At 55.2% G+C, this 66,868-nt stretch overlaps 6 protein-coding genes and 2 non-coding genes across 12 annotated transcripts; 3 read left to right on the forward strand and 5 right to left on the reverse strand.

Annotated features, from left to right (window-relative positions):
- Positions 1–5,711: 5,711 nt before the first annotated feature.
- On the reverse strand, positions 5,712–17,055 carry Ddx39b (DExD-box helicase 39B). 3 transcript variants are annotated; one of them, XM_060369030.1, is made up of 11 exons: positions 16,919–17,055; positions 15,181–15,512; positions 14,369–14,496; positions 14,145–14,237; positions 12,403–12,586; positions 10,341–10,459; positions 7,845–7,976; positions 6,886–6,995; positions 6,656–6,800; positions 6,414–6,561; positions 5,712–5,920 (listed from the first exon to the last, which is right to left on the reverse strand). In XM_060369030.1, exons 2-11 carry the CDS (start codon positions 15,389–15,391, stop codon positions 5,904–5,906), a joined length of 1,287 nt encoding a protein of 428 aa, XP_060225013.1. In that variant the 5' UTR covers positions 15,392–15,512; positions 16,919–17,055; the 3' UTR covers positions 5,712–5,903. The 3 variants fall into 3 exon arrangements, with proteins under 3 accessions (XP_060225013.1, XP_060225012.1, XP_060225014.1); XM_060369029.1 differs by lacking the exon at positions 16,919–17,055 and adding an exon at positions 16,724–16,878; XM_060369031.1 differs by lacking the exon at positions 16,919–17,055 and adding an exon at positions 15,941–15,959.
- On the reverse strand, positions 12,274–12,350 carry LOC132648447 (small nucleolar RNA SNORD83). The gene has a single exon (XR_009586847.1). It is a non-coding gene; the product is annotated as a small nucleolar RNA SNORD83 (small nucleolar RNA).
- On the reverse strand, positions 15,852–15,930 carry LOC132648446 (small nucleolar RNA SNORD83). The gene has a single exon (XR_009586846.1). It is a non-coding gene; the product is annotated as a small nucleolar RNA SNORD83 (small nucleolar RNA).
- A 2,794-nt stretch (positions 17,056–19,849) lies between the features above and the next one.
- Atp6v1g2 (ATPase H+ transporting V1 subunit G2) lies at positions 19,850–21,940 on the reverse strand. 3 transcript variants are annotated; one of them, XM_021655885.2, is made up of 3 exons: positions 21,801–21,940; positions 21,340–21,440; positions 19,850–20,880 (listed from the first exon to the last, which is right to left on the reverse strand). In XM_021655885.2, the coding sequence occupies exons 2-3, from the start codon at positions 21,397–21,399 to the stop codon at positions 20,707–20,709; spliced, it is 234 nt and encodes a 77-aa protein (XP_021511560.1). In that variant the 5' UTR covers positions 21,400–21,440; positions 21,801–21,940; the 3' UTR covers positions 19,850–20,706. The 3 variants fall into 3 exon arrangements, with proteins under 3 accessions (XP_021511560.1, XP_021511558.1, XP_021511557.1); XM_021655883.2 differs by having other exon boundaries at positions 21,661–21,888; XM_021655882.2 differs by having other exon boundaries at positions 21,340–21,803.
- A 438-nt stretch (positions 21,941–22,378) lies between these two features.
- On the forward strand, positions 22,379–35,255 carry Nfkbil1 (NFKB inhibitor like 1). The gene is made up of 4 exons (XM_021655879.2): positions 22,379–22,937; positions 23,325–23,601; positions 34,130–34,369; positions 34,489–35,255. Exons 1-4 carry the CDS (start codon positions 22,881–22,883, stop codon positions 35,067–35,069), a joined length of 1,155 nt encoding a protein of 384 aa, XP_021511554.1. The 5' UTR covers positions 22,379–22,880; the 3' UTR covers positions 35,070–35,255.
- Positions 35,256–47,638: 12,383 nt separating this feature from the next.
- Lta (lymphotoxin alpha) lies at positions 47,639–49,544 on the forward strand. Its single transcript, XM_021655838.2, has 4 exons — positions 47,639–48,001; positions 48,231–48,351; positions 48,423–48,501; positions 48,636–49,544. Exons 1-4 carry the CDS (start codon positions 47,646–47,648, stop codon positions 49,040–49,042), a joined length of 963 nt encoding a protein of 320 aa, XP_021511513.2. The 5' UTR covers positions 47,639–47,645; the 3' UTR covers positions 49,043–49,544.
- Positions 49,545–50,520: 976 nt separating this feature from the next.
- On the forward strand, positions 50,521–53,200 carry Tnf (tumor necrosis factor). The gene is given in 5 exon segments (XM_021655900.2): positions 50,521–50,676; positions 50,679–50,966; positions 51,504–51,558; positions 51,714–51,761; positions 52,024–53,200. Coding segments are annotated over 5 exon segments (966 nt in total). The 3' UTR covers positions 52,443–53,200.
- Positions 53,201–56,104: 2,904 nt separating this feature from the next.
- Positions 56,105–57,741, reverse strand: Ltb (lymphotoxin beta). Its single transcript, XM_021655908.2, has 3 exons — positions 57,548–57,741; positions 56,963–57,275; positions 56,105–56,666 (listed from the first exon to the last, which is right to left on the reverse strand). Exons 1-3 carry the CDS (start codon positions 57,707–57,709, stop codon positions 56,236–56,238), a joined length of 906 nt encoding a protein of 301 aa, XP_021511583.1. The 5' UTR covers positions 57,710–57,741; the 3' UTR covers positions 56,105–56,235.
- Positions 57,742–66,868: the final 9,127 nt, after the last annotated feature.

The raw sequence follows: 66,868 nt of genomic DNA on the forward strand, positions 1-66,868 counted from the left end.
GTGAACACTCACCCAGCTGTGCTTGTGTGTAACTGAACACTTACCCAGCTGTGCTTGTGTGTACTGACCACTCACCCAGCTGTGCTTGTGTGTACTGACCACTCACCCAGCTGTGCTTGTGTATAAGTGAACACTCACCCAGCTGTGCTTGTGTGTAAATGAACACTCACCCAGCTGTGCTTGTGTGTACTGAACACTCACCCAGCTGTGCTTGTGTGTAACTGGACACTCACCCAGCTGTGCTTGTGTGTACTGAACACTCACCCAGCTGTGCTTGTGTGTCACTGAACACTCACCCTGCTGTGCTCGTGTGTCACTGAACACTCACCCAGCTGTGCTCATGTGTAACTGAACACTCACCCAGCTGTGCTCGTGTGTAACTGAACACTCACCCAGCTGTGCTCGTGTTTAACTGAACACTCACCCAGCTGTGCTCGTGTGTAACTGAACACTCACCCAGCTGTGCTCGTGTATAACTGACCACTCACCCAGCTGTGCTTGTGTGTAACTGAACACTCACCCAGCTGTGCTTGTAACTGAACACTCACCCAGCTGTGCTTGTAACTGAACACTCACCCAGCTGTGCTTGTGTGTAACTGAACACTCACCCAGCTGTGCTTGTGTGTAACTGAACACTCACCCAGCTGTGCTTGTGTGTAACTCAACACTCACCCAGCTGTGCTTGTGTGTAACTGAACACTCACCCAGCTGTGCTCCTGTGTATGTGAACACTCACCCAGCTGTGCTTGTAACTGAACACTCACCCAGCTGTGCTTGTGTGGAACTCAACACTCACCCAGCTGTGCTTGTGTGGAACTGAACACTCACCCAGCTGTGCTTCTGTGTAACTGAACACTCACCCAGGTGGGCTTGTGTGTACTGAACACTCACCCAGCTGTGCTTGTAAGTGAACACTCACCCAGCTGTGCTTGTGTGTAACTGAACACTCACCCAGCTGTGCTCGTGTGTAACTGAACACTCACCCAGCTGTGCTCCTGTGTAACTGAACACTCACCCAGCTGTGCTCGTGTGTAACTGACCACTCACCCAGCTGTGCTTGTGTGTAACTCAACACTCACCCAGCTGTGCTTGTGTGTAACTGAACACTCACCCAGCTGTGCTTGTAAGTGAACACTCACCCAGCTGTGCTTGTGTGTAAGTGAACACTCACCCAGCTGTGCTTGTGTGGAACTGAACACTCACCCAGCTGTGCTCGTGTGTATGTGAACACTCACCCAGCTGTGCTTGTAACTGAACACTCACCCAGCTGTGCTTGTAACTGAACACTCACCCAGCTGTGCTTGTAAGTGAACACTCACCCAGCTGTGCTTGTAACTGAACACTCACCCAGCTGTGCTTGGGTGTAACTGAACACTCACCCAGCTGTGCTTGTGTGCACTGACCACTCACCCAACTGTGCTTGTGTGTAAGTGAACACTCACCCTGCTGTGCTTGTGTGTAAGTGAACAATCACCCAGCTGTGCTTGTGTGGAACTCAACACTCACCCAGCTGTGCTTGTAGGTGAACACTCACCCAGCTGTTCTTGTAAGTGAACACTCACCCAGCTGTGCTTGTAAGTGAACACTCACCCAGCTGTGCTTGTAAGTGAACACTCACCCAGCTGTGCTTGTAAGTGAACGCTCACCCAGCTGTGCTTGTGTGTAACTCAACACTCACCCAGCTGTGCTTGTGTGTAACTGAACACTCACCCAGCTCTGCTTGTAACTGAACACTCACCCAGCTGTGCTTGTAACTGAACACTCACCCAGCTGTGCTTGTGTGTAAGTGAACACTCACCCAGCTGTGCTTGTGTGGAACTCAAAATTCACCCAGCTGTGCTTTTGTGTAACTGAACACTCACCCAGCTGTGCTTGTGTGTAACTAAACACTCACCCAGCTGTGCTCATGTGTATGTAAACACTCACCCAGCTGTGCTTGTAACTGAACACTTACCCAGCTGAGCTTGTAAGTGAACACTCACCCAGCTGTGCTTGTAACTGAACACTCACCCAGCTGTGCTTGTAAGTGGACACTCACCCAGCTGTGCTTGTGTGTAACTCAACACTCACCCAGCTGTGCTTGTGTGTAAGTGAACACTCACCCAGCTGTGCTTGTGTGTAACTGAACACTTACCCAGCTGTGCTTGTAACTGAACACTCACCCAGCTGTGCTTGTAAGTGAACACTCACCCAGCTGTGCTTGTGTGTAAGTGAACACTCACCCAGCTGTGCTTGTGTGGAACTCAACACTCACCCAGCTGTGCTTGTAAGTGAACACTCACCCAGCTGTGCTTGTGTGTAAGTGAACACTCACCCAGCTGTGCTTGTGTGTAACTCAACACTCACCCAGCTGTGCTTGTGTGTAACTGAACACTCACCCAGCTGTGCTTGTATGTAACTGAACACTCACCCAGCTGTGCTCGTGTGTATGTGAACACTCACCCAGCTGTGCTTGTGTGTAACTCAACACTCACCCAGCTGTGCTTGTGTGTAAGTGAACACTCACCCAGCTGTGCTTGTGTGTAACTGAACACTTACCCAGCTGTGCTTGTAACTGAACACTCACCCAGCTGTGCTTGTGTGTACTGAACACTCACCCAGCTGTGCTTGTGTGTAAGTGAACACTCACCCAGCTGTGCTTGTGTGTAACTGAACACTCACCCAGCTGTGCTTGTGTGTACTGACCACTCACCCAGCTGTGCTTGTGTGTAAGTGAACACTCACCCAGCTGTGCTTGTGTGTAAATGAACACTCACCCAGCTGTGCTTGTGTGTACTGAACACTCACCCAGCTGTGCTTGTGTGTAACTGGACACTCACCCAGCTGTGCTTGTGTGTACTGAACACTCACCCAGCTGTGCTTGTGTGTCACTGAACACTCACCCTGCTGTGCTTGTGTGTACTGAACACTCACCCAGCTGTGCTCGTGTGTAAGTGAACACTCACCCAGCTGTGCTCGTGTGTCACTGAACACTCACCCAGCTGTGCTCGTGTGTAACTGAACACTCACCCAGCTGTGCTCGTGTGTAACTGAACACTCACCCAGCTGTGCTCGTGTGTAACTGAACACTCACCCAGCTGTGCTAGTGTGTAACTGAACACTCACCCAGCTGTGCTCGTGTGTAACTGACCACTCACCCAGCTGTGCTTGTGTGTAAGTGAACACTCACCCAGCTGTGCTTGTAACTGAACACTCACCCAGCTGTGCTTGTAACTGAACACTCACCCAGCTGTGCTTATGTGTAACTGAACACTCACCCAGCTGTGCATGTGTGTACTGAACACTCACCCAGCTGTGCTTGTAAGTGAACACTCACCCAGCTGTGCTTGTGTGTAACTGAACACTCACCCAGCTGTGCTTGTGTGTAAGTGAACACTCACCCAGCTGTGCTTGTAAGTGAACACTCACCCAGCTGTGCTTGTGTGTAACTGAACACTCACCCAGCTGTGCTTGTGTGTAAGTGAACACTCACCCAGCTGTGCTTGTAAGTGAACACTCACCCAGCTGTGCTTGTGTGTAACTGAACACTCACCCAGCTGTGCTTGTAACTGAACACTCACCCAGCTGTGCTTGTGTGTAAGTGAACACTCACCCAGCTGTGCTTGTAAGTGAACACTCACCCAGCCATTCTCCCTTTTTATCGGTGCTGAGAGCCCATCCTCTGCAAGTCGTCCATGCTGTTCCTTAGGCATTTTAGCTTTGCTCAGTCATTAAGAACGGCGGCTCGCGTTCATGGTTTTTGTGTCTTTGTCTAACACACCTTGTCTAACAGGTTAGACAATGCATGGAGCAACTACATTTTTATGGAAAAGTCAATCTTGTAGTTGGTTTTCAGACCTTTATCGATCTTTTTCTTTAAATTGAAAAAAAAGAAAAAGAAAAAGCCCCAAACACACTTTCAAGCCAATCTGCTGAAGACAGTCCCTCAGAGGAGGGCCTCTGATGGACTTCCACAGCACTGCTCATCAAGGTAGGAAAGCCAGGACAGGAAGTCAAACAGGTGAGGAACCAGGAGGCAGGAGCTGATGCAGAGGCCTTGGAGGGTGCTGCTTCCTGCCTTGCTCAGCCTGCTTCTACCACCACAAGTGTTTTGAGATGGGATTGGGTTTCTCTGTGTAGCTCTGGCTGTCCTGGAACTCACTCTGTAGAGCAGGTGGCTCACAGCCATCTGTAACTCCTTCCACAGGACCCTGCGCCCTCTTTTGGCCTCCATGAGATACAAGCTGTCAAAACACTTAGACACAATAAAAGTGTGAAATAGAAACAAAGAACCTAATCCACTGAGGCTTTTGGCCTTTTCTAAAGACACTTCAGCCTCAGAGAGCGTGACAGAGGGAAAGCCTCCCAAGTCCTGGACTGCTCCTCTGTGCAGACACCATCTTGTTCCTTGCCAAGCAGAGGCGTGGACAGGTGCAGGGAGGGGTACCGAAGGTGTGGGGCTGTGCAGCTGCTCCCCGGGATCCTGTGTTCTGGGCCATGTTTTCTGTAGACATCCATTTCCCCAGATCAAGAGCAAAACCATCTGCCCTTCAGAGCCACACCTGCCCTCAGGGCCTCCCAGTCCCAAGACAAACAGCCCTTTCCAGAGGCTCAGTGTGGACAGGACTATTGTTCAGGTGTGGGGTAGTCAGCAGCTCAGAATGGCCTGACACTCCCACAAGTGTCTTGACAAGGTTATGAGGACACACAGGTGCCCAGGCCTCCTTGAGAAGGAAATCCCTTAGATAATTAAATGCAGCATGGGAAATGGTCATTCTGGGAGCCATTGATTCAGGAAGCAGAAATCAGTATTTGAGGCAGGTCAGGTGAGCCCTTCAGTGAGTTGGGTCTGCTTGTGATACACCAGTTAGTGCTCAGGGAGGAGGCTGGCTGCACACCAGCATTCTAACGCAGTTTGACTAAACTGTCAGGACCTTAAATCTCAAACCAAGGACACAAGTTGCAGCCTGTCAGGCCATAACAGGAATGGGCTCATGGTTGGCTGCCTCAGCGAGGCCCGGTCCTGAAGTGAAAGCAAGGTCTGTGGGGCCAGTTCCAGGGGCCACACAGCTCATTCGGCTGCCATGGTGCACACTGTGGCCTGTGAAACCACTTGGGGCTGTGACTTTCACCTCACACCTCCCGTCCTCCAGGGATCCCAGTGAGCTGCCAAGAACCCCAAGATAAGCGGGAACACACCTACTCTACAGATGCAGATCCATGTGAGCTAGGAAGCTGGCTGGGCTTCACATGTGACCTTCTCAACTTCAGGTCAAAAGGAGAGAGGAAAGGCACACCTGACTTCTCCCACAGCTCTCAAAGGCTTCCAGCCCCGGCCCTGGTTAAGGTTTGCTCCTTTACTCTTCCCCCAGCCTGTCTACACAGCAAAGCCGGCCCGGTGGGGACATGCTGGGGCTGCAGCAGGCCCTGCTTAGACTGGCAGGAGGACGCCTGGGGGGCACAGGCCTGGTACAAGAAGCCAGGGAAGGAGATGACACAGCAGGACACTGACCTAGCTGCCCTCACCTTTCCTGGCACACTGCCCCACCCCCACCTTCCACAGACACTTTAGGGTGGGAATGAAGCCGGAAGAGAAGGCGGCTGGGGAGCCACAGCCTCTTGGGTTTGGGCCCTCCTCATGTTGACCTGCCCCACAATAGGGCTGGCAGCCCTCAGAGTAACGGACCCTGGGTGAGGCTAAACAGCAGTTACAGACAACACAGACACAGTCATTTCATTCTTAGTTTTGTTAAAAAACAAAAACAAACAACTCTGATAAACAGGAATCAGTTCAGGAGTGGTGGTGCCGCAGAGGGAAGCATGGACAGGACAGGAGGAGGGCTGTCAGGGGTGGGGGCGTCTCCTCCCTGATCCCGGGGTCTCTTCTACAAGACAGACTGCCACAGTGCAGAAGGGTGACTCCTCTACCGTGTCTGCTCAACTGAGGAAAAACACAGCAGTCACAATGAGACAGACAGACAGACAGACACACATACACACACACACACACACACACAGGCTCTCTTTCTCTCTCTCAGCTGTTTGGCTTTAGAGGATACATGAGGAAATGGAGAAAAGAGAAAACGTGATGACAGAAAGACCCCATCCAGCTTCTAACACCAACAGCATGGAAACTAGGAGGGCAGGAAGCCACCTAGTGGCCATTCATCATCAGTGACCACTACCCAGAAGGGTGTTCACAAGAGGCAGGAACAAGAAGAGAGAAAGCAGGATTCAGCAAGAGGTTTCTGCGAGTCAAGGCACTTGTCACCAAGCCTGATGACCTCAAGTTCACTCCAAGAAATCCACATGGGGGAAAGAACAAAGAGCCATCAGCTGTCCTCTCATCTTTACATGTGAGCACGAGAGAGAGACAGACAGACACACACACACACAGACACACAGGGGAGCGGCGTGCAGCGGGCGGTGCTCACTGTAGGAGGAGATGTCGATCTCGTCAGGCAGCTCACTGATGTTCACCTCGAAGCGGTCCTGCACGTCATTGAGGATCTTGGCATCATTCTCATCTGACACAAATGTGATGGCCAAGCCTTTGGTGCCAAACCGGCCTGCTCTGGCCACCTGAAGGAGACAAGGAGAAGAGTACAAGCCTCAAAGGGGAGACACCCAGGAGAGGAAGGTGCACAAGTTCACGGAGCTAGGATGGCCAGCTTACCCGATGCAGGTAGGTGTCCGAGTCCTCTGGCATGTCATAGTTGAAGGCGATGTTCACTCGCTCAATGTCCATACCTCGGCCAAACAGGTTGGTGGCCACGAGAATCCGGCGCTGGAAGTCCTTGAACTGCTGATACCTCGAGAGCCTGTGGCAGAGAGCAAAGGGAGGACTGGGACATCCTTCTCTCTGCACCCTCTCCCCCAGGACAGAAATCCCTGTCTCAGCCTCACCTCTCCTCCTGGGGCATCCCTCGGTGGATAGCAATGGCGGGGAAGTTCTGCTCCACCAGAAGCTGGGCCAGGGCGATGCATCGCTGCACAGACTTCACAAAGATCACCACCTGAGGGAGCATGCGCGTGAGGCGTGGACAAGTCTTCCACAACCACTATTCTTAAAAATGTGCACAGGTGTTTTACCTGCACGTATACCTATGCCCCTGTGCCTGTGACGGCCACAAGACAATTACAGGCAGAGGCTCTAGGCAAGAACTGAATGAATGAGGACCATCTGGAAGAGCAGAAAGTTCCCTTTGAGACAGGGTTTCTCCAGGCAGCACCAGTTGTCCTGAAGCCCATCCACCTATCTCTGCAGTGCTTGAGAGTAAATTTGTTTGGATTTTTAGACAGGGTTTCTCTGTGTAGCACTGAGTGTCCTGGGCTCACGCTAGACCAGGCTGACCTTAAAGAGACCTGCATGCCAGTGCCTCCTGAGAGCTGGGATTAAAGGTGTGTGCCACCATCACCCAGACCTGGCAAAAATTTTAAAGGAGTTCCCAGTACCTTATACCAACTTAAATGTCCTGTCATCAACGATCTTTCCTGCTCTTGAACCTGTGTGTGTGTGTAGGCCATGACACCTCAAACCAGCACACACCAGGGTGAGGCCTCCTCCGCAACATGCCAAGACTGAGAACGATAAGTCTCAAAACCCAGATGGTCCCGGTGTTCAAATGCTACCAGACACATGGCGGCTCTCCAGGTAGCGAGCACGGCTGGCACTGCTGTCAGGTGAGGAGAGGACTGCAGAGCCCTCACCTCAAGGCCTCTCCGCTTACTGACGTCATCAAGGACGCTCCTCAGATCTCTCCCCCAGTGGAGACTTGCTGCACCGCTCTCACCTCCTCCAAGCACAGGCTACTCGTGCACAGGGCTCTGCCCAGTGCTCACACCCACAGACCCTCAACACTGACCTGGTTGAACTCAAGGACATCGAGAAGGTCAAAGAGCTTCCGGTTCTTCTCGTTGTCCTTCAGTTTCACGTAGTATTGCTGCAGCCCGTGCAGCGTCAACTTGGTCTCGTCATCCACGAAGATCTCCATAGGCTGAGGGGAGGAGGGGTGGGGCAGGAGGAGGGCAGAGTGGGGGGGTTAAACCTGGGGGGGTGGAGGATTCGGATCTCCAGTACACCCCATGGAAGGATGGGGAGGAGACAAGACTGGAAGCCCCTCCCCACCACAAAGAACACTCTGTACTGAGGCCCCTTTCCAGTTACATGTGGCAGCACCCACATTGGCTGAATATGAAGAAGCCCAACTGAGAATGGGGACAGGGAAAAGGAGCTCTGCACAGAGCAGCAAAGCCCCAATGGCAAGGTGGACGAGGAACAACTGGAGATGGGGGGCTGGAGAGACTGTCTGCTCTTCCAGAGGACCTGAGTTCAATTCCAGCAACTACTTGGTGGCTCACAACCATCTCTCCTGGGATCTGATGCCCTCTTCTGGCCTGCAGGTACACATGCAGACAGAGCACTTGTATATATAAAATAGTCTTAAAAAACGAAACAGACAACCAAAAATCCACCTGGAGCTGGTGCTCAAGCAGCAGGAGGCAGTGGTGCCAGGACAGGGGTAACGGTACCACAAAGGACAGGGACAACCGTCCCACTCAGCTGTCCTCTCGGTGCACATCAACAAATGTCCTCAAAACCAGAAGGTTGCAATGGACACCATCAAAAGGCCATTTAAAGCCGGGCATTGGTGGCACAACCTGTGCTCCCCAGCTCCCTGGTGGCTGAAGCAGGAGGATCTTTGGAGGAGCAAACACTGCTCAAGGTGAGGCAGCCTGCTCTGAAGCACTGGGCCAGCTTCAGGAGACTGGCCCCTGAATTCAGTCAGACCATCTACACTGGGGGGTGGGGAGGGCGAGGGATCAGCTAATGTTCCCACACAACGGAACCTCAGGCTCCCCACATCTTCTGGGCTGGTCAGGGCCACCCTTCTGAGCTCACTCAATTAGCACAACCTTGCCTTTGCCCCACTCTCTCTGGTACCAGGCAGCATCCCAGTGGCTTGTCCTGACCCTCTGGGGTTTCATTTGCTCTGGAGTCCCCACCCTCTGAGATGCCCACAGACCTCCACCGCTGAGCCTGTCTGCTTTCCTGGACTCTTAACCAAAGAGCATAGCTTCTCTCCCTCTCCCAGCAGCTGTGACATTTGCAGCCCGGCTGCCCTGTTCTCTCCTCCCAAGTTCTAGTACAATGGTCCTTTAGGTGAGAAAGGCAAAAGAAAGGAATTTGCCTTACAGCTCATAAAAAGTAAAAATAAGCAGACCCACCCCTAACCCTTGAAGGGAAGGACGCATAAATATGGAAATGGAAACAGTTCTCCCAGGGAGGATGTTCCCCACTCTCCATAGTGTCAAGAGATTCACAAAGCCAGGGACCAAGAAGGCAGGCTCCCCAACAAATCTCACAGCCTCCTCCTAACTGCCCCAAGCCCAGCCCAAGAAAGCCATCTCCTCAAGGGAAGGGACAGGGAGGGGTGGGCAGGACCCCACCGCTCAGTCTCTGCACTAACACCCACTTGGTGACATATCAGTGCAGCTTCCCATTTGACTTCTACCAAAACCCTCAAAAAAAAAAAAAAAAAAAAAAAAAGAATTCCCACCACCCCACTCAGGACACCCCTCCCCCAACAATATGGGGACCACGGGGTACAGCACATTAGGTTCAGGGAAAACCGGGAACAGAAAAAGAGGCTGGCTTGGTCCTCAGCATCCGGGCCGGGTTCCCGAGGCCTCCGCTGCTGCCATCCGCCGCTCGCAGGTCTGCATTCCCCCGCCGAGCCTCAGCGCTTCTCTGGTGCCAGCTCATCACCCACAGCTCCGATGGGCACAAGGAGGTATGTGCAGGAAGGAGTAGGGGACTGGGGGCTGAGGTGCCAAAGGCCCCCGCCCCTGGAGGTTGGGAAGGGCAGATTCCTGGTGCTGTTTGTTGCTCTTCTTCTGGACAGGCCCTGACCCTGACTGTCCCTCTCTTGCTCTCCTGCCACTGCGATGTGTGACCTTCGGTGAGCCGAGGCTCCAGCTGAACGCTCCATGCCGCCTGGAGGGTGCGTGGCGGAGGGGGGTGTGGAGGAGACGACGGGAGGGTGACAGGGCATAAAATCTTGCCCTACCCCCGAAAGGGAGAAGAGGTTCAAAAATGTTGTGTTGTGAAATGTCAAAAAAATGTCAAGCACTACCCGCTCTCACGTTAACCCGACCAAGTCTTCCGGAGTTTCCCTGGCACGCAGACCCTACCACTAACTGTCTCTGCCTCTGTGTTTCTTCAAGGAGTTGTTGCTCCCAAATGGGCACAATTTCCCTTCTTGGTGCTTGAAGGACAGGGGAGTCTGGAGGAAGAGGGCGAGGAGAGGGAGGAGGCAGTGGGCGGGGAGTGGAGGGAGAGAAGGTAGAAGGGTATTTACATCTTGCATGAACTTGCGGCAGACTGGGCGTATCTCTTTGCTCAAGGTAGCACTGAACATCATGACCTGCTTCTCATGGGGGGTCATGCGAAAAATTTCCTGGACATCCCGACGCATGTCTGCAAGAAGAGAATTTACAGAAGAAAATGAGTCTGTGACTTATGAGCAGTGAGGCCACAACCACTGAAAACGGAAGGAAGTCACTCCAGGACTGTGACCTCCTCTCCACCATCACCCGAGCAGGCTGGGTTTGGTGGCACATGCCTGAACTCCTAGCACTTAGGAGGTAGAGGAGGAGGGACCAGGAGCTATGGATAGTAACAACACAGAAAAAGCAACGCGTCGACAAAGACACGAGGTCAGGTTCCACTCCTGTTTCAGCCACCAAGTATGACTGAACCTAAAGTCCAAATTCCCAAAAATGGTGACGAGGCTCAGGGACCATCTTAAACACGAAGCACGAAGGTTGAGAGTCCAGCAGCTAAGGGCCCTCGCTGCTCTCTCAGAAGACCCTGTACCTTAGCTCCAGGGGATCCAATGCCTCTGTCCTCTATGGGCATGAGCACGTGTGCACACATACACAATAAAAATAATAAACTTAAACCTTAAGTTAAAAAAACCTATTTTTCCAGGTGTGGTCATGCACATCTTTAACCCCATCACCCAGGAGGTAGAGGTGGGCAGATCTCTGTGAGTTCTAGGCTAAACAGGGCTACATAGAGACCACGCATGGACACGCAAGAACACCAACACCCATCTCTGAAGGCCCTTCCCCAGCTGCTCTTCCTAAGCCAGTCTCCAGCTCACTCTGTGCTTTCCACCTTCAGCTCTAGTCTCACAGCCCTGTTCAGCCAGGCAAACATGGACTCTCTACGGCTCACCATTATTCTGTCATCTTGGGACAGCCAAAGGCCATTTGGAAAGACTTTTTCCTGGAGTTCCACCCTTTTTCTACTCTGCCAATTCAGTAAGATCAAACTCTTTTCCTGGTTTGTTTTGTTGCTTTTTAAGCTAAGGTCTCACTATGTAGCCCTTGGCTGGCCTGTGACTCATATCCATCTGGGGTTAAAGGCATGTAAGCTTATTTCTTCCTTTTTTTTTTTCTCCTAAGCTTCTCTACATAGTCCTGGATAACCATGAATTCTCTACAGACCAGCCAGAGACGCTCCTGCCTTAGACTCTGGGAAGTGCCGGGATTAAAGCACCACCACCTGGTGCCACATCATGGTTAAACTTATACTATGTATGTATGTTCTTGCTTGCATGTAACATGTATGTGCCTAGTGCTCAAGGAAGCCAGAGGAGCTGCAGATCCCCCTAGGAACTAAAGCTCCATCACCTCTGAAGAGCAGCCAGTGCTCTTAACCACAGAACCAGCTCTGCAGCTCTTCCCCCACAGTTCTTGCTCTGCTTTTAATGTGTGCGTGTTTTATCTGTACCCTACTTCTGTATGGTGCCCACGGAGGCTAAGAGGGAGGAGATCCTCTGCCATTACAACCATTATAAGCTGCCACGTGGGTGTGAGGATCCAATCCAGGTCCTCCCAAAGGGCAGCCCGTGCCTTTTCTCTAGCACCGCCCAGAAAAACTTGGGATGAGAACTTTCTTCACCCCCACATAGCACACTCCAACCTGAGCACATGACCTGCCATGAACATAACGTTCCCCAGATGAAGCCCAGAATCTACCTCCAGAACCCTGCTCCCGTGTGAACCGTGACCACGCTTGCTATGCTGGGATGCAAGGGCTGGCACGGCCTGCTCTAGCTGAACAGTACAGCATCTGTCCATAGGGAAAGCATGGAGGAATGGCTTCTATCAGCAGCTCATTTCACTCTGCACCACAGAAAGGTGTGGCTTCACCACACAGCACACATCAGCTCACACAAGGCCCCAGCTCAATGCCCAGCCCCAGGGGAAGAAAAGGAGACCCGGAGCCATCAGTCATGGGTGATAGATCAAGAGTCGTCCTTGCACACAAGTGCTCCTGAGTCCAACAAGCATCATCTGGCTCCACGGGCAGCTCCTCACACGCCTGAGACCGGCCAGGCACCGCCAACTCACCGAGCTGTTCAAGCATCTTGTCACACTCATCCAAGATAAAGTGTTTAATGTGCTTGAGGTTCAGGCTCTTATTTCGAGCCAGGGCGAGAATCCTGCCAGGAGTGCCCACGACAATGTGTGGGCAGTTCTTCTTCAGCACCTCTTCATCCTTCTTGATAGACAGACCGCCAAAAAACACTGCCACCTGTCAGGCGACAGGAGAGTCACAAGAAGGAAACCGAGGTCTCAGGTGCTCCCATTCTCTCCCCACCTCCTTTTTTGAGACAAGGTCTTACTGTGTAGCCCTTGTGGCCTAGAACACGCCTTGTAGACCAGTCTGTCTCTGTGGCCCAAGTGCACAGGGAAGGCATGGCTCTCCCTGGCCAACACCAGCGTGCCCTGACTTTTACCTGACTGTACACTGTTAGCTGACAGGGCTGCAATGACTCCCATGCCTCCAAACATCCAGGCAAGGCACAAAGTGAAATGCTCAGCCTGCAGGGCTAGTGGGGAGTAGGGGTGGGCGGGCAGTCTTTGCTTCCCTAGACTTTGACAGGACCTCTCTATGCAGCCCTAGCGGGCCTAGACAGTGAGGCACATGTGACACTAGAGGCCTCCACACAAGAATGAAGATAGCAAGAAGCCACCAGGTAAGTGTGAGGTACCACAAACAAACAACAAAAACAAACCCACAGTCAAGCTTTCCTAACTGAACTGGCATTCAGACAGTCTATGGCTCTGGCTGGCCCGGAACCTCTGCCTCCTGAGATGAAGGCCATGCCTTGTGTGTCCACTAGGTGAATGCTGGGATCTGAGCTTTAACACTACTTTTAAACACATGGACTTGTCCAGTGTCACGGGGAAAAAAATACTCAGGAAGTTTGTTTTATGGGAAACAACTTCCCCCTTCTCAATCCCAAAACCACAAATGGTTAACAAGGTATGTGGCAAACAGGAGCATTCCTGTTCAAAATGTTTTCCCTTGTATCCATCAAGCTTTCAAACGTCAAGTTTCAGTCTGTAATAACCTCTGAGGGGAGAACAAGCCAACCCCAACTCAGGGAGTGACTCCACAGGACACTTTGTTAAGAGTCAAGAAAATACAGAGAATTCTGATCTTCCCACTAGGAAGGTAACTGATGAGGGAGGGGAGGCATGGCGCTCTCAGACCAACCAGCTGATCCACAAGCTCACACACCACACCCAGCCTCGGATTTGAACCCAACACTAGGAGCTTTCTGAGTAACAGACTCAGGGAGCTCCGTGCTCTCTCTATAGGACAGAACAGCTCCAAGAGCCTCTGCTTCCTCTTGCCACAGCCTGTCCCACTCTCAAGTAATCCAGCAAGTAGCACAGGAGAACAAGCCAGGTGGCAAAAGCCTGTCCCAACTACTCAGGAAGCTCAGGCTCACGCTCACGGCCTGCTGTGTCTAGGCTAAGGCCTACCAGTCTAACTTGGAAATAGAATCGTAAATATAAACTCAGGGTCCAGGGGCAGCCGAATTTGCAACCCAAACCTATTACCCACCTAACTAGTCAAAGCGTTCTGTGGCAGAACCAGCAGAGCTCACCCAGAGCTCAGGAACACACACCTGTGTTCATACCACTGAACCGGCAAGGGCAGCCGCACAAGAGCACCCGAGCCTGTAGGAAGTCAGAAGTGACAGCACAGGGCCTCTTGCAGCTAAGCCTTAATCACTGTGCTCCCGAGTTCCCGGGGCCTCCAAGCCCTCACGCCTCCCTGTGCCGGGTCCCCCCCTCACCTTGACGTTGGGCATGTACTTTGAGAAGCGCTCATACTCCTTGCTGATCTGAAAAGCCAGCTCCCGAGTGTGGCACATCACCAGAACAGACACCTTGGAAGGAGCAAACAGGGGCAAACACACCAGTCAGTCCTCTGTCACAACACAATGCGCCCCTCAACAGCCGGGGAAGGCCAGCTCCAGGTTATCGACCCCAAGAACCCCCAGCCCCGGCCCCGGCGTACCTGCCCGGTAACCGGCTCCAGCTGTTGCAGTGTGGCCAGGACAAACACCGCTGTCTTTCCCATGCCTGACTTGGCCTGGCACAGAACATCCATCCCCAGAATGGCCTGGGGGATGCACTCATGCTGGACTACAAGGACAAAGGAGAGAGTCATTTTTGCACCCCTCCAACCCTCTTTACTCCTAGACGACACACGGATTTTACCTGGTCCCTGTTACCTTTCAGACCCTGTCCTACCTCTGTCCCTTATCACATTTACACCTAAATCAAACTTTCCTAAGCGCATCCTTGCTCCCGGCCTCCTGGTGCCACGAACCCCCCCCCCCCCCCAGCAACAGCTCACCATCAGCGTTCTGGCTGTCCCTATTTTTCTTACACTAACAATCCATGAATTGGATTGCCTGCCGCAGGCCATCTCTCCTATGTAAGTTGCTGTGCTTTTGGGTCACATAACCCGATAACCTGGAACAAAATGAAGGACTGGGTACCTGACCCAGAAGCCAGCCTTTCTAGACTGATCATTACGGCTTTCAGACACCACAGTTGGTATGGCCCAAAAGAGGGAAACTAAAGGTCCAACCAGACCCTCTCCAAGTCCAAAAACTCAAAAAGAAAACCAAGCAAACAAAGAAGCCAGGCACAGAACAAATGGCAATCCTGCCTGATCGGGACCTACAAAAGCCTTTTCTACTGCCAAAGTTTTGGGTACATTCTCATCGCTTGGCCTATCCTAAGTACAAATCCTGCGACCTGAGACAAGAGCCACACTTTGTGTCCTAAAATGGGATCTCTAAGCACAATGATAAAATATACCCTCTGATGGATGCTCAAAGCCACAGTCGACGATGGCCCGGAGGAGCTCCGGCTTGAGCAGGAAGTCTCGGAAGCCGGAGCTGTGGATGGAGACGTAGGAGCCCTTGACATCTTTCTTGGCGGGAGCTTCAGTCCCATCACCCCCAGCTGCTGTCTCCACCTCGTCATCTTCATAGTCCAAGAGCTCATTGTCCACATCATTCTCTGCCATAATTGGGCCGGCAGGAGGGGGAAGGGAGGTCTCTGAGTCAGTGGTCCCAGAGGAGGTAAGGAAGCAAAGGGAAAGGGGTGAGGAGTAGCAAGGGGAAAGACGCTAGTTTCCAACAGAAGAGCTGGGAGAGGGGACAACAAAAAAGCGGAAACACTCATCAGTCGTGAACAGTCTTGTCCACCCCCACATCCTTCCTATTAGCCCTCAACTACAAACCTCTGCCCCGAAAGAAAAGTCACAGAGATGCAAGACAGAAAAAAAGAACAGCAAATAGGAAAACAGAAAAAAAAAAAGGAAAGGAGCGGTCTCGACCGAGAACCAGACTTGGGACCACCCTTGGGCCGGGGAGAAGCAACTCAGAGGTGAACACGACTCTCGGGAGGGTGAAGACCCAGAGGGCACAAGGAGACAGAGGCTGCGCTCTCCCCATCACCTCCCGGTGTTGGTCCCCACCATCTTCAGCCATCAGTCAAGGGTGATAGATCAAGGTCAGCACTGCGCGCGAAGCGCTCACTTCCCCAATGAGAACATCATGTGGCTGACATTCACCTACTAGGAGGCTCCCGCGTGCCCGTTCTGGCGGCGCACGCCAGTGACCCCAGGTCTGGGGAGGCAGAACCAGGAGGGAGGGTGGGCGAGGAGGCCCACTGCAATTAAACTGTAGGTGCAGGGGCATGAGCGGCCAATTTCAAAACAAACTGAAACCGCCGGGGGAGGGGGGGGTGTCTACAGTTAAAGGATAGCGGTTGCTTAGCAACGCGAGGCCGTAAGGCACATCCAGAAAGCCACAAACGAGCGGGGTCACGGGCGAGAACGAAGCAACGCTCTGCGGCTTAGCGATGCGCCAGGCGGTCTCAAAAACCGTCCCGGCCCGCTGCGGTCGGGCAGCTCTGCGAGGGCCGCGCGCTAGCACCGGCGGTGCAGGAAGGCAGCCGCCTCCAGGGCGCGCCCGGTCAGCGCGGGCCCGGAGCACGATCCCCTCCTCCCGCGGCGGACCGAGACGACGCCCGGAGGGCGGCCGAGGGGCCCCGCCCTCCTCCTGGCGCCGCCTCCGGCCGCCGCGGCCGCGGGCCGCCCGAGGACCCACGGCGCGTCCCGGAAGCAAGGAAGCACAATGGCGGCCGAGGCCACCATCTTGGGTCGTCCCCCGGCTCGCCTCCCAGCTCCCGACGAGAGCGGCTCTCCACAGGGGCGGAGGACGACGGGACGGGGCGGCCGGCTGGCCCCGGCGGGCAGAGCGCGGGCCCGGCCAGGGCTATCAGGGGCCCGCGCGGCGGCAGGAGCGGGGGGACGCGCAGATGGCGGCGGATGGTGCCCCGGGCCCGAGCTTACCGAAGCACCGCGAGCGTGTATGGCGGCGGCGGCAGGGACGGAGGCGGGAGCCCGCCTTCACTTCCGGCTCCAGCCCTCTCCGCCCTCCTCCCCGGCGGCCGGGGCGCAGGCGCGGGGTGCCGGAAGCCCGGCCCGGACACGCCTCTCGCTGCGCGCGCACCGGGGCTGCTCCGGGACGCGCCTAAGGGAGCCTACCCTGCCGCCGCGGCGCCAAGATCACGTCTCGTCCGCCGTCCCCTCCCTGGTGTCTTTCTACGCCTCTCCACGCCCTTCAGCTCCACGATGGGCTTCGCGTCTTTGTTCGCCACGCCAGGCTTCTCTGTGGACACCTCTCTCCGGGCAGCGGGGACTGGGCGCGCAGGGCGGGAGGTTCTCACGGGGTCCTCGGCCTGGTAGTCAAGGTGACCCGAGGGCGGCGGAGCTTAGTCAGGGCGGGGCGGGGCCACGCTCTGTACGTCGCGGGGAGAACACCTAGGATTTATCCGAAATGATGTCGGCATGTAGCAGCTTGGGAGCTGGAGGCACGATCTGTCCGACGTGCAGCAAGTGGGTGGCGTTGGAGGGGCGTGCGGCGTCCCACAGTTATTAGGAACTAGAGCAGCCCCGTTGCTGAGCCTTGATCTCCCCTTCGCTGGTGTTTGTGGTACTCCCTTCTCTGAGAGGCTGCAAACAGCAGAAGTGATGTCCGGCTGCCTCGCTGCGTAAATACAAGAGCCAGCTCTCCCCTTTGTGCACACTGACACTAAGTAGCTATCATTGTTAGCAGCCAGCGGGCTGCGTTCTGCTCAACGCGCAAGCTCGCCGGGCTGGGCCTGGCAGCTTTTGATTCCTCAGCGTTTGACAGCTGGGGGCGTAGCCCGTGGCCCCCTCAGGTGTTGGCATCCTCGTGGAGACCCCAGTCTTAAGACGCGGACCGCACAGCGTTTGTATAAGAGGCGGTGGGGGTGCCAGAGAGTCGGGTATCTGGACCTTTGGCTTTGAAGAGAGTTCCCAGGAACTCGGCTAGAGACCCTGTCGGCAGCTCTCCCAGCCACATCTGTCTTCCTACCATAACCCGCTCAGCCTAAAAAGCCAGAGGAGACCTCTCAGAAGAAGCTTGTTATGGGACCTAATGTCGAAGTACTGAAGAGGCTAAAATAGTAAGGCTTATCCCAGCTGACCTTCCAAGTGAGCCAAACATCCTGCTTTACAACCACAAAGGGTGTTTGCACCAATCATAGCAAACTCGTGCAAATGGAGGCTTGTGTCTGCACCAATCACAGTACTAGGCGCTTAACACGTCCTCCTGCTACAGGACTATGGGAAGCTGCGCCGCACCACAGAGGGTTGGGGGGCCGGGCAGGACACACGCCAACCTGGCTGAGGCCACACCTTCAGGAGCTGGAGCAATTAGCTGTCCTCACCACGTCACGTGTGGTTTTCCTCATAGCAGTTATAGCCTGTTCAAAATGGCCATTCTGGCTGTTTGACCGACCGTCCTGCTTAAGGCAGCCAAGGCAGGAAGGACCTGCCCAACAGCCAGCAGCGAGTCAAACTACTGCCTGTTTACAGGAAGGTGAACGTCAGAAGAGCCCTTACAATAAAGATGTGAAGAGCTCGTTAACAGCGATTTTAACAAGGCTTGAAACCTGGGCCGTAAGCAGGGCACAGTGGCGCCCACCTGCACTCCCAGCCCTGGGGGGGCAGAGCAGGCGGGTCTCTGTGAGTTCAAGGCCAGCCTGGTCTACAAAGTGAGTCCAGGACAGCCAGGGCTACGCAGAGAAACCCTGCCTCCAAAAACCAAAACAAAGAAAGCTGGGCTGGTGGCCTAGCGCAAGCCCTCCCCATCTGTCTTACCTTTCATATTTATTTATTGTATGAATGAGTGCTCTATCTGCATGTACACCTATGTGCCAGAAGAGGGCACCAGACCCCAGTATAGATAGTTGTGAGCCACCATGTGGTAGCTGGGACTTGAACTCAGGACATCTGGAAGAGCAGCCAGTGCTCTTAACCTCTGAGCCATCTCTCCAGCCCTGCACTCTTGCTTTGTTAGTGAGTTTGAGTCTGTTCTATAGCCTACACTGGCCTCAGACTCTCAATTGTCCCATCTCAGCCTTCAAGTGCTGGGATTAAAGGAATAGTGGCCACGCCCTGGGCCACTATTCCTATAAACATAAGCAAACAGAGAAGTAAAGCAAGATGGCCAAAGCAATGCAGCTAGAAGAGGAACACCAGGATGTAAGCCTCCAGCTTCCCATTAAGTCTGTCTCCGTCTTCAAAACTCTGGTGGGTTTGTGTAGCTACTTCCCGTCCTGACTGAAACACTCCCTCCTGATGAGAGTGGAGCAACCGGGAAGACTGAAGCCGGAGCCCCTGAGCCCCTCTCCCAGACTACGTCAGCAGTACAGTTCTGTGACAGGAGGCTCGGGTGGGCCTGTGTGCAAGTCACGCAGAGGACTCTGGTGATGGAGGGTGGCTTTCTGATGAGACTACTCCCATGGGTAACCTACCACCACGCTGCTGCCAACAACTCCCCCTTGGTCTGCCAGGCTGGACTGGGCACAGGCTTCTTTGGTCTTGCCTTCCATAGTGAAGAGAACCGATGCAGGAATGGCAGTCACGGACCGGCAGCTCCCACTCCTGAGCACCATTTTATTCCACAGCATTTGCCAGCTGCCAATCATGTCCAAGTGCTACCTGAGCTTAGGCTCTGGGGACACAACAACCTTATCACCACATATGTGAGGAGAGCCAATACCTCAACATAAAGCCGAGCCAGGCATGGTGATGCATATTTTTAATTCCAGTATCCAAGAGGCAGAGGAATGTGGGGCTCTGTGAGTTCAAAGCTAGCCTGGTCTCCATAGCAAATTCCAGCACAGTCAGGGATATGTAGTAAGATACAGAGTGACTCTCTCTCACAAACACACCCCCCTCAGGTGCTAACAGTGCTGTTCTGACTTGCCCACTTTTCTCTTGCAGTTATAATGTACAGCCCTCCAGTCCCAAGAACCACACACTTGAGAGAGAGAACACAGTGCTATGAGCTTTTGTTTCTCCAAAAGTTTCCCAGTGTTTGGGGGATACATAAATGCAGAACTCTGAGGAAAGTGCATCAGAAGGAGAAATGGTGAGGCGGAAGGAGAACGTATCCATCCCTGCTTTATTGACACTGCAATTACATACGGAAGTGAGGTGCTGAGGGCACAAAACGGGGTCTGTGCTTGTGGTGTCGCAGCGTCACTTGGCTCTCGAAAGCAGTAGCTGGGGGGCGGGCAGATAAAAGGGGCCAGCCAACGAAGAGACAAAGACAAATACTGAGAGGTTCAAAATATACTTGGGACTCTGAGGGGCTAATGACGTCACCAGGGGTCATGACTGCCATTGCGAGCACGAGAAGGGGATCCTTGAGAGGATTACCAGAGTCACAATGACAGCAGAACTAGAGTGCCAGGAAGAAAGTCAAGGAAGCATTGCTAGGACTCGGCAGGCCAGCCAGGGGTGGGGTCATAGCACGGGTTTGCCACTACTACCATCTAGAACCACGCTAAATCCTTACACGGGAGGACTCACAGCAGACACCTGACAGGTAAGCAGCTTACAAGGACACCGAGGCCTCCTGTCCCAGTACTGCAGCCAGCAGGGAGCAGGGGTGGAGAGGAGCAGAAATCCGCCACCCCTGAAGTCTGGGTGCCTGCCACCACACACATGCTCCCAAAGGGATCTGATGAGGGCGGCGTGGGCTGTCCATCCTGTTTCCAGTGGGTGTCCAAGAACACAGAGGTGGAATAGGCTATTTGTAAGTCTCACGGGAGCATATTGGATTCTGTCACCACCCAGGAAGAGATTATTATGCGAAGTGATTTTTAGGGTGAGGTGGGGGGACTATGGATTGAGCCCGGGCTCTGTGCATGCTACACAAATGATTTTGACTTGCATTTCTCTGTGGAAGGAGCAGGCAGAGGAGTGAGACTCCAGGGATGTATCCCTAAGCAGTGGTTCTAGACAGTAATCCGGTAGTTGGGATGGACCTGGGGCCTGACGTCGCAGACCATGCCGAGAAGCTGAGCCAGGACGCGCTCCCGGTTTCTCTGCTGGGAGCTCTGCATGCCCTGGACCTGACGCCTCGTGGCCTGCTCCACCTCGGCAGACAGGTTCCCCTGAGAGCCCATGGCCTGGGGAGGTAGCGGGAGTAGAAAAACAGACACAGAGAAAGGTCCCAACATGTAGAGGGAATGACCCCAAATAAAGCCTGGGAAGAAAACTATTCCCACTCCACAAAAAAATCCAGAAACCAAACAGGTCAGCATAATCCCTACTTCTAAGACATGCAACCTCACCCTAAAAACAAAACCAAGCCTGTAAAATCCCCATCTTCTCACCACAACAACCGTAACACTCGGTCACCCACCATCAGCGTTGCTACACTCCACACAGACGGTGAAGGCTGCCCTCACGTGTCCCCTGAAACTCCAGACCTTCCAGATCCTGTCAAAGCTTTACCATTGTGGTCCTTGTCAGGGCCTCTGAGGCCCTCAGATACCCCAGTTTCCTGTTGAGTCACCTACATAACATCTTACAAGGGGCGCCCACCAATTTGCACCTGGGCCCATCCCTGCTCCCCCTGCACTCACCGCCTGCTGCTTGCTCTGGAACTCCTGCTCCCGCTCCCTGCGGTACTGCTCCACCTCCATTTGAGCCTCCTCCTTCGCCTGCTTCAGTCGCCGGGCCTTCCCTGGAAGCAGAAGGACAGATATGGACCCCAACACACAGCCAGGTGTGTGAGCAGGGATCGGCGCCTCCAGAAAGTTATTCGGCCTCCTGTCCATCAACCAAATGCTCGACAGTCCCCAGCTCTGTCTCCTATCCCTGGGTTTCCCCAAGGACTCAAATGTCCCCTCTCCCGGAGCCCTCAACTCTCCTTCCAGATTCCTAGGAGGAAAGAGGAGGCTCACTCTTCCTGGCATCGGCCACCTTCTCCGCCGCCCGCTTCTCAGCTTGGAGGAGCTGCTGGATACCCTGGGACTGACTAGCCATTTTTGCCACTAGTGAGGATGCTGTTTCGAAGGCGACCAAGGTAGCAGCCGGCTCCCACCCCACAGCGCCTACTCCTCCGGCCCGTTGCTGCAGTCCTCCACTCCCACTGGGTCTTAGTGCTGCCGTTTTCACTCAGCCTCCTGCGCCGGGTGGGTGGCTCATCCTCAGCCGGTGACTGGTCCTCCCTGCGAGCCTCACCGAGGTAGTGCCCCGCGCGGCCGCCCGAGGGCAACAGAGACCAGCCTTGCTGACTATCTGCTGCAGGTGCAGGGCCTGGCCGCGCCCCCGAGGTCCGTGAGGATGAGGCCGGGGGAAGAGGAGGGTGCGGTGTTTGGGTGGGAGACGTTGAGTGGCGGTCTCAGAGGAGACGCAGAGACGATGAGGATGGAGTGGGGAGGTAAGGAGCAGCGCGCGTCACCGCACTCCGAACGCTGTCTCTCCACGCCTCCCTCCGCCCTTCCCCCCTTTCAGGCTCCATCTTCTTGAACACGTTTCCCAAATCCGAACGTTTGCAAGATCCCTGCTGCCCTGCCCTGCGCTGGCCTTCCTGGTGTCTTCTCGTGTGTTTTCCTTTTGGATTTACCCGTATACCTAGACTCATTGTGAGCTTTTTGGTTTGTGTTCGGTTGGTTTTTGTTTGTTGTTTGTATTGGTGTTTCAAGACTGCCCGCTTGTCCTGGAACTCGCTCTGCAGAGCAGGCTGGCCTCGAACTGGGAGATCCGCCTGCCTCTGCCTCCCGAGTGCTGGGATTAAACTTTTTTCACTGTAATTTTTTTTCTCTTTTAATTTTTCCACCCGTTATTAAAATACCCGTTCTCTCCGAGGTAGGAGTCCGAGATACACCTGAAAACAGCCCTGCTGTCCCCCGGCCCTGGCTTTGTTTGCCTCAGTAGCCTCTAACCCTGTTTTCCGGTCGGGGGGACCCTTTGTCGCAACTGTGGCGTTTCCCCTCCGGACCCGGGGGCGGACGGTTTCCGGGCTGGGGCTCCCGGTCCCTTTCCGCCCGAATCGTGCGCGTGCCCCCGCGTCATTTCCTCCAGCCCGGAGCGCCTCCTCCCCGCCTCCCTTCTGCGAGCGTCTCCCACCCCGGCCTCCGGCCTACAGCTGAGGGTCCTTGGGGGGCGGGGAGCAGGTCTGATGAGTAACCCCTCCCCCCGGGCCCCAGAGGACGGGGCCTCCACGTCTGTCTGTCGGGTACATTAGATTCCATTTCTAGCTCATCCTCCGACCTCGGGACTTCCCCGCAGTTCAGATTCTGGCTGGTGAAAATGCCCCCATCCGGCCTTGCTTGATTGCCCCACCCCCACCCCAAAGTTAAGAATTAACTTTTTTCTTGGGCTCCGGAGCCTTAAAACAGCTACGTACCATTTTCTCAAAAATTACATCGAAAACTAAGTCCGTGGCCCCCAGCCCCCAACTCCATTTTCTTCCCCCCTCACGCCTGTCGTCTGGTAAGGGACGAGAGTTTAGAAGAGGTCGCGCTCCTCTGGACGTGCGAGGGGGAAGGTGGGAGGAGAAGGGAGAAGCCCGGGGCGAGGCTGAGATGGTCCTCACCGCTGCCGTTTCCCGCTTCGTCCTCAGTCCCAGAGTTCCATGGCCTCTGCTTCCCGCCGGCAACGCCGAGAGCGCCGCTTCCGGCGCTACTTGTCTGCAGGACGGCTGGTGCGCGCCCAGGCTCTCCTCCAACGACATCCCGGCCTGGACGTGGACGCTGGCCAGCCCCCACCTCTCCACCGGGCCTGTGCCCGCCACGATGCCCCTGCCCTGTGCCTGCTGCTGCGTCTCGGGGCCGACCCTGCCCACCAGGACCGACACGGCGACACGGCGCTGCACGCTGCTGCCCGCCAGGGCCCCGACGGTGAGTGGGTCCGTGGGAAACTGGTCGTGAGAAGCGGAACCGATCGGAACAGCTAATGGTTGGGGAATGAAAGCCTGGTGCGGTGGCTCAGGCCGTTGACCCCAGCACACAGAGGAGGAGGATCTCTGTGTGGGTAGAGAGCCCCTTCTCAAGCTACAGAAACATAAGCTTATCCCAGCACCAACCAAACAGCGGCTGTGGGTGTGTTTGTGTTTGGTTTAGCGTGGTGTGACTTTCTGGTTGTTTGAGTCGGGCTCTTGGCTGTGTATCTCGGGTTGGCCGCAGCGTGTTGGCCGCAGCGTCCTAAGTGCTGAGACTGCAGGCGTGGGTCACCACTCCCAGCCTCCCGGCCTGCAGCCTTTTCTTTCCTAACTTTGAGGATTAGTGATTACTTTGTTTCTTTGACGGCTGTTTGCCTGTAGCACAGCCTTGCAGTTGATGGCTTGGGGTCAGCTGCAAAAAGCTCGTCCCATTACTCCCCAGCTTGGTTTGTGTCTCTCTGCAGAATTAAAACAATAGCAACCTTTGTAACAGGCCCCAAAGGTCTTACAGAGTGTTCCTGCCGCCTATCACGTGATCGCTGGGCCGGGAGAGAGACCTTGCAGGGAGGCGTGCTGCTTCTGTGCTGTGAACAGATTCCTGTTCCTTGACATATACTCCTGAAAAGCAGAAATGCCCTGGGGACCCGTTTCCCTCAGTCTCTACCAAAATTCTAATTTAAAGCTGGTGGTGCAGACCTTAACCAGCACTCTGGAGGCAGAGACAGTCAGCCCTCTCTCTGTAAGCTCAATGCCAGCCTGGTCTACAGAGCGAGTTCCAGGCCAGCCAGAGCTACACAGAGAAACCCTGAGAATAACAACAAAACATCTCAGCTGGATGGTAACGGCTTCATGGTGCAAACAGCCTCCTTCTGTTCTCCATTTGTGCTCCTGGCAGCTCACCAGCCCAGAAACGACCTAGTCCCCTAGAAAGACAGGGATTCACAGTGCACTCTAGTAACCCCAGCACTCAGGAGCATGCCACTCACCTCTAGGCCAGGCTGGGCAAGGCCTAGGATCCTCAAGAGGACCATCAAGCAGATCTGACCTAGGGGAGGCTGTGGGACTAGCTTCATCCTGCTGAGCATAACCCTCAGTGGTTTCTGCCAGAAGCTCTGTGCTTGCCGCCCCAGCGCCCCAGCGCCCCTGCACCCCAGCCAGGTGACCTAGGTAGCAGACTGCTGGAAGAGCTCTGCCACGTCTGCAGGTCTGAGAACAGTGTGGAAGGGGTTGCTTCTGCAGTGACAGCAGCTTCCTGGCTAGAACCACGGGGGGGGGGGGGGGGGTGTCCAGAGACCGCCTTCTACATGGCATCACCAACCCTGCTGCTGCCTTTTCTCATCTCCAGCTTGGCCTCTCCTTGGTCAAAAAGAGAAAAAGACCCTTTTCTTTAATTCTGCTTAGCATGAATAAGATGGGCTTGCATAGGTTTGGATTTTATTTATTATTATTATTATTATTATTATTATTATTATTATTATTATTATTTTAGCTTAAAGAGAGGAATTTTGAGCCAGGCATGGTGGTGCATGCCTGTAATCCCAGCACTGTGGGAAGCAGAGGCAGGCAGATTTCTGTGAGTTCGAGGCCAGCCTGGTCTACAAAGCGAGTTCAGCCAGGGCTACACAGAGAAACCCTGTCTTGAAAAACGAGAGAGAGAGAGGATGTGTGTCAAGTTCAGGCTGCAGCTGGCCAGCTGATTTTATTATTATCATAATTTTATTTTATTATGGGGTACCTGAAGAGAAAAATCCCCAAGACTCCTGAATAAGTCGTGTGGAATTTTTATTTAATCTTTGTTTACCACTACTGGGACTGTTTCAAGCAGAGTAGCAAGCTGGAAGCAGCCTCACCCTCTAATTTGAGTTTTTAAGGGCAAAAAAAATGCGTTGTGCCAAATGCAGAAAGGCAGCTCTGGACTTCTGCAGCAAGCAAGGCTGTTTAAGGGAGAGGAGGGCAGGTAAGTGGGCAGTGGACCTTTGGCGCGGGGTCACCTTGTATAGGAACTTATAGCTGGCCCAAGTGACCAGCGGTCACTTTCCCAAGGCAGTTTTAGCCCTTACAATGCCTAGGTATGCTCTTGGGAGACGCTATACCCATAGTCGAGTCGCTTGCTACAGTTCAAAAGGCTGCTCCTGGCTGGTAACAAAGGCAGTACCTGGGGCAGCTGCTCACGGGTCCTCTGGAGCCTGTTTGGTCTGAAATGAAAGTTGTGGTGAGCACGTGAGCTGCAGATTAGCTGTAGTTTTGCTAAGTGTGCTGTTTTTATGTGGTTCAGTTAAAGCTCCTGGCGCTGGAGTAGGTGCCACCATCCTTGCGCTGAATTCTAAGAAGTATGTGGAGCATTTCACACAGTGGCAGAGAGAGGCCTTTCTAGGAGGCCCAGCGACTTGTCTGAAATGTCACAGCAGACGGGTTGCAACATTCAAAGAAACTCCATCTACCCTTGAGCTCCCAAACCCTGGCCTCCTCTCAGGGGCTTCCCTGTCATCTGCCACCAGGTGGCGCTCTAACCCCGGAGTCTCCATCTCCTACAGCTGCCAGCAAACAGATTAAGTGGATCGTCAGGATGCCCATGTTAGGGCAGAGATGCCCAAGTTCTCTGAAGTCATTAAGCAGGTTTATCACACTCCATAGGAGGCCAGAAGAGGTCCCACCTTTTATGCTTTTGGTGACTTTTTGTTTGTTTCCTTACTTGCTTTTCTGAGGCAGGGTTTCTCTGTGTAGCCCTGGCTGTCCTAGACCCAATTTGTAGACCAGGCTGGCCTCCAGCTCGCGGAGATCCACCTGCCTCTGCCTCTCCGAGCCCTGGGATTACAGGCTGCGCCACCACGCCCGGCCCCTGGGGACTTGCTTTAGAGCACAATGAGAAAGCAGTCTCGGCAGTGGGAGGGCCATCAGTGGGGCCTGTGGAGTAGGGTGAGCTGAGCAGACACTCGCTAACTGTACTTGTCTGATTGCTGGGTTTTTTGCAGGGGGTGTCGTCAAACAAGCCATCCTTTTGATGTTTAGAGTTTAAGGTTTGTTTGTTGTTCTGATCAGGTTTGGTGGTTAGTTTTCTGAGACAGGGTCTCTGTAGCCGTTCTGGAACTCGATTTGTAGGCCAGGATGGCTATGAACTTACAGAGATGTATCTACCTGTCTGCCGATCCACCACCTGGTTCCCTGCCTGAGTTCAGGGCTACAGGTGTGGGCGAGCCTCCTTTAGTTTGCTTTTTTCCTAGTGTTGGGACTTTAACCGAGGGCCTCATACACACCAGAGAGCGCGCCGAGCCTCTCCCCCACCCTGTTTCTCCTTTAGTGGACAGTGGCCGCTTGTGCAGCCTCGGCTGCTCTTGGCCTGCACTGTTCCTGACTGCCTCCCCAGGAGCTGGGGCCCAGGCCTGCAGCTGCGCGCTTGTGTGTTCTGTGACACGCTGCACTTCCGCCCGCTCCGGGCCGCCCTCTCACCCTGCACAGTGCAGGTAAGAGGCAGCCCTGTCTTAAAATGACTGGCTCAGTTTACGTTCCACCCTGCCTCCGCACACCCACAGATCTGTCACCTCAGCACACTTGTCTTCTGTGACCCCTCCCAGGTTTCACAAGCCCTGCCTGTCAGGAGATGGGTGGTGAAAGAATTTACCAGAGCCAGGCATGGTGGCACAGGCCTTGTAATCCCTGTGCCAGGGAGGCTGAGGCAGCAGGGTTGAGTTCGAGGCTAGCCTTGGCCACACAGGCAATTCAAGGCCATGCTGAGCCACATGGGAGGGGGAGTGCCAGAGGCAGGGAAGGCTGCAGGGGAGAATGTGTTGCTGCAGACGGCAGGGGTCTGCCCTCAGCACCAGTTCTGTGGGCTCATGTCCAGATGCTCGGGTGCACATTCATCCCTTTATTGTGGGCTGTGTCTTGGGGTATAAGCTGTTTCTTCTAGTCCCAGAGTGTCTTGAGTTCCTAGGGTTGGCCTTCTGCTGGCCCGAGCCCGCTCCTTAGAGAATGCTCTGCAGTGGTGTTGTGACACACTGAGGCAGGTTGCAACCAGGGCTCAGTAAGCAGATAAAGATTTATTTATTATGTAGACAGTGTTCTGTCAGCAGGCCGAAAGAGGGCACCAGATCCCAGTATGGATGGTTGGGAGCCAGCATGTGGTTGCTGGGAATTGAACTCAGGACCTCTGGAAGAGCAGTGTCACGCTGCCTGTAGGGAAGTTGGAGGACACTAAGGCAGGGAAGGGGGGGTTGCAGGTGCCGGAGGGACTGCAGGAGAGTGCAGGAGTGGCCATTAGGATGGAAAGCAATGCTGTGTGTGTCGAGAGAGCCTGGCATGTTGGGGTGTGGGAGTAAAGGTGGGACGACCCAGAGTTTAAGAGGTTGGGTCCCTCAGTGCCTGGAGGGCATAGGAGGAGCATGAGCTGGAGAGGGCTCCTCAGTCAAGCACTGGTGCTCATGCAGAAGGCCCAGGTTCAGTTCCCAGCACCCAGGTGACAGCCGACTGTAACTCCAGGGCCAGGGGCCTGACCCTCTTCTGACCTCTGCAAGCATCAGACACCACGAAGCATATATACATAGACGTCGGGAGATACTCAGATACCTGAAAATATGTTTAAAAACCATTTTTAAGGAGATAGGGTTTCTCTGTATAGCCTTGGCTGAGCTGGACTGGCTCTGTAGACCAGGCTCGCCTAAAACTCACAGAGATCCGCTGCCTCTGCCACCCAAGAGCTGAGACTACAGGTATGCGCCACCACTGTCCGGCTGAGTTTCAAAAATTATATCGTTAGGGCTCAGCAAGGAGAGAGACACTCAGGAGGATTTGGGGTGTCTGAGGACAAGTTTTACCTGGTCCCCTAGGAAAACAGAGGGGTCCCCAGGCAGCAAATGGGACAGGCTACTTGACTTTGACCAGAACAGCCTACTTCCACAAAGCCCACAGGGACAGTCCTGGCACTGTGGCTGCAGTGGAATAGGGCAACTGACAGGGCCCAGCCCAGGTAACTTCGAAGGGCCTTTTGTTCTGATGGAGGATTGCTTTCTGTTTGTTTGTTGCTTTTGATTGATTTGTTGGTTAGTTGGTTTTTCGAGACTAGATTTCTCTGTGTAGCCCTGGCTGTCCTGGAACTCACTCTGTAGACCAGGCTGGCCTCAAACCCAGAGATATGCCTGCCTCTGCTTCTTAAGTGCTGCGGTTAAAGGTAGGAGCAAGGGTTTTATGATAAATCCAGTTCCTGGGCTAATGTGAAGTGCTCCCTAAAGGGTGAGCTTGGGCTTGGAGCTAATCTTCCCTGTGCTCAGCAGCAGCCTCAGCAGTCTGTCCCACTGGCATAGCACCCCGGGGCTGCAGGGGGTCTCTGGGAGAAGGACCAGCCATGCAGGTCTTGGGAGTGTGGCTGGGCAGCAAGTGGAACAAGGCTGCTGAGTTTAGGGTGCCGCTGATGAGGCCTCGGCATCATTAGAGCTGCTGATGAGGCCTCGGCATCATTAGAGCTGCCCTCTCCACCTTCCGAGAAGATTGAGGGCACCCTGCAGACATGATCCCGGGTTCTGATGGCTGTGCTTGTTCCGAGTGGCCCTCGAATGACAGCCGGGGCTGACCGGCTGAGGACCAGGGAAGTAAGACTCGGACTGGCATGTCCCCTGAGGCATGCCTCTGGAGGCCTTTGTTTTTACCATCCCGTACCTTCTAGAACTCGTGAGCAGGGTGCGTGTGAGGGAAGCTCTGTCTTCGCTTTCCCTGGCAGGGCTCTCCTACACTGCACAGGCTCTAGGAGGGAGGGGTCCCGAGACCCCAGAGGGAGGAATCAAAGCTGTGTGTTACAGGCTGGAGCATAGAGCATCTTGGGACATCTTTATGGCAGCTCCAGAAAGGCTTGGCCTGGCGAGCGTAGATGAGGGTGCGTGGGAGCCTTGCTAACTCCACTCCTCCCCCAGCCAGGAGCCATCCCAGGCCCAGGATTTCTCTGGCCTCGTGTAGCAGTTGACACCCCTTTTGAAGAGAGTGTCGGCCCTGCGCTTGGATGGGTTCTAATGCATCTGCCTTGCCTCTCGCCTCGAGCACGCTTTGGAAAACATTGTGTGTCTTGGAGAGGTGGCTCCATCATGTCTTGAGGTCTACAGCTGTTGGTACTTAAGTGCGGCTGCAGCCGGGCACCTGATCGATGACCCTGCCGGTTTGGGGAGCACCGACTCCCTGGGAGGAGGAAGCGGGGACTCCTGGGGACAGTGGTAAGGTATTGTTCTGTGCTGATAGTTATTAGCGTGCTGTTGTTGTCTTTTGAGACAGGGTCTCTCCATGTAGCCCTGGCTGTTCTGGAACTCACTATGTAGACCAGGCTGGCCTGGAACAGGCAGATCTTCCTGCCTGGGCCTTACGAGTGAGGGGATTAAAGATGTGTGCTACCACACCTGGCTTAAACAAATGAGCAAAATCCTCGTTTCGTGAAAACTCAGTTTTCAGAGTAACAGAAAGCCTGACAAACTTGGCAGAAAATAATCATCATGGCAAAATGTGTGTCAGCTGCAGCCAGCTTCCGGTCAGCGTTCTGAGTTCAGAGCCGCATCCCATGTGCTTGTGGGAGGCAGAGGCCGGGCCTTAGCTGTGAGTCGTGCGTTGCGCTGACCCGGGGTGTGGTGCCCTGATCGGCACAAGCTCACCTTCTTCAGGCTTTGTCTGCTGCAGACCTGGTGGTTCAGACCACCCTCCACACACGCACACTTGTTAGCTTTGCCCTTGTCTTTTCTGCTTCGGAAAAATCCAGTCATCGTACCTTAGGAGAAGCTTTGTTTACACATACAAACGACCTTAACTAAAACTAACCTTTTCCTTTCACCTTCCTCACCCAAAGCGTCTTCACACTCTTGCCTCTCTGTGTCTTTACTGTGCTTGCTTCCTCGCCAGACGTGACTCTTCAGTCGCTTCCCTGGCAGGAGGCAGCAGCAGACCCACGTCATCGGCCCATGCGCCAGCAGGCTGGGAGGCACTTGTCTGTGTTTGGAGTGTTGAAAAGCTCAGTTTGCCAGAGGGTGGTGGCGCACGCATTCAATCCCAGCACTCAGGGAGGCAGAGATGGGCTGATTTGTTCGAGGCCAGCCTGGTCTACAGAGTGAGTTCCAGGATGGCCAGGCCTACACAGAGAAACCCTGTGTTGGGAAGAAAAGAAAATTGGTGACAGAGTTCCAGAGTATTGCATTCCTGACAAAGCAGGCAAGGATAGTGGCTGACTTTGGACAGAGAGTTGCCCTAGTTCAAGCCGAAGGATGGAGGCAGCCAACACTGTCATATTTTGGCCATGCAACTGGAAGTTTGGGTTCCAAATGCAGCCATTCCCTAAAACAAGAGAGATGGAGGAGGAGGCAAGGGGAGGCCCCAGCGGTGGGGCTGGAGATCTGCTGGGTTCAGGGATACTGCTGTCTGTTGGACCTAGAGCAGTCGTGTTTGGGACAGGACTGTCAGGTGAAGGGGACACACAGCCATGCAGGGTTGAGGTCAAGGGGCAGATGTTAAGGGTGTGGTAAGTGTCTCTGAGTTCCCTCTCTGATGTCCCTGAATGAACATGTGGGAGGGTCTGTGGGGGTGAAGAGCGGTGCACTTAGAGGAGGGAGCTGGGAAAGTGGGGTGCTGCCAGGAGGAGAGGTGCTGGTCACAGAGGAGGGAGGTTATGGAGGATGTCGCCAGAGGCTGAGCTCAGGGAGGTACCCGTTAGGGCTCTGTACTCAGCCCACGATGTACTGGGTAGAAGGACTCCTGGAATTCTCCCAAATGCTGGCAGAGAGGTGGAGTTGTGGCACAGGGTTGTCACTTAGCAGGCCATTCCATAGCAGTGTTCCCATCCGGGAGTGGAAGCCTTATAAAGGAAAATAGTTTGTTTGCTTTGTTTTTGGGTGAGTCAGAGGTCATGAAACCCAGGGCGTACTACCAGAGATGCAGCACAGGTCCAGAGATGCAACACCTAGAGGGCAGCAGGCCCCTGTCAGTGCTGGCTTGCCTGAGCTTTGCCTACCCAGGGCATTCTCTGACCACAGAGACCTCCTGATTCATGGGGTGAACCCAGGTGGTCAGGCCAGACCGACCCCAAAGAGAGGCGCAAATAACTGGCCAGAAAGGGGGCTCACTGTCCCTGAGAGAATGAAGCATTGGTTACCCATGGATCTTGGTTCAGAAAGTGTGGCTGTGGTGGGGGGAGGTGGCGGGAGCTCCTCTTCTTGTCTGTGGCACTGAGGTTCCGGCCAGAGCAATGGTGCATGCTAGGCAAGCGCTCTCCCACTGAGCTGTGTCTCCAGCGCTCAGTGGGAGCCTGTGCTGAGAGGTGCAGAGAGGGCCACGCCTCTCTCATCACGCAAAGTGAACGTCTCTGCAAACTTCTTCATGTGTCTGCCCTGTATGAAAATGCATGTTCGCCAAACATGGGGCCTCCCGCCTTTAATCCCAGCACTCAGGACGCAGAGGCTTCTGGGTCTCTGTGAGTTCTAGGTCAACCTGTCTAAAAAAAAAAAAAAAAAAAAAGGGAGGGAGAGAAGAGAAGATGTCAGTGAGGTTGTTGATTTAGGGGCTGCAGAGGGGCTAAGCGGCCAAGCACAGGACTTGCAGAGGACCCGGGCCAGCTCCCAGCACCCACACTGGCAGCCATGGCCGCCTGTGGCACCAGCTTCAAGGCACCTGAATCCCTCTCTGGCCTCTGCCAACACCACTAAACCTGAAATGAAGTCAAGAAGAAATTTCTGGTAGAGAATTAAAAACTTTTAAAGGATAGATGGGGAGAAAAGACAGTTTTAACTGATAATCTGTATGAACATGAAAATTTTTCCAAAGGAAAAAAAATGAAGCTATAAACAAGTTATTCACAAAGTAAATACTAGTAGCCAGAAATATATCAAAAAATGTGTATTAATAAACTTTTTTTTTTTTAAGCAGGGTTTCTACATAGCTCTGGGTGCCTAGAACTCACTCTGTAGACCAGGCTGCCCTCAGACTCAGAGATCACCTGCCTCTGTCTCCGGAGTGCTGGGATAAAGGTGTGCGCCACCAGGCCCGGCCTAATAAAACCAGCTTTTAATCTGTGTTAGCAACATGAAAGGTGGCCTGCCCTGTGGGAAGCCCTGACTCAGAGCACCCACCCTCAGCAGACACTGAACCAGTCCACATGCATGAGGTGTGAGGCTGGAGGCCTTGCAGACAGGCTGACAGCCAGGGGTGAGGAGAGTTCTGTGTGTCAGGCTCACAGAGGAACACCCCAGACAGACTGTAGGTTCCTGTGGAAAATAAAAGATGCTTAATGAACAAAGCTGTAAGTTTCAACCCAGCCTGGGCTACATAGTGAGACCCTGCCTCAAACGAAAACACCCAAGACCAACAACTCCATCTTAATTTACTTCTGACCACGGCTAGCCTCTGGGGTGTATTTTACCATGTGTGATGTGTGTGCCCCAAGGACTCTGTTAATAAAGTGGGTGTGGTGACACATGAGCCGGAACTAGGAGAACCACAAGTCTGAGGCTGTGAGACCCTTCCTCAGTGCACCACGCACACACACAACCCGAGTTGAACCTTCCACGAAGGCCTGGACACACATAAACACACCGCACTCTCCCGCTCTGTACACTCTCACCCTGCAGTGAGCCCTGGTGGGAAGAAGCTGGGAGGGCAGCTCTGCGGAAGCCTGCCTCGCTCACCCTCGTGTGGCTCCAGAGGGCCTGGCGCCTTGGCCGGCCCGGCAGAGCCCTCCACCCTCCCGTGGGTGAGCAGCACTGCCCAGCTCCAGCCAGGTCCACAGGAACGGCCCCGTGCGCCTGCCTCTGGGGCTCCGAGAGGGCAGTCCCCATAGTCTGCCCCGTGAGATGAGGGTTCAGAACCCCGACGCCAGGCTGCTCACCCCTTTCCTGCCCTCAGAGCCACTTCTCTGCCCCTTGCCTTTGGTCACTTAGAAGGCGCCTGCTTTGCTGCTGGAGGCGGCCTCTGGGTGGCTCACACTCCTTGCCGCCCTTTCCCCCTTGAGTAAGGCTGAGAAGTTCCTGAAAGCCTGACTTCACCAGCTCTACTGCATGGATAGTGGCGGCACGTGTCTGAGGTGGTCCAGCGCGCGCTGCTTTGATATTATTGTTTGTTCAGGGTTTTCGAGACATGGTCAGTCATGTAACTCTGGCTGCCCTGGAACTTGCTTTGTAGACCAGGCTAGCCTCGAGTTCAGTGACATGCACCTGCCTGTGCCTCCAGAGTGCTGCTAATCTTCATTCGTAGTTTTAGGTGAGAACTAGTTGGGAATGTGTCCATAGTGATAATAGTTTCAAACCAAAGAGAAAAAAGATAGTCTAAAGAATTTGGAGTTGTCCTAGCTGGCAGGAGCCGGGGCCAGAAAACGTCATTTGCTACAGTAGCACTTGGAGCAAACTGACCTTGTCTGTGGGGGACAAGCCAGAGCACTGTAGGCTGCCCGGGCACTGCTTGTGTGCCGCCCGGAGGAGCGGCGGGTGGTTCTGAGAAAGCAGCGCGGCGCTCGGCTGACTCTGTCTTCTCTGCCCTAGCTTACACGGACTTCTTCCTGCCGCTGCTGAGCCGCTGCCCCTCGGCCATGGGGATAAAGAACAAGGATGGCGAGACTCCTGGGCAGATCCTGGGCTGGGGGCCCCCCTGGGACTCCGACGACGACGAGGAGGACGAGGACGAGGACGAGGACGAGGAGCTCTCCCGGGAGCGGGAGTGGCGGCGCAAGCTGCAGGGCGAGCTGCAGGACGAGTGGCAGGAGGTCCTCGGGAGGTTCGAAGGTGAGGAGCCGCGAGCCGCCCTCCGTCCGCGGCGGGGCTCGCGGCGGGGCCCTGCCAGGTGCCTCTGCCTGGCCATCTCTCTTGGCCACCCGCTAACCCCAGCCTCTCGCCAACAACAGATGACGCCTCCCGCGACACGCAGGAGCCCGAGTCCTTCTCGGCCTGGTCCGACCGCCTGGCTCGAGAGCACGCGCAGAAGCGGCGGCAGCAGCTGCAGGGGTCCTGCCGACCCCCACGGGCTGAGGGCCCCAGCCACAGCTGGCGACAGCAAGAGGAGGAGCAGCGGCTCTTCCGGGAGCGAGCCCGTGCCAAGGAGGAGGAACTGCGGGAGAGCCGCGCCAGGAGGGCCCGAGAGGCCTCGGCGGACAGAGGCCCGGAGCCTCCCAGGGCGGCGCCCCGGGCAGAGCACATGCGAGGGCCGGGCAGGGCCAGCCTCTGGCGCTTCGGGGACGTGCCCTGGCCCTGCCCCGGTGGAGGGGACCCAGAGGCCATGGCTGCAGCCCTGGTGGCCAGGGGCCCCCCTCTGGAGGAACAGGGGGCTCTGAGGAGGTACTTGAGAGTCCAGCAGATCCGCTGGCACCCTGACCGCTTCCTGCAGCGATTCCGAAGCCAGATCGAGACCCGGGAGCTGGGCCGTGTGATGGGAACTGTGACAGCCCTTTCCCAGGCCCTGAACCGCCACGCAGAGGCCCTCAAGTGACCCTCGGGAAGGAGCGGGACCCTGTGGGGATGCAGCCTGGAGGACAGACGGGAGGAAGCGTCGGGTCGTGGATGGGGATGGAGAGAGGATATGGGACGGCCAACGTAATGGGTGCGGGGGTGGGGGGGTGGCACTACCACTGCACTCCGCGCCGCCGTTTCCTAATAAGACCTGGTCCTCACTCCAGTCTCTTTTTCCATTGCTATGGTTTTCATCACCCATGACACCTCCTTCCCGCCCAGCTGTCGAAACCCGCAGCTCCCACACACCTGCAGCACGTGGTCAGACGCTGGCTCTCAGTGGAGACGGCCCAGCCTGCCTTGAGATCGCCCCTCTGAAGGCCCAGGTCATCCCCAGACCCCCCACGGCTCCCCCACTGGGGTCCTGACCACACCACAGTCTCTGTTGAAGATAGATGTGAGCAAGTGACAGAAAAGGAACAAGCCATTTTCCTCCCCCACGTTCCTCAAGCAGAACCACATCCTCAGCCCAGCTCAGGGCTTCCCTGTGCTGAGTCACTTAGTGATCTGAGTTGGGGGCAGCCAGGGCCGGGGACCACGAGGACCTGGGAGGATGGAGGGTAGAGTCAGGGGATGGAGGAAGAACCTGTGGGGGCGGGAATTTCAGCTGCTAAAATTAGAAGCGGAAGGAGGCTGGAAAGAGCCGGATTATGTAAACTGGGTTGTCTGATCTTGGGCAACTGGAGACCCACACCCGAGCCCATCCGGCCGAGAAGCTCCCTCTCGGCCTGCTCAGTCTCTTGGGGGCTCCTGGCGTCTGCTGCCCACCGGCCCCACCCTAAACCTGGACCCCGGCTCTGGGCACCCCAGGCTTGGCCTTCTACTTAAAGATCTGCTCTTCCGGGATGGGCTTAGAGCGAGACGCTGAGAGTGGAAGGCGGAGGAGGGGACCCATCACGCCACTGTTGGGTGGCTCTCTGGAAATGGAGCCATTGCAGGCAGATCCACTGCCAACACCTGACACAACTGGGGCCTCAGTTTTTTCACAAAAGTAGAGGCAAGAATTGTGCAGGTGTGTACTGTGTGTGATCAGAGAAGACGGTGAGGGCTACAGACCAGCTCTACTCCAGGGGGCCCAGCACGGATGGGTGGGGTGGGGCCTGAGACCGGGGCAGAAATGGAGGTTAGGAGGCGCCCCCAGCCCAAGGCCGGGCAGATGCTAAGCCGTGGGAGGGGCTAGCTATGAGAGGAAGCTGCTGTGATTCGGGGAAGAGGCCTGGAGCTGTGAGCAACCCAGGCATCCGGTTCCTCTCACAGGCTGGGGATTTCGGAAGCAGCATGCAAAGAGCCTGGACGGAGCCGGGACCCTTGAGCTGGGGTGGCGGGCAGCGCTGGCGTCCACACTGCCACTCCCAGATTTCTCGTTCTGAAGCCCTGGCTTCCTCCTCTGTAAGGATTACATGACCAGAGCGGGAGGAGCCGTGACATGCTCCCGCCGCCCGCCCTTTGTCCCTCCCTGGCGTCTGGCCCCCAGCCTGGAGGGGCTTCCCCTGAGACACGGGCTGTTCACTCTCTCTGACCACACAGCTTCCGCTTCTGCATCGCTCATTTCCTAGGCTGATAAAAATACTGAGCCCCAGAGGCCCCGGCTTCCTCTGACCCCCTGGTACCAGGCAGCGGGCATCCTGTCCACCGTGGTGGGGGTGGGGAGGGGACTCGGGGATCCCCAAGAGTTCACTTGGAGCCTACCGTGGAGCAGTAGGCTGTGGAAATTGGGGTCCTTCCCTCAAGCTGGGCCCAGGAGTTCAGTCTCAGGTGGGGTGCTTTGAGGCTGTCTGAGAAACAAGGTTAGGAAATAGACTGAATGTCTGTGGGGATGGGTTCCCAATCAGAAAAGGGGTCTGGGTTCTCTGGCACAGCTCAGCTGAGTATCATGGAACCAGAGAGTTCAAACCCTGCCTCAGGAGACACACCCATTCGCCCTTCAGGGGCTGAAGCATGAAGAGCTACCTCAACAGTAGGGCCCCGGGATCCAGGCAGGACACTCCCCAGAGGGCAAGAACAGTAAAAGTGCCAGAGTGCACTGTGGAGGCTGAGGTCAGGAGCCAGAAAACACAGTGTGAGTTGGTATGAGCTGGTGTGAACTGGTGTGTGCTGAGCATCTTGAGGCACAGAAGCACAGTTAGGGAAGGGCCTGTGCAAGGAAGGCTGGGTCAGAGGACCGGGGTTTGTCCTGTGCTGCTGACCCCGGGGCAGCTGTGTGGAGTAGGAGGGAGAGGGTGCTGCAGGCCCAGGCCCAATCTTCCCTGTGTCAGCCCACTCCTTCCCATCACTGTAATCCTGCCGGGGCCTTCAAGAGGGCGCAGTAGCCAGCTGAGGGCCTGGAGCTGAAGGGACTCAGAAGCAAGCCTCCAGCCTCAGCCCTCCTCTGTGCCCCGGGGCCCTCATATGCTGTGACTCTCACCCGTTTGGGTCACACCAAACGGTGTTGGTTTGCAGCACCAACCATGAAACTTAACAAACTTAGCCAGGCATGGTGGTGCACACCTTTGGTCCCAGAGGTAGAGACAGGCAGATCTCAGTGAGTTCGAGGCCAGCCTGGTCTACAAAGGAAGTCCAGGACAGCCAGAAACCTGTCTCAGGCCAAAACAGACAGGTTCTCTGTCTCTCCAATTCTCCATGTAAGAACTGTCCATAAAAAAGTTCTTTGAACTGAGTTGTCTGACTTAGGTCGTAGATACCTCTGCAGCGGTCTTGGGAGGAAGGAGTGTCTTAGAAAGGCCCTGACAGTGGGTGGGCCTGGCCAAGTTCTGTGAGGTGACAAGCCCTGCCCAGTCACAATTCTACACAGCTGCCCTCGTGTGTCAAGCCTAACCCTGAGAACTGACACCCAGCCGGGGCTTTGACCTGAAGACTCCTGTGGTAACCGTGCTCTGTCGTGCTCTTGTTAACGTGTCTGTGGCAGCATGAACTACGGCCCTAATGCGGGGTAAGAGGTCACAGCCTTCAGCCCCCAGTGTCAGCATCCCTCCAGAACATGGTGTGGACCCCCGCTCCTTAAAACTGCGACCTGCAGAGCCATGCTGCCCAGAGGTAGTGAAATGAATGTTAACCTCTAACCCCAGCCCTCAGGACTTCCTGCGTCAGTCCAACACCGGCGGTGGCACTCACGAGGGGACAGGGACGGGTGTGGGGACAGTTCCGTCCATGAAGCGCCTGCCTTGCAAACTTGAGGCCCGAAGTGTGGTCCTCGACACCTACATGAAAGGCTGTAGTACCTGTTGTCTCTGCCCCAGGGAGGTGGGCAGGCAGGAGGACCCCGGGAGCTCACTGGCCAGGCGACCTCGCAGCCAAAGAGGCCCAGGTCCCAGCGAGAGCCTGTGTCAGCAACAGACAAGATGGTGGACTGGGCGAGGAGAGAGTGCTGCTGACCAAGCCTGAAAACCTCAGCTCTGCCCAAGAAGAGGAGAAGCGATCCCCACAGGTTGTCCTCTGCCTCCACGTGTGCCCTGTGGCACTCCTGTACACAACAAATAAAAATGTAATTAAACGTTTTCTAGCCAGGCAGCAGTGGCACAGGCTTTTACTCCCAGCACTCTGACGCAGAGGCAGGTGGAGCGCTGAGTTCGAGGCCAGCCTGGTCTACACAGTGAGTTCCAGGACAACCAGGGCTACACAGAGAGACCTTGTGTCTTGGGTGGGGAGTTGGGGGGGAAATAGTGGACGGCTCAGCGTCTGCACACACATGCACACAGATAACGTGCACCCACACACACGAACATACACACATCCTGCATATACACACCCTCAGAGGGAACAGCAACATAGGAAAATCTTGTGTAAACGTTACAGGGACATGAGGATATGACAAATGGTTTCTGGGGAAGGTCTTAGATCGGCCCCAGTTTCAGCTGCCTGAGGGGTTGGGTGGATGGTGGTGGCCATGGCTGTGGGGAAAGACAAGGCACAGGATGAGTAAACACGAAGGCCACTGTCACAGAGCTGGGCCCAGTGAGACAAGAACCACACATCAAACTGCAGATGCGTGGAAGCAGAAGCGTGCTGAAGCTCAGGGCTACATCCTGAACTATGCCACAGCAGGCTGCCACCTCCCCGGGAGCGGGAGCATAAATGAGTGTCTTTTGTCTTTTTTTCTCCTAGAGGTAAACCTTTGAGTGGAAAAGGTGGAGTGGCCCAGAAAAGCTCTCAAAACTCCATCAAAGAGGAGCCAACAAAGGAGGGGCCGGTGGGGGCAGCCAGAGCTGTAGGAGCACGGTGGGATGGCGCAGCCTGGCTTGGGCTCACAGAAAGGCGAGAACTGGAAGGGCCCTCTAGGGTCACTAACGAGGCGATCACGGATTTTGAGAGAGACAGTTTTGTTTCATTAGAAGGGAGAAGGTGTTTCACGTCGAGTGGGTGGGAGGTGAGGCGAGGGGTGCGGGGTGCAGGGGGAGGACAGGGCAGGAGTCCTCTCTCCTGAGCTGGGACGATCTTGCTCGCTCTGTTAGCCAAGGGGCCTCGTATTTGGCAGCATCACGCAGAGCAGAGCGGGAAGGTCCCAGGGAGGAATCTGTAAGTTATCTGCGCACAATAACATGGTGTTTGTTCAGCGAAGGGGACAAATGACACTGGAAATGTAAGGACGAGAGGGAGGACTCGGGTCAAGGAGAACAGACTGAAAGCTCAGCTGGGGGGCGGGGGAGATGCGCTTCCAAGAAGCCTTAGGAACATGAGGGCAAAGAAGGAGGTCTCAAGGGGAGGCCGGTGTCACCAGCTAACAGGAAAGACATGGGGGTCAAGGGCAAAAGGGGTGTGGGGAGCGGGGAAGCCTCAGAGATGGGAAGCCTCTGAGCAGCCAGCCAGCAGCCCGGTGAGCCTGTCTCCGCGTCCCCAGCTGCGGAGGAAAACCCAGAAAACTCCTTTTCATTTCCTCAAATTGAGATTGGCAAGTTTTTTTGTTTTTGTTTTTGTTTTGGTAAAACATCAGGTGGATAAGAGATTAAAAATTGAGAGTGTAAATGAAATAGTTAAGCCTGCCTATCATTTGTGGTAAACAAGAAGAGCTGGGTGGCTGGGGTAGGTGACATGGCTGAGCTGACATGTCTGATGTGGCTGAGCTGACATGGCTGAGCTGACATGGCTGACATGCTGGGCTGACATGCTGACATGGCTGGGCTGGCATGCTGACATGGCTGAGCTGACATGGCTGACATGGCTGGGCTGACATGCTGACATGCTGGGCTGACATGCTGACATGGCTGGGCTGGCATGCTGACATGGCTGAGCTGACATGGCTGACATGGCTGGGCTGACATGCTGACATGCTGGGCTGACATGGCTGACATGGCTGACATGGCTGAGCTGACATGCTGACATGCTGGGCTGACATGCTGACATGCTGGGCTGACATGGCTGACATGGCTGACCTGACATGGCTGACATGGCTGGGCTGACATGCTGACATGGCTGGGCTGACATGCTGACATGCTGGGCTGGCATGCTGACATGCTGGGCTGACATGCTGACATGGCTGGGCTGACATGGCTGACATGGCTGGGCTGACATGCTGGGCTGACATGCTGACATGCTGGGCTGACATGGCTGACATGGCTGGGCTGACATGGCTGAGCTGACATGCTGACATGCTGGGCTGACATGCTGACATGCTGGGCTGACATGGCTGAGCTGACATGCTGACATGCTGGGCTGACATGCTGACATGCTGGGCTGGCATGCTGACATGGCTGGGCTGACATGGCTGAGCTGACATGCCGACATGGCTGGGCTGGCATGCTGACATGGCTGGGCTGGCATGCTGACATGCTGGGCTGACATGCTGACATGCTGGGCTGACATGGCTGAGCTAACATGCTGACATGGCTGGGCTGACATGGCTGACCTGACATGGCTGAGCTGACATGGCTGAGCTGACATGGCTGACATGCTGGGCTGACATGCTGACATGCTGGGCTGGCATGCTGACATGGCTGGGCTGACATGCTGACATGCTGGGCTGACATGCTGGGCTGACATGGCTGACATGGCTGGCATGCTGACATGCTGACATGCTGGGCTGACATGCTGGGCTGACATGCTGACATGCTGGGCTGGCATGCTGACATGCTGGGCTGACATGGCTGACATGGCTGGGCTGACATGCTGGGCTGACATGCTGACATGGCTGGGCTGACATGCTGGGCTGACATGCTGACATGGCTGGGCTGACATGCTGGGCTGACATGGCTGACATGCTGGGCTGACATGCTGACATGCTGACATGGCTGACATGGCTGGGCTGGCATGCTGACATGCTGACATGCTGGGCTGACATGCTGACATGCTGGGCTGACATGCTGACATGCTGGGCTGACATGCTGACATGCTGGGCTGGCATGCTGACATGCTGGGCTGGGGGGCTGGGATGGTGCAGTGGGTAGCACTTGCCACATCAGCAGGGGACTTGGACTGTACAGGTCCCTAGTCCGGCACTCCTGCAGTGACGTAGGAGGTGGGGTGGAGGGGACCCCCAGACACTTGAGGCCAGCTAGCCTGGTGTGCACCGTCACAAGGCAGGGAGCCGGTCTCAAACAAAGGGGGTGCAGCAGCGCTGAGCTGCCCACAGCTCCGGGCACACGTGGGAGGCACAGGGGTGTTTGACAGCAAGCCAGATGAGGAGCTTATGTCTGCAGTCCCAGCCTCTGAGAGCTGAAGGCAGGACTGGGAGCGCAGAGGCGACTCAGTTACACAGCCAGTTCAAGGCCAAGCTTGGCTACATGGCACTGGCTCAAGTCCCCTGTCCCCAAAAACGATAAACCAGGAAGAGGGCTGGAAAGACGCACCAGCAAGAAAAGGTGCTTGACTGAGTTTAGGAAAAACAGTTTTTTTCAGCCAGGAGTTGGTGGACAGTCACTTAGTCCCAGCACATGGGAGGCAGAGGCAGGTGGATCTCTGAGTTCAAGAACAGCGCAAGGTCCAGGACAGCCAGACACACAAAGAAACCCTGTCTTGAAGAAACAGGGGGGAAAACCTGAGATAGGTCTTACTATGTAGCCTCGTCTAGTCTGAGCTTGCTGTGTAGAGCAGGCTTCGAACTCCCAGAGATCCAGCTGCCTCCCGGAGCTGGGATTAAAGGTGCATGCCCCCGTACCGGGCAGTGATGACCTGAAACTCCTCCTGCACCTCACCAGGCAGAGAGAGAACGGAACTGACCTCCGCGCAGGCACTGGAGCCCCCCCACACACACAAAATAAGTAAATGTAAATAGTTTTGAAGCAAGAGAAGCTAGAGAGCTGGTTGAGAGTGAAGAGCTAATTCAGTGGAGGGGAGAGAGCGGGGGATGGGGACTGGGACTCGGGAGAGTCCAGAGGCCAAAGCCTTCAGAAGCGTTGTGTTATTATTAGGTTATCGCGTGTGCTCACGGAGGCCGAGAGAGGGTCACAGGCGGCTGAGGGCCACCGGGCCTGGGACGCCGGCTCCTCCCGTGGCCTGCAGGAGCAGTGTGCTCTGGTAACCCCTGAGCGGTCTCTACAGCCCTTGCAAGCCGACCAGTGAAGCTGAGGGAGAAGGTGTGGCCTTTTCCAGGGCGGCTAACGGGAAAGGCTGAGGCTGGAGACAGTAAGAAAGCTGGAGAACCGGTCCGGAGCCTAGGGTTCGTGTGGGCTTGAAGATGGTGGCAGGGGGTGAGAGGCGAAGAGAGGCTGAACCAGGTGTCCAGGTTGCTAGGAGCAGAGTACAGATGTTGGCGGAGATACAGCTGTGCAGACAGGAAGTGTGGTCAGTTGGGAGCCTCTAAAGAAGAGAAGGCTGTAGGCAACCTGGCCTCTCTCTGCCCCACTCCCTCAGGCTAGCATCAAGGGGAGAACAGCCCCCACAGAGGGCATAGGGACACAGGAACGGTTCCCCGATCACCCCACCCCATCACACATGCTCTCACACCTTCCCAAAGATCTTATGGTTGAGTAACAGGGAGATCCTTTGCCTCTCCTACGTGGCCCGTCACGGTCCTGCCACGCTCCCCGGCCTCACCCCCAGCCCTTCCCGGTGCCTCTGATGCGGTCGCGTGGCCGTTCTTACGCCCCTCCCGAGACCCAGCTGCTCCATATGGAACACTTTCCCCAGTCTGTCACCTGGGCCTGTCTTCACCGCTGCCCCTCCCACTGTCCATGCCACCTGTCTGGTTTTCTCGAGGACTTTTTTACCAATTCATTTCATTTTATGGCAATGCTGGGGATGGGACCCGGGCCCTCACACGGGCTAGGCAAAAGCTGCACCTCCGAGCCACACCCCCAGCTCCTCTGTGCTTCTCCCCCATCTGGCCTCGCTGGAACACGATCCCCGGCCCGGGAGGACGGCTTCCTCGTCCCACCTTTGTGCCCCAGCCTGCTTTCTGCTCTGAACAAACTTCCTGCTTGGTGCTCAGTCAACACTCCTTAAAGGCTGTTGGATGGTACCACAGGGCAGGGCCGAGTCCAGCCGTAATTTCTGGCTCAGGAAGAAGGCCCACCTCGTGTCCTGCTGTGTGTTTGGGGTCAGTAACTGAGCAGCATTAGAGACAGGAGGCGCTGTTCACAGGACAGTTTACTTGGGAGTCCGCTGACTGCTGTGTGCTTAGATTTGAGGCTGAGTTCACACTGTGATTCGGGTTAAGGTTAAACTTGGATGAAATTTGGGGCCAAAACCAGAAACACGGGTCTGTGGCCACTGCCGCCTAAGCCTGGCTTAGAGGCCCTGGAGATTCCCGAGGCCTCTCCTGTGAGGGCCTGCACTCTGCCCAAGACTCCCAGTCATCGGCCCTCCCACCCGGGAAAGTCCCGAACAGCTGTTGGCCTCCCCAAGAGAGAAACCGAATTTCACACAACCTCCAAAACTGAGATTGAAACCAAAATTGGCCCCTGGCAAGACACATCCTTCAGCACCCTGCCAGCTCCCGTGACACAGCTTTGCTGATTCTTGCCTTTCCTTCCTCTGTCTCTCACATCGCCTCATTCTCCTCGCCTTCCTCTTTGCATTGTCCCTCCAGGTCCCAACCTTCTTCTTTGACGGAAATCTAATTCCCCCTCTCACCGCCTCTTAATTGCAATACCACTTTCTATTTTAATACGGCTTAGCCAGGGTCTCAGTCCATCAGCTACTACCACTTAAGAGGCATAAACAAGAGGGAGCACAAAGATTCCCAGGGAAAGGGGAACACAGAAAGGAGCCAAAGTTGACACTAACGATGTGAAAATTAAATTATCCAGCATGCTCAGGGCTGTGGGTCCCTTTGCCAGCACTTCCAAAGGTCAAAAGAACAAAAAGACAAGATAAAGACAAGAAATTACAGGGGCCAAGTTTGTCTGTCTGTCTGTTTGTTCAACAAAGTGTCTCGTGTAATCATATAGCTAAAGATGACCTTGAACACCTGATCCTCTGCCTTCGCTTCCCAAATGTTGGGGTCACAGGCATGCATCACCACAGCCAGTTATGGGAGGGGTAGAACCCAGGGCTTTCTGCGAGGCAGGCATTGTACCGCCTGAACCACATCCCCCAGCCCTGAAAGAGGCCGGTCTGCGTTTCCTTCCTGGTCACACCTGGGCAGTCACCCACATCTGGGCTCTGCCCTGAAGCACTTTCTCCTGAGGGTTGCCTTACACAGATGCAGGCTCCTGTCATCTTCATGCTGGGCCGTTGCCGTGACCACTGGCCTCCGGAATGACCCCACAACCTTCCTCCATTCCTCATGTTGCTTCTAGACTCCACTTTATAACATGACAACGTAAGAGTGTCTCTCTCTTAATTAAATTTGTCGGTGGGTGGCTCTCTATCTCATTAGAATGAAATTTAAGCTTCTTTCCTTGGTTTTAAACCCTGCAGGCGAGTTCGAGGCCAGCCTGGTCTATACAAAGTGAGTTCCAGGACAGCCAGGGCTACACAGAAAGACCCTGATCTGGAAACAAAAACAAAAATAAACCTGCAGGGTGTGTTCTCTGCTTGCCCGCAAGTCTTTCTTTGCTTATTCCAGCTGTGCTCAGATGCACATGTCAGCCCATGAGGGTTCTCTCATGGGCATGACTGTCCCCCACCCTTGCTTACCTCTGTAATGAATACTCAGGTCCAGGAACTTCCTGGGCTGCCTTGCCAGGGTCGTGAAACTTAAGAACACGCCTCTAAACCCCTGAAGTCAGGGGCCCATGTGTCTCCCCAGTTCCTTGTGCCTGGTGCACGGTAAGAGTTTATATTGGACGCAGGAGAGATTGTGTGAGAACCACGGGGCTCACGACACAGGCCCCCAAAGGACAGAGCCTGAGCTCGGGGAACTTCGGAATGAGCAACGGCTGAGATGTGAGAACAGTCTCTGCCTCTCCAGGCTTCTGTCCTGCCCGCGTCTTCCCCCAGGGCAAGCCACCGAAACTGGAATTCCTCCTTACCAACACGGGTCGTGGAGACTAGAACCCTCCTTTTTCCGTGACCTAGAAGCGCTGCCCCTCCCCCACCTTCCTGTGTAAGAACTGGTTGTAAAGATGTCTGGCCCTAAGCCACAGGCCTCGTCCCACAGGGCCCTACCCCAGACCCGGGAGGAGGGGCGCCAGTCAGAGCACAGTGCGAATCGGAGCAGGTCAGCACTGACAGCCGTGGCTGTCGTCCACAGCACTCTTATAAAACACAACCAAAAGATGGTTTTCAAAAACTCTGCTATTTGAAAGCTGTAACTTGCAAGCTTGTGCACACGAGTTTTCTACTCAGTGTTTGTCAGACAAGAGCTAGAAACAAACGCAACGGCCGTCACCAGCATCCCCACTGACTTTAACTGTTAACACTGTGTACAGTCACCTGGAACAGGAGTCTCCGGGGGGATTACCCAGGTCTGGCTGCAGGAATGTCCCTGGGGGTTGTCAACTGACGGGGGAGGGGCGGACACTGGGGCCATCCTCTGCACAGGTGATCCTGGCTTGTATAGATAGACAGCTGGATAGATGAGTGATGGCACACACCTTTAGCCAGCACTTGGGAGGGAGAGGCAGGCCATTTCTGCGAGTTCAAGGCCAGCCTGATAAGTCTACGCAGTGAGATCCTGTCTCTTACGTATATAGGTGCCAATGTGTAGGTGCATATATACTGTAATGACAACTAAAGGATAAAACTTGAAAAATACTTTGGTGATGATGATATAATAATAATAAATCTGTTTTTCAGTTATCTCATTTTTCTGTGCATTGGTGTTTCGCACACATGTATATCTGTGTGTGTGGGTCCTCAATAATAAATCTTTTTAAGAAAGACAGCAGGACGGGCCAGCAAGATATCTCAGTGGGTGAGAGTGTTTGCTGCCTTTACCTAATGACCTGAGCTCAATCCGCAGACCCTCCATGGGGGCGGAGAGAACAAGCTGGCAGGACTCGGTCGTCCGGCCTCCACGTGTGACAGTGGCACCTGTATGCACTCCTGCACACACACATAAAATAAATATATGTTCAACGTTCTGTTGTGTGTGTCGGATTTTGCCTGCTCGTATATCTTAGCACCACTTGAGTGTAGTGCCTGCAGAGGCCAGCAGGAGGCGTGACACCCCCAGAACTGGAGGTTCCAGTGTAAAAAGTCAACACGTGGGCGCCGGCAGCTAACGCAGGTCCTCCGGACAGATGTGGGTGCCGAGAGCTAACACAGGTCCTCCGGACAGATGTGGGTGTCGAGAGCTAACGCAGGTCCTCCGGACAGATGTGGGTGCCGAGAGCTAACGCAGGTCCTCCGGACAGATGTGGGTGCCAAGAGCTAACACAGGTCCTCCGGACGGACAACCAGCGCTCGGAACGGCTAAGGCATTTCTCCAGCCCTCAAAATAAGTAAATATTTTAAACTCTTGTCTTAAGAAAGAAACAACCAATGTGGCTGCCGGGCTGTGGGGTTGGGACTGGGGGCTCACACACGCCCGGCGAGCAGGACGCCTGAGATGCACCCCAGGCCGCTGGCACAGACTACAGGAAGGCTGGGGGGGGTGTTCGGGGGTCAGAAGTCTGATGTGCGGGGAACCCCTTCAGGGATGGGCTGAGACCTTAGAGGCGAGGCTGTGGCGGGGTTCTGCGGGAACCCCCAAACCATCCTCCAGACCTGGACACTCTAGACAGGCTCCCAACCTTCCAGCGGGGCGGCCCTCTAATACGGGTCCTCATGTTGCGGTGACCCCAGCCACGGAAATATTCTCGTTGCTGCTTCATAACGGTGATTTCGCTGCTGTTACGAATCATTGTGTAAATGTTTTTGAAGACAGAGGTGTGTCAAGGGGGGCCGCGACCCACAGGTTGAGAACTGCTTCTCTAGCGCGAAAGGGGGTGCAGTTAAGCTCGTCACACACCAGGGTGCTCCAGACCGGCAGGGGTTGGGGGAGGCATTCTGTAATGGAGCTCCTTGACATGAAACTGGCAGTTGACCAGAAAATACAGATACAGGAACAAGTGTGGCTTGAACCCCCAAAGACAAGAGAGGAAATGTACCTGAAGGGGTGGAAGGCCTGTCTAGCATGCATAAGACCCTGGGTTCAAACCCGGAAAAAAAAAAAAAGGTGCGGCTAGGCCTGTGGCTAGGAGCCCTCCAGATGTGGCGGGGCAGGAGGGCTGTGAGCAGTCAAGGGTGCGCAGGTGGCATGAAGCCCGCTCTTCAGGGAACCCGGCTTCCAGTCACGCCCCAGCGGCGCCCCTCCACCTCCACGAATCACTGGGCCCTTCCCGGGAAGGCCGAGGCCTGGGCCTGCTCCGAGAGTCCCTGCAGCCCACAGTCGCCTGACCCCGCTCCCTTTCCCAGAACTCAGCTGTCTGAGCCCCGGGCCTGCGGTTCTCTCCTCGGCCTCAGCCTTTCCTGCCTTCGGCTGAAACGGAGCATCTCCGAGCCCTGGGGGCTTCCCCAGGCCCCAGCCCCGACCCAGAACCCGCCCGCCGCCTGCCTCGCCGCCGCTTCCTCTATAAAGGGACCCGAGCGCGGCGCAGGGACCCCGCACAGCAGGTGAGTCCTCCGGGGCCTGCCCTTCCTGTGCCACCTGCCCGGGCCCCGGGCTCACGGGTCTGGGCCCGAGGCTTTGAGTCTGGTCTGTTCCCGCGCTGCCTAACTCGGTCATCTGTCCTCTCTCTGCCCCGTCCTCCTCCGCCCGGTTCTGCTGCGGTTCTCTCCCCTCCGGGGCTCTGGCCTTCCCTCCCTGTGCGCCCACCCCGCGCGCCCCGCCCCCGCCGCGCAGCGCCCGCCGTCCGCAGGTTCCCTCCATGCCGGCTCCGGGGCGACTCCCCCTCTCCAGGGTGCTCGGCGCGCCCGCGGCCCTCCTCCTGGGGCTGCTGCTGGCCCTGCCTCTGGCCACGCAGGTGAGGCAGCGGAGGGTGGGCGCCGGGGAGGCCTGGGCGGCCGGACGCCTCCCAACTCTGTCCTCCCCCAGGGGCTCTCCTCGGCGGGGACGGCTCGCCGCCCTCCGCACAAGCAGCCGGCCCTCCTGAAGCCCGCGGCTCACCTTGTCGGTAAACTTGTGCCCCCAGAGGTCCAGCCCCGGCTCCTCCGCCTGCCCAGGGCCCCGGGTCCCGCCGCCGCGGCCTCCTGCGGGACGGTGACCTCTGACCTCTGACCTCGCCCTCCGACCTTCCTTCCTTCCCAGGCTACCCCGGCCAGCAGAGCTCCCTGCTCTGGAGGGCGACCACGGACCGCGCCTTCCTGCGCCACGGCTTCTCCCTGAGCAACAACTCGCTGCTGGTGCCCGCGGGCGGCCTGTACTTCGTGTACTCGCAGGTGCTCTTCCGGGGGGCCGGCCGCCCGCCCGGCGCCGCGCCCGTCTACCTGGCCCACGAGGTGCGGCTGCTCTCGGCGCAGTACCCGTCGCACGTGCCGCTGCTCAGCGCGCAGAAGTCGGTGCCCCCGGGGCTGCGGGGGCCCTGGGTGCGCTCGCTCTACCAGGGCGCAGTGTTCCTGCTCAGCAGGGGCGACCGGCTGTCCACGCGCACCGACGGCGCCGCCCGCCTGCACTTCAGCCCCAGCAGCGTGTTCTTCGGGGCCTTCGCCCTGTAGCTCCGCCCTGCCCGTCCGGAGGGGCACACCGCCTCCCCTGCCCACCACCACTCCCGCGCGCTGGCGCCCAGGGCGCCCGAGGCCCTCCCGGGAACCGCAGCTCCCCCGGGGCTCCAGATGCGCAGCCGAGGACCGAGGCCTCCCGGCTGGCCCCGCGCGGACGGGGTCTGCGTGGGTCTGCGTGGGGCAGAGACCTGGATGCGGAGGACGGACAGGCGTGGGGAGGGCCGGAGCCGGGGCAGGGGGACTATTTATGAAGAGAACGGCTAAGTTATTTATTTATGGAGACTAGAAGGAGGGGAGGGGCCGCAGGTGACAGCTAGGCCCCAGACACGTGGCCTGAGGCGGCATCAGGGCAGGACTCGTCTGCCAGACGGAGGGACAGAGAAGTAGGTGTGAGTGGCCGAGGCTTACGGGAGGAAGCGAAGGGCCCCGAGGGCCACCGCTTGGCTAGGCATCCTCAAGGCGCCTGTGCACTCAGTGAAACCCAATAAACCTCCTTTCTCTGAAATCGCGTCTGCTCGCCTGTGTCTGGGCTCGGGGGAGAAGGCTGCCGGGGTCTAAGGAGGGAGGTCTGCGGGGGTCAGGGGCTGTGGGCAGAGCAGGAGATCCGAAGGAGCCCGCGGCTCCTGGCTCCAGGGGGTCAGGAGAGCCACAGGGTACGCCAGGTGTGGAGAGGGGAGGGATGAGGGCTCGGGGAGGAGAGCCCACACCAGAGCGTGGGAGAAGTCCAGGCCCGGGAGGGAGCGGGAACGGTGGACGGCGTGAAGCCGGAGGGGTTGGCAGGAACGCCGGGGGCGTGGAACAGGGGTGTCTGAGGGACGAGGCCGCACCTCGAGGCTGCAGGCAGAGGCTTTGCGAAAACATTCCTTGGAAGCCGAGACTGAAAGCGGCAGCCCCGCTCATGGTCAGAATGAAAGGAGAAGGCCGGCCTCGTGGGGTCCGTGAATTCCCAGGGCTGAGTTCATTCCCGCTGGGGCTGCCCCAGGCTCGTCCCTGGTACTCCCACCAGCCTCCCCAAGGCCAGGCTCACGCCTCCTCCCAGGCCATTCTCTGCTCAGCCACTTCCTCCAAGCACCCAGACAGGGGCCTGCCCTCCCCAGTGCCCCCCCCATGCACCCAGCTTTCCGAAGCACCCCCAATGCCAAGTTCTAGCCCAGGGAAGTCCCGTTTAGAAATCAAAGGGAAATTGACACAGACATAGTATCTCTGCAAAGAAACAATTATTAACACTGGAGGGCAAAGAGGAAATGGGTTTCAGTTTCCTGGGCCCTACCACACACACACACACACAAACACACACACACACACACACACACGCACTACTGATTGGCCCAAGATTGCCACAGAATCCCGGTGGGGACGGGGAGGAGATTCCTTGATGTCGGGTGTCCCCAACTTTCCAAACCTCTGCCCCCACAGCAGAGAAGAAACCGAGACAGAGGTGCAGGGCGCCACCGCTTCCTCCACATGAGATCATGGTTTTCTCCACCAAGGAAGTTTTCCGAGAGCCGAATGAGAGCCTTTCCCCGCCCTCTTTTTGCCCAAGGGCTATAAAGGCAGCTGCCTGCACAGCCAGCCAGCAGAAGCACCCTCAGCGAGGACACTGGGAGGGAGAGCAGCCACCCAGCCAGCACCCCTGCAAGTAGCTCCCAGCCAAGCGAGCAGCCAGCCGGACAGCTTCTGTCCCTCGAGTACACTGGCCCGAGGCGTCGCATCTTCCTCTGGAAAGGCCGCCATGAGCAGAGAGAGCATGATCAGCGACATCGAGCTGGCGGAGGAGGCGCTCCCCCAGAAGTCGGCGGGCGCCCAGGGCTCCAGGCGCTGCCTGTGCCTCAGCCTCTTCTCTTTCCTGCTCGTGGCGGGGGCCACCACGCTCTTCTGTCTCCTGAACTTCGGGGTGATTGGCCCCCAAAGGGAAGAGGTGAGTGTCTGGGCAGCCTTCCTTCCCACTCGGGCAGAAGCAGGGTGGGAGGCAAGAGAGGCAGGCTAGGAGGGGAAGAGGCCGGCTGCTGGGCGCAAGTCCTGTGGAGATAGAGGAGACGCAGACCGGGTGGAGAGTAACGGTAGGAAGACAGACAAGACAGACAGCAGGATCTCAGACCCCTGAAGCCAGCTCAGGAAACACCCTTCATGGACGCAGGGAGGAATGAACGGGTGACCAAGCTTGTGTGTACACATGTACAGATGTGGACAGAGATGCGGCCAGAAGGAGAGGGCAGAATCGAGAGATAAAGACCTGAGACAGAGATAAGGGAGGTCGGAGTGGTGAGCGGAGAGATGAGGGGAGATAAAGCAAGCCGAAACGCTCAGGACGCTGCACAGAAAGATGCCGCACAGTTGCACGAATGAACGAGCAGAGGGGAAGAAGAAAAACCAGATGTGGGGCAAAGAGAAGGAGGGGGGTGCTTCTCCTTTGGGGTCACTCATCAGCTACTCACCTCCTTCTCTTCCCATACAGAAGTTCCCAAACGGCCTCCCCATCATCAGCTCCATGGCCCAGACCCTCACACTCAGTACGTGGTCCAAGCTTCTCTCTTAATCTAGGATGGAGGGGGCAGTGAGCCGGGGTGGAAGAGGCTTCGCTGTGGGAGGGAAGGGAATGGGGTCCACGGACACGGGGGCCTGCCGGGAAGCCTCGGGGTCTCATCGCCTCTCTTCTTCCCTTCAGGGTCCTCTTCTCAGAACGCCAGCGACAAGCCTGTGGCCCATGTCGTAGGTGAGAGCCATGCACTGTGTCTTGGGGTGAAGGGACAGGATTTGGGGCGGTCAAACCAGGCTGAGGATAGCCAGAACTCGGAGGCGGGATGTGAAGGAGCCAAAGGGAGGGGATTGGAAAGCGAGGCGTCAGCGGGACCTCGAGGCCGACTCCGGGAGACAGAGGCTGCAGGAACCGGAAGTGAGGGAGGCGTGGGTAGAACCTGAGGCTCGGGTGTGAACCAGCCGGCAAGGTCGCACTGACTCAACTCTCCCTCCCTCAGCCAACCACCAAGTGGAGGAGCAGCTGGAGTGGCTGAGCCGGCGTGCCAACGCCCTCCTGGCCAACGGCATGGAGCTCAGGGACAACCAGCTGGTGGTGCCATCGGACGGGCTGTACCTCGTGTACTCCCAGGCCCTCTTCAAGGGGCAAGGCTGCCCCCACCTCGTGCTCCTCACGCACACCGTCAGCCGCTTCGCTGTCTCCTACCAGGACAAGGTCAGCCTCCTGTCTGCCATCAAGAGCCCCTGCCCCAGGGACGCACCCGAGGGGGCCGAGCCCGAGCCCTGGTACGAGCCCATCTACCTGGGCGGGGTCTTCCAGCTGGAGAAGGGAGACCGACTCAGCGCCGAGGTCAACCTGCCCCAGTACTTAGACTTCGCCGAACCCGGGCAGGTCTACTTTGGAGTCATCGCTCTGTGAAGCGAACGGGCGGGCGTCCGTCTGTCCGTTCCCTACCCAGCCCCCACTTGGACTCTTTCATTGTCTGCTCCTCAGAGCCCCAATCCATCTCCCTCAAACTTAGAAAGGGAACTAGGGCTCTGAGCTCAGAACTTTGACGGCTGTAGCACTCAGAAACACGCGATGCAGGGATGGTGGCCTGGACTGTGGGGTTCTCACGAACCACCATCAAGGATGCAAACGGGCCTTCAGAATTCAGTGTCGCCTCAAAGCCCACTTCCTGGGCTCTGCAAAGGGGCGGGGGGGGGAGGTTGGGCTGCCTCTGGCTCAGAATGCTTCTGGGGAAGGTCTCAGGGCTTCCTGTCTCCAGTTTCCAGGCTCTTCCCGAGTCGTGGTGCCCAGCCCTCCTCACAGAGCCAGCCCCTCTATTTATAATTGCACTTCTGATAATTTATTTATTATTATTTATTTATTTATTTGCTTATGGATGTATTTATGTGAAGGGCCGGGTGTCCTGGAGGACCCAGTGTTGGGAGCTGTCCCAGACAGTCGTGTTTTCTGTGAAAACAGAGCTGGACTATCAGCTCCTCCCACCCGGCCTCCCCGGCTCACCGCCTTCCTTTTGCTTATGTTTAAAACAAACTATTTATGTAACCCAGTTGTCTTAATGCTGATTTGGTGACCAGGCTGTCACCACATCACCGAACCTCTGCTCCCCACGGGAGTCGTGACTGTAACTACCCTACGGGTGTGCGCAAAAATAAAGATTGCTTGAAAAAGAAAAATGATTTGTCTTGGGATGAAGTCTGCATCTGTCTCTCCCTGGAGGTGAGAAGCCGACCCTACAGTCTTCCCTCCAGAGGCCTCCGGTCTCTGGGTCCAGACCTCAGCCTTTATGCCCCTAGGTCACTAAGACCCCATGGAACAGAAGCCAGCCAGCATCTCCACCTCTCCCCGGAAACAGGAGCCCAAACCTAATTACCTTTGCCTCTGGGCACGGGAATTTCCCGCTCTGGGAATTCCGAATACCTGCCGGGAAAGTACTGCCCTTCTTTCCGGCTGTGTGGCTCGGATGGAGCTGGGGAGGAGCCACATTCTCAGGTACCTGAATCATAGCCAAGGAAGAGCCCAGAGCTTCAGGTGTCCAGGCTCCAAGCACTAACCATGCTCCCTGAGCCATTCACCCTCCCTCTGCGCAGACGAGCAGGCCCGGCTGATAGAGAGAAGAGCTGCCTTCCACCTGTGCCGGTTCCCTGCTGGACAGGGCCGGCTCAGGCCCCTCGGCCTCCACCTGTGCCGGTTCCCTGATGGACAGGGCCAGCTCAGCCCCCTCAGCCTCCCAGCCACCAGCCTCCTTGCTCTCTCCACCCTCTGAAGACAGAGAAATGTTTTCAAAAGACACAGGACTGAAAGCGTGGCTCTGCAGAGTGTGTCCCGGTGGGGTGGGGGAGTGCTTAGTCTGGAATGCCCTGAATTCAACTCCAAGACAGCGACAACAAAGAAGGGGTTCCATGTGGGTGAAGGGGCCGTTGTCAGCCTTGGTTTCCCCAGTGTTTTTGACAAATGATGACTGTGTGAGGTGGGTGGATTAGAAAGAGAAAAGTACCATGTTTAAATACCCCCCTTTTTTAATTACTTAATCACACATGCAGGGCCTTGAATTTGATCCCACCAATAATAATAATGACATAATAATTTATTGCTGTTGTTGTTATTCAATAGTGCTTGCTGAAGCGTGTAAGGTCACCTTTATTCAGAACTGGTTATTGGTGCCAAGACTGTGGGGGACGCAGAGCCAGAGCTGGGTGGGCGTTGGGGGATGGCGAAGGTGAGGAAAGACAGGTCAGGGGTAGGGGACTGTGTCTAAACAGCTCGCACCAGCCGCCTGCTGAGACAGGCCAGCGAGCAGACAGCACCTCGGGCTGTGGAGGATGACTAGGGCGATGAGCTGTGGGGGAGGGGGCTGCCGAACCCACTGCATGGGCTTTTCCCTGAAACTAGACTGAACAAGGAAGGCGACGGCAGGGAGCAGAAGATTCAGGAGCCAAAGCTGGTCACCCTCTCGCCCCACTGGAAGGCCCGTGTTCCATCAGTCAGAGGCAAATATGGAGCTGCTGTGTGGCCTCGAGCCCCAATGCCCGGGAGGCAGAAGCAGCCAAATCTTCAAGAGTTTCAAGTCCAGGCCAGTGTGGTCTACACAGTTAGACCCTCTCTCAGAAAGGAGGGGTGGGGCTGGAGTGGTTGAGGGCTCTGCCTGCTCTTCCAAAGGCCAGTGTGGTCTACACAGTTAGACCCTCTCTCAGAAAGGAGAGGTGGGGCTGGAGTGGTTGAGGGCTCTGCCTGCTCTTCCAAAGGCCAGTGTGGTCTACACAGTTAGACCCTCTCTCAGAAAGGAGGGGTGGGGCTGGAGTGGTTGAGGGCTCTGACTGCTCTTCCAAAGGACCTGGGTTCAATTCCCAGCACCCACATGGCAGCCCCCAACCTCCTGTAACTCCAGTTCCAAGGGATCTGACACCTTCACACGAATGCACATAAAACAAAAGTAAATAAATGGTTAAGGAAACAAGAAAAGAAAGATAATGGAATTGGAAATGGAACTGCAGAAAGCGTCAGCCCACTGGGCTCACGGAGGGCTGGGCCACCCTTCACCCCATAGCCAAGAGGGGAAAATCATGTGGTATGTTCCAAGGTTGGGGTGACCTACATAGAACCCTGGTTTCCCCTCCGCCTCCTCCAGCCAGGGTGTCCCAGCTTTGGGGGGGGGGGCGCTTCAGTGTGAGCAAAGGGTGAGGATTTTCCATTTCCACCAGGCACCCCAGGGCAAGAGTCAGTTTCCTCGTGACCTCCTCAGTCTCCACCCTCTCCCAGCTCCCCTTCTTCTCTCCTTTGCTTTCTTCACCCGGCTGCCCCTTAACAGCCTGGGACTGACCCGACACCCCTCAACAACAGCTGTCCGAGCCCATGTTGACACACGCCCTTATCTCCAGCACTCAAGACGCAGGCGGGTCTCTGAGTTTCCAGGTCAGCCTGGCCCGCAGAGCGAGTTCCAGGCGAGCCAGGCCTATATGTGAGCCTGCCTATAGATAGGTAGGAAGGTAGGTAGATACATAGATAGATCGATAGATAGAGGAAGAAATGGAGAGAGAGAGAGAGAGAGAGAGAGAGAGAGAGGTAGCTGCTGTCGGGCAGCCAGCGGTGGGGAAGCTCCCGGCCCACAGGGCTCTCTGTTCCTCTGTCTTGTGCGGGTTTTCTCTCCGGGAACGAATACTGTCCACCTGCCCCTGTGTGGACTCCTCTCACAGGGGGGCAGAGGCCAGGACAAAGGGCGTATGTGAGGGGGTCCTGTGGGGACCAGGTTTTTAGTACTTTGTGGGGTTTTTTTGTACCCTTTACCCCACTCGCCCCCCCCAGTGTCACCCCCTAACACTAGACAGGAGAGAAAGGGGACGGGGGGGGGGGAATTTAGGAAAACCCCTGACTCTAATTTTTTTGTTGTTTCTTCTTTGACCACAGCTACTAACAAACCGCAACCAGCCTCCCTAACGACCTGGCACTGGGGTTCCACTGCCCCTTCTGGCCTCCACCTGGAGCCCTGGCGGGCGGCAGGCCTCGGGGTGGGCGCGGCCGGTGCCCACAGCCCCGGGCGGGGCGGCCCGCACCTGCGTGCTCCCCAGAATCAACTCCACGCCTGCATTTCCACGAAGGCACGCGGCACGGGCCGCGGCAGGGTTCACACGCTTTATTTCCAGAATCCGCGCCCTCCCCGCCCGCCCCCCGCCGCGGGCTCGCCGGCTCCGCCCAGGGCGCGCGGCCGTCAGGCCACCATCACCGCCCCGAAGAAGGTCTTCCCCCTGCGGTAGTCCACCATGTCGGGGTGGCTGATGTTGGCGTACAGCCTCTGGCCGGCCCGCAGCTGCACCAGGCCGCCGAAGCCCACGCCGGTGTACCACAGGGCGCGGCGGCGCGCGGGCTCGGCGGCGGGGCTCACGGTCTCCGCGCCCTCCAGCAGCAGCTCGGGGCCGCCGCGCCCCGAGGCGCCGCCCGCGCGGTACAGCGCGCTGCGCAGCGTGAGCGGACCGCCGCCAGGGGGCGCCCTGCCGCGGTACCCCACGTGGCAGTACACGAAGTAGACGCCGTCCCGCGGCAGCGCCAGCCCGCCGGCGCGCGAGAACCGCGCTCCGCTCCTCAGGAACGCCTCCTCCTGGCTGGCCTCCCAGCCGAGCCCCGGCCCGCTCCTCCAGGCGCCTGCGGGGGAGGGACACGCGCGGGCTGCGGCCTCCGCAGGGGACCGCAGAGGGGCGGGGCTCCCCACCCGGGCCCGGCGGGGAGCGGGGGAGAACCATGCTGCCCCGAGGCCCTGGCTGGCCGGGTCCCGGCCTTTCTGTCCCTTTCAACCCGTTTCCAGGGAGTCGGACCGGGGAGGGGCACTTGGAGACGCGGGCGCTTGGGGGGGGGAGGAGTTGGGAGAGCGGCGCTTCGGGGGCCCTGGCCCGCCGTGGGGTGCCCCGCGGGCACTGCCCGCCTCCACCCGAGGAGCTTACCTATGAGGTGGGCAGCCGGAGGCTGGGCGCTGAGCCCCGCGTCTGCTGCCCCCGTCGGCAGCCGTCTAGCCCCAGGGTCTGCTGTGGGGCCCGCGGCGGGCGACGGGGTGGCCACCCATGCCAGTGCCTCCCGAGGGGACGGCGCCACGGGGCCGGGGGACGGGGCGCCTCGGCCCCCGGAAGGAGGGGCTCCCTGGGGGTGCAGGCGGGGCTCAGGGGTGCCCGAGGGGCCGGGGGCTGAGGGCGGGAGGCACAGCGGCCTGTCGTCCAGTCTTCTCTGCGCCTGTGCTCCCGAGCCGCTGACCTTCTCAACCTGGAGGGGTAGGGGCCCAGCGCCGGGGTTCGGATCCCGCCCCAACCGCCGAGCCCAGCCCTCCCGAGCGTGCACAAAGACACAGGCGGGCTGTCAGGGAGAGGAGAGGCGAAAGGGGCTTGCAACATCAGGCCAGGCAGGCCTGAGTGGGCAAAGCCAGACCAGACGCTCCCGCTGGGCAGGCCCGCCCGCCGGGCCAGTAGGCAGAAGCACAGCTCTGAGTCAATAAACACGCGGGAGACGCAGCCCTCGCGCCCGCTGCAGCCACTCACCCGACGTCCCTGATCCTGGGGCACCAGGGCCAGCACGGCCAGGACAGTGATGGGCACTGCCAACAGCAGGGTCGCCAGCGAGGAAGCTCCCGCCACAGCCAGCAAGAGGCAACCCCTCCCCCGGGGCCCCCCACCCAGGCCCTGCAGTGCCCGCGTCCCCATGCAGACTCAGGAGCCGGAGCGGGCAGGGGCTTTCATAGCTCGGGGCACGGCCGCCCCTCCCTGCGGACCCACACACCTGCCTGGGACTTTCCGACGCCCCGGCTCCCCTCACCGAGCTTCCTGTTTACCCCGAGCTGGGGCCAGGGCGTGGGGTGCCTGGATGCCTGCGTTCTCTGAACTGGGGAAGGAGATGGGGCAGAGGGGTTTCAGGGAAAAGGAGAGGGGAGGGAAGGCCAGGCCGGGGAGGGAAGGCCAGGCCGGGGAGGGAAGGCCAGGCCGGGGAGGGAAGGCCAGGCCGGGGAGGGAAGGCCAGGCCGGGGAGGGAAGGGGGCTTGCAGCGGGCCAGGCAGCGGGCCTGTGATGTCCAGGAGGGCTCCAGCTCCCCCATGTGGTCTTCGTGCCTGTGGACCTCACAGGTCAGAGCTGCTGGAGGGAGGGCTGCAGGCGCGCCGGCACATATGCGCGCAGGCACACACGTGCACACACACGCGCACACACATGCACACATACGCACGCACACACACGCATGCACGCACATGAGCCCGCGTGCACACACACACCAGGGGTTAGGAGACTGAGTGGGAGGCCAAGCACGGACAGCTGTGTCTTCGTCTCCGAGGCGGCCCTCCGCACACACTGGCTGACTTCTTCAGGTCCCAGGTCCTGAAACTAGATGGGAAAGGCAGGGTTCAGCCAGGCCACAGTGATTGCGGCCTCAGTCTCTCTCTCTCTCTCCCTCTCTCTCTCCTTCTGGGGAAGGCCAACGGTAATGACACCTCCCTCAATACAAACTGAGAGAAGCAGGCAAGCGCACTCCACCTCCAGGGAGCGAGCCCGGAAGGTGCCTCATCCCTCCAGAAGCGTGAAATGTTTGGACAAATAAGTGATTCCTTGAATTCAGCAAACAGCACCAACCAAAGTAACGGCGGAGCTGATGGCTGATTGGAGCCTAGGGAAGAGCAGGTCCGGGGAAGCTGGCCGGGAGCTCAGGCCATCGCCCCTCCCTGATGGCCCTGCAGTCCCGGTGGCGCAGTCCCGACCATGTTTGGGTAATAACAGCAGGAGTGACAGCACTGGGGATGTGCCGACCCGCGGGACCTGCAGTCTTTATTATGTTATCCACTTAACCCCAACCAAAGAGCCCCAAGAAGGCACAGGGAGGCACAGGGAGACGGAAAGGCTGAGGCTGGGCTGGGAGCGGAGCCGTTGACAGGCGCCTGGCCAGTGGGTTCGAGTCTGTAAGAAGAAGCAAAGCAGCACTAATTTCAGATCCGTACATTTTACTCTATGCAAATTTCATCTTCCTGCCGCAAGGAAGAAAAAAGAGGAAGCGAGGCCGCGCTTGAGCAACTTGGGTGACATGCAGTAATGCTCACTGCTTGGGGAGCCGTGAGAAGCGGCCTGGGGACGCCTCGCTGGGCTGGGTCAGCCCAAGGCCCGGATTCGACCCAGCCGTGTGCTGCGGGGCTGTACTCCAGCAGGCTGACCGGAGGCCAGGGTCTCCCCAGACTCCTCGGCACGCGTGAGGCCAGGATGGGGTGTACAGGAACCCGGCTCCAGAGAGGGAGGAGCCGGGCTCCAGAGAGGGAGGAGCCGGGCGGTGGGGTGCCTGACTTTAATCCCAGCGCCGGAGGCAGAGGCAGGCTGAGGTCTGTGAGTTCAAGGCCGTCCCCGTCTACAGAGCAAGTTCCAGGACAGCCGGGGACACAGAGAGAAGCCCTGCCCCCTTCTCGCAGCCCTCCAAAAAGGAAAGCAAGATAGAAAAATGAGATAGGGATGTGATTCAGCAAACGAAAAGGTCCTAACAAGGTCAGGGTTCTCAACTCCGAGGGCTTCAGCCCTTTAGCACGGTCCCCCCGCCCCCCGGAACCGTGTCACCGTTACTTCATAACAGTGAGTTGCTGCTTTTACGGATCGTAATGTGGATACCGGACGCGGGTGGGGTCAGGACCCACGGCTTGAGAACCGCGACCTGGGTGCTGAGCCCGCGTTTCCGGGGCCTGAAGAGCTGGCCCAGCGGGAGGCCAGCGGGAGAAGCACCTGCAGCTCTTTGGGGGACCCGAGTTCAGGCACCAGCGCCAGGTCTGGGGACCCACAACCACCTGTAACTCCAGCCCCAGGGATCCAGCACCCTCTTCGGGCCTCTGATGGTGTTTGCTCTCGTGTTGTATGTATACATAAACATACAAGAAAACAACATTACCACTATTTAATATCACATTAATAATATTAAAATAATAAAAACAAATCTTTATATGTATATATTTGTTTTTCTAGATGTTCGAACTTTCTGCGTGTACGTGAGCGTGCCTGGGTGCCTGTGTGTGTGTGCTCATGAGTGTGAGTAGTCACATCAGGTGCCGGTCCAGGTCTGATGAGGCCTTCTCCGACCGCCCCAGGCACTCCCTGTGATCTTCCGGGAATTCCCCTCCCACCTCCCACCTCACGGTGGGAATATGGGCTCTCAGGAGTGGTTACCACACCCATCTTTACATGAGCTCTGCGGACTTGAACTCAGGTCTTCATGCTTGTGTGTGTGGCAAGTGCTTTTTCCCAGCGGAGCTGTCTCCTCACCCAATGTTAGAGAGAGAGAGAGAGAGAGAGAGAGAGATGTAATTATAAAATATAAAAAGAAGAAAATCACTTAAATTGTGTCCTGTTTGTTCTACAGGGGGAACCCTGGGGTTGTGAGAAGGAAGTGCCACAAAGTTCCTGAATTTGTTCCCAAAAACATGCAGAGTGAACCAGGCACCACATCTCCTCTGCCTCTGCCTCCATTTTAGTTGTTCAAAGACCTGGGGTGCCGCCCTCTGGCGCCCCTTTCCCTCTCAGTCCCCGTGCCACCGAGAGCTTCGCCCAGGTCCTCACACCCAGGCCATTTAGGTCTTGGCTCTCTGCCTCCTGTGGGAAGTCCTCCCCAACCCCAACCCCTGCAGCTTGGCCAGCACCAGCCTGTCACCCACTTCCTGTCTCACATCTGTAAGCGGATCTGTGTGGCTGCCTCGGGCTCCCCTGCTTCTGAAGCAGCTGCAGACACCAGGGAAGCCCACACACACACACACACACAACCCAGAGCTCCTGCACTAGAGGTGCCTGGGAGCACATGCCCAAGCACAAATGCCAAGATCAAGGGCCCTCAGCACACTCAGAAGGGGGAGGAGAGTCATCGGAGCCCCTGAGGAGGTGGGCATCTGTGTTGCAGGATGCGGGATCCCATCGTGAACCCGGAGACTGTGAACTGTCAAACCCTGCTTCTTGTTTGGTCTGTTTGAGTCTTGTCACACACCTTAATCCAAGAGCTTTCTGTTTACTGTAAGCAGGTATGGTTCAGCCAGCCCCAGCACACACCTGTAACCCAAGAGCTCTGTGTGCCCGGATCTAATGAAGGTAACCCTAGGTCAAGAGCAAGAAATCAGCTGACAGGGATTAAAGAGTAGGGAGGGACTTTGAATTGAGGGGTACTTAAGACAGGGTGAAGAAGGAGCTTTAGCTCTCTGGCTTTGAGCTAGCAAGCCTTTGGCCTTGCATTTTTTGGCTTTTTCCTCCTAGACTGTCATCTGAGCTAGTCTTTGGGCTCTTTCTTCTGTGATGTGAGCTGAGCAGAAAGGTCAGCTGGGCACTTTCTCTGCCTCTTTTGGCAGTTTTTCACCCCAGCATCTGGCTCCTGAGTCTTTATTTGTAAAATAGAATGATTGGGATTTTCTTTCTTTCCTTTCTTTTTCTTTTTTCTTTTCTCAAGACAGGGTTTCTCTGTGTAGTCTTCGGTGTCCTGGACTCACTTTGCAGACCAGGCTGGCTTCAAACTCAAACTCAGAGATCTGCCTTGCCTCTGCCTCCCCAGGTGCTAGGATTATAGGGGATTTTCAATTCTTTAATAACAACATTTTGGAGCACCAATGAGAGGCATAACCCCCCAGACAGAGAGATCATGCCAGCCGAGGACAAACAAAAGCCATCAGATTTGGTAAGTCACCTGGGAAATCCTCAAGGAGAGAGTTAAGGATGGGAAGTAACTGGAACTTAACAGAAAGCTTTGGGACCCTGTATGATGCTACTCTAGATGGCTTGAAGATGAAGCAGAAAATGAAAAGCTAAACAGCTTAGTGGAAATTGCTCCAATGCCAATTATGGTTGTTATCATTTTGGTATTTTATACTTTATTCTTAATAGCCACATAACTCTCTGTAGTTGCTCAAAGAAAAAATGAATACAAGCCTTTGAAGGAAAACTAGAGAGACTTATTAATGGGAATAAAACTACTCAGATGCAGACAGAGGAATTTTGACCAGTCTTAGAGTTATAAATGAGAATAAGAAAAGTTCTCAGACACAGACAGGATTTTAGACAGGAACCTCTCATGCTACCACATAGTGAAACTGAAAGGGGGTCAGCCCGAGATTGTTAGCTCCAGCACAGCCAGTTACACACCAGGCCACCCAGAGGCGGGAGCGCCCCAAGGTTCTAACGGATGGGAATGGCCTCCTGTAGCCATATCAGACCTGAGGAGACCCACGCGGTTGTCTCCAATGGCTGGCGTGCATCCATTCTAGGTTGAGCAGATGTTAAATTCATCATCGACTCAGAACAGGGTTATTCCCCAAGACCAGAGATTTGACAACAGCAATATTGGAACCTGCCCCTCAGTTACAATAGTGACCTTGGTGGGAAGAGGAAGCAAAAGCCATAAAGATGAAGTCCGGCCAGAGGTACTGATACTTCCCAGTGTCAGTCGCCAGGGGAAGGCCAAGACGCAGTTCGAATTGCATGATCGCTCCTTGGTGCTATGGCATTTAGCAGCTTGAAATGCTTGGGATAAGGTTGAAGAATCAAGAAAGAGATCTGAGTCATTTACTAAAATTAAACAAGGCCCCAAAGCAACCTTTACTGATGTCTGCAAAAACCGACTTCAGCTATAAGTAGAATAGTATCAGGTTCAGAAGCCAGGAAAGTACTAAATGAAACTTCAGCCTTTAAAAATGCCAAGTCAGAATGCAAAGGAGTAATCAGACCTTTAAAGGCAAGACCAGCACCAGTAGAGGAATGAATAGAGTTAGGGCTGATATTAGATCTCATGTTTATGGATGGGGAGGTAATTTCTAAAAGAGTTAGGAAAAAATCAAAATTTAATTGTGGTAAGCAAGGCCATTTGAAAAGGGATTGTAGGTGAGATGTTCCTAGAAACAACGGTTTTTCTAGGGATAATCCAAAAAGAAAGCCCCGGCCTTCTGGATATGCAGAAGATGTGACAGGCCAGCACCGGACTAAGGAATGGAGGCCAACTCGGGACAGGTAAGGTAACCCTTTGCTCTCAGGAAACACCTGAGGCCCAGGTGCAGGCCTCAACATCAAATTCAATTCAATCATCCCCTGTCAGTTTAGGAGAAACTCATCCACAGAGTAATCAAAAGATTTAGCGCCTGTTGTTAAAAACAGCACTGCTCTGGATGTAATAAAGGACAGAAAAGCTTCAAAAGATAAAACAAAAATTCAAGAAAGAACATAAAACAAATATATTGGCAAACTGCTACAAATGATCAGAAACTTAAGCTAGAAATACAAATAAATGGCGCTGGAATTGAAGGATTGGTAGGCACAGGAGCAGTTGTAACAATAATTTCACCAAAATCTTGGCATCTAGATTGGCCTCTTCAGAAAGTAAATATTCTGGGGCTGGAGAGATGGCTCAGAGGATAAGAACACTGTCTGCTCTTCCAGAGGTCCTGGGTTCAATTCCCAGCACCCACATGGTGGCTCCCAACCATCTACACTGGGATCTGATGCCCTCTTCAGTCATGCAGTTGTACATGCAGGAGAACATTCATATGTGTAAAATAAATAAAAAACATATTTAAAAAAAAAGAAAGTAAATATTCAGCTTCTAGGGATTAGAACTTTATGTCAGGCAAAACCAAGTGCAAGATGGGTTGAATGTATAGGGCCAGAAGGACAAATAGGAAAATTAAAGCCATTTGTGGCTAATAGAGCCATGGATTTATGGGGATGTGATTTGTTGCAGCAATGGAAAACACAGATTAACATTCCTCCAATCCCAGAAGCAAAGTATAAAGACTGCTTCTGAGAAAAATATTAAAAGGACAGTCAGAGACTGTCTAAGCTGTCTATAAGCAAGACAGGACAGGTGCTGGTCTTTCAAGCACCCTACCTTTAAAATGGCTGACAAACCTGTATGTGCGGATCAATGGCCCATGACAAAAGAAAAATGACAGAACTGCTGGTACAGGAAGAGCTAAATGCTCAACACAATAATGAATCTACCAGTCCATGAAATTCCCCTGTGTTCATCAGGAAAGTGGAGGATGTTAGCAGATTTAAGGGCCATAAACGATCCAGCCAGTTTCAGCTCTTACAGCCTGAAATCCCATTGCCTTCTTTATTTCCTAAGTCATGGCCTTTCCTGGTAATTAACTGAGTTGAAGGATTGCTTTTTCAGTCCCTTTGCATGAGCATGATAGGGGAAGATTTGCTTTCTCAGTGCCAGCTTATAATAATAGTGATTCAATAAAGAGATATCATTGGTTGGACTTACCACAAGGAATATTAAACAGTCCTACCTTGTGTCACTGTTTGTACAACAGCCATGAGAAATAATTCATAAACAGTCTCCTCAAGCTAAAATTTACCATTATATGGATGATCTCTTACTGGCTGATTCGGATGTGGATACCTTAGAAAAATGTTTGATGAAGTAAAGAGAATTTTGCCTTTCTGGGGATTACAAACTGCTCCTGAAAAAATACAAAGAGGAGATTTTATCAGTTATCTAGGATATCAGATAGGTTTACAGAAAATTTGATCACAGAAAGTACAAATCCAGAAAAATCAATTGTAAACTCTTAATGATTTTCAAAAGTTGCTGGGAGATATTAATTGGCTGTGGCTCACAATTGGATTAATTACTCAAAAGCTAAGCAATTTATTTCAAACCTTACAAGGTAATAAGGTCTTAAGTAGTCCAAGAAAATTATCTGCTGAGGCTGAGAGAAAATTGGCTCCGGTAGAAAGGAAACTACAGGATATACATGAGGATTACTGGAATCCAAAGCTGGATTGTATTTTGGTTATTTTGCCTTCTACACATTTTCCACAGAATTTCTTATGCAAAGAGAATATATTATCTTAAAATGAAAAAAATTTAGCACACAAACAATAAAAATTAAAGACCTATGTTAAAAAAAAGTTTCTAAATTGATTCTGAAAGGAAAAATAGGACTTTGTAAATTAGCAGGAATAGACCCAACAGAAATTGAGGAACCTTTTACTAATGCTGAAATTGCCTCATTATGGGCAGAAAATGAACATTGGCAAAGAGCATGCAGTAATTTTGGGGGAGAGAATAACAACAAATATTCCAAAAGCAAGAGACTTCAATTTATATATTAAAAAAAAAAAACAAAAAACTAATTAGACTCTCCCGAATATAGTAAAAGGGAGACCAACTTCTGTAACACCTACATTTCATACTGACGCAAATAAATCAGGAAAGCCAGGCTGTAAGTCAGGAAATTTATTAAGTGGCTCAGAGCCCTTGTGATTCAGTTAAAAACCAGAGCTGTGTGCCATTCTTACGGTGTTGTGTGATTTTCCTGAATCTCTCAATATGCGGAAAGAGTTGTTTTACATATTGGAACTGCTGAGCCTATTCCAGATGATTCAGAATTAACTTCACTGTTTATTCAACTACAAGTAATCAGAAATAGCAATCATCCCGTGTATATAACACGTATCAGATCTCTGGGTCTACCAGGCCCCTAGCAAAAGGTAATGATGAAATTGATGAGCTGTTAATAGGAAATGTGCTAGAAGCCTCAGAATGTCATAAACACCATGTTAACAGCAAAGGCTTGAAGAAAGATTTCTTTTTTAATTCTGTTTTACATGTTAGGTCCCTTGAAATTGGCATTACAGTTGTGAGCTGCCATGTGGGTGCTGGGAGTGTGAACCCGGATCCTTTGGAAGAGCAGCCAGTGTTCTTAACCATTGAGCCATCTCCTCAGCCCAGATTTTTCTATCACTTGGCAACAAGCCAAGGGAATTATAAGGACATGTCCTACTTGTACTTTGTATAGCCAAACTCCATTACCTGCGGGAAGTAACCCAAAGAAATAAAATCTGGCAACTGGATGTTTTTCATTTTTCAGAGTTTGGAAATCTAAAGTGCGTGCACCACAGCATAGATGCGTATTCAGGATTTCAATGAGCAGCTGCTTTCAGATCTGAAGAGGCGGATTCCGTAATCACAGGTTAATTAGAAGTCATGGCTGTTATGGGGGGCCTGCACAGATTAAGACCAGCATATGTCTCTAGGAAAATGAAACAGTTTGTTTTTTCATTTTACAACATAAAGCATATTACAGCATACCACACAACCCTACAGGACAAGCAGTTACAGAAAGCTCTAGCCGCACCTTAAAAGACATGCTTAATAAACAGAAGGGGTAATTAAGGCTCAGAGACAGGTTACACGGTGCTTCATTAACTTCAGATTTTTAAAATGCTAACGAGAAGGGAACGACAGCTGCAGAGAGACATTGGGGAGAAAAACCTGCTGAATTAAATCAACCTGTACGTTTTACAGATGTGTTGACCTCAGAACGGAATCCAGGATATGTGTTATGTTGGGGAAGAGGTTTTGCCTTTGTTTCCACAGGGGAAGAAAAGCTGTGGGTACAATCAGAACTGATAAAGATTATACTGGAACAGGAGAGATGTGAACAAGGAGAGGTGATAGTTCAGCAGGCAGCTAAGTCACTCACCCAAACTAACTTATAAAGACTGAAGTTGTCTTCTTAAATGAAAAGGATATTTTTGTTGTTTGGTATTAAAAACACAGTTAAGAGATTTAAAATGTTTCAAGAAACTTTTAAGTGTTAGTACAGATCAAAATTGCTTTCTAAATCTCTAAGAGTTGGAGTAATTTAGAGCTAAGATGAAACATTTGAGCAGCTTGGTGACAGCCCATGCCTTTAATCCCAGAAGAGACAGACGATCTCAGCAAATGAGTTTTCTAAATTCTAAAGTTACAATGAACAGGGCAGAGCTAGACGGCAGCTGTAATCCCAGCACGTGGAAAGTTCATCCCTTGAATCTCAGCACTCAAAAGACAGAAGCAAGTAGGTCTCTGAGTTCAAGGCCGGCCTG

Source organism: Meriones unguiculatus, chromosome 16 (assembly GCF_030254825.1).
Source record: "Meriones unguiculatus strain TT.TT164.6M chromosome 16, Bangor_MerUng_6.1, whole genome shotgun sequence".
Classification (NCBI taxonomy): domain Eukaryota; kingdom Metazoa; phylum Chordata; class Mammalia; order Rodentia; family Muridae; genus Meriones; species Meriones unguiculatus.

What these genes read in the sequence shown, in the direction of transcription:
- Ddx39b (XM_060369030.1), bottom strand. Translation starts at nt 15,391, where the DNA reads ATGGCAGAGAATGATGTGGACAATGAGCTCTTGGACTATGAAGATGAC. An exon ending in CTTTGAGCATCCATCAGAGG is followed by an intron (nt 14,497 to 15,180) that starts GTATATTTTATC and finishes TTGTCCTTGTAG; the next exon opens with TCCAGCATGAGTGCATCCCC. An exon ending in ATGTCCTTGAGTTCAACCAG is followed by an intron (nt 6,996 to 7,844) that starts GTCAGTGTTGAG and finishes ATGCTCCCTCAG; the next exon opens with GTGGTGATCTTTGTGAAGTC.
- Atp6v1g2 (XM_021655882.2), bottom strand. Translation starts at nt 21,672, where the DNA reads ATGCCAGGAAGAGTGAGCCTCCTCTTTCCTCCTAGGAATCTGGAAGGA. An exon ending in TCCAGAGCAAGCAGCAGGCG is followed by an intron (nt 20,881 to 21,339) that starts GTGAGTGCAGGG and finishes CTACCTCCCCAG; the next exon opens with GCCATGGGCTCTCAGGGGAA.
- Nfkbil1 (XM_021655879.2), top strand. Translation starts at nt 22,881, where the DNA reads ATGAGTAACCCCTCCCCCCGGGCCCCAGAGGACGGGGCCTCCACGTCT. An exon ending in TGCCCGCCAGGGCCCCGACG is followed by an intron (nt 23,602 to 34,129) that starts GTGAGTGGGTCC and finishes TCTCTGCCCTAG; the next exon opens with CTTACACGGACTTCTTCCTG. An exon ending in GGTCCTCGGGAGGTTCGAAG is followed by an intron (nt 34,370 to 34,488) that starts GTGAGGAGCCGC and finishes CGCCAACAACAG; the next exon opens with ATGACGCCTCCCGCGACACG.
- Lta (XM_021655838.2), top strand. Translation starts at nt 47,646, where the DNA reads ATGAAGCCCGCTCTTCAGGGAACCCGGCTTCCAGTCACGCCCCAGCGG. An exon ending in GCAGGGACCCCGCACAGCAG is followed by an intron (nt 48,002 to 48,230) that starts GTGAGTCCTCCG and finishes CCCGCCGCGCAG; the next exon opens with CGCCCGCCGTCCGCAGGTTC. An exon ending in GCCCGCGGCTCACCTTGTCG is followed by an intron (nt 48,502 to 48,635) that starts GTAAACTTGTGC and finishes CTTCCTTCCCAG; the next exon opens with GCTACCCCGGCCAGCAGAGC.
- Ltb (XM_021655908.2), bottom strand. Translation starts at nt 57,709, where the DNA reads ATGGGGACGCGGGCACTGCAGGGCCTGGGTGGGGGGCCCCGGGGGAGG. An exon ending in CCCAGGATCAGGGACGTCGG is followed by an intron (nt 57,276 to 57,547) that starts GTGAGTGGCTGC and finishes CTACCCCTCCAG; the next exon opens with GTTGAGAAGGTCAGCGGCTC. An exon ending in TCCGGCTGCCCACCTCATAG is followed by an intron (nt 56,667 to 56,962) that starts GTAAGCTCCTCG and finishes CCTCCCCCGCAG; the next exon opens with GCGCCTGGAGGAGCGGGCCG.